This window comes from Vitis riparia, chromosome 11 (assembly GCF_004353265.1).
Source record: "Vitis riparia cultivar Riparia Gloire de Montpellier isolate 1030 chromosome 11, EGFV_Vit.rip_1.0, whole genome shotgun sequence".
Classification (NCBI taxonomy): Eukaryota; Viridiplantae; Streptophyta; class Magnoliopsida; order Vitales; family Vitaceae; genus Vitis; species Vitis riparia.
The window spans coordinates 7734807-7806895 of NC_048441.1; the positions used below are offsets into that span (position 1 = coordinate 7734807).

General features: G+C 38.7%; 1 non-coding gene across 1 annotated transcript; it reads left to right on the forward strand.

Annotated features, from left to right (window-relative positions):
* The first annotated feature begins 19164 nt into the window (after positions 1-19164).
* LOC117925766 lies at positions 19165-19271 on the forward strand. Its single transcript, XR_004653032.1, has one exon. It is a non-coding gene; the product is annotated as a small nucleolar RNA R71 (small nucleolar RNA).
* Positions 19272-72089: the final 52818 nt, after the last annotated feature.

Sequence of the window (72089 nt, forward strand, 5' to 3'; positions counted from 1 at the left end):
TACAAAGCGTTGCTCTACCTTACCTTCTCATTTTGACTTTATTTTTCATTCTAGCCAAACAACCTCTGAAGATGCTTTCTCAGAGGATGAGTGGCTAGACTTTTTGTCTCTTGGATGGAAGGGCGCTTGGTAAGGGACTCGACTACAAAAGTGAGAGTTTTCCTTGTTTCAATTTTTAATGAAGAGGAATTTGTGACCCATTAATGGTTTTTATATTTTTAGTTAACTTAAAAAGCCTTAAAATCACCTGGGCCAACACTTGGTAAGGTAAGTGGACTCTATCCATTGAGTTACACTAGTTTATCTCTTGCGAGCCTCTGGTAGGTGGTTTAAAGGTAGGATTTTCTAGAATAGCCAACACTTGGTAAGCTTTTGGACTCTAAGAAGACATCCATTAGTTATCTCTTGCGAGCTTGTGAAGAGTAATCCAAGGTTAAGGATCACCTTGAATGGCAAGTGCTAGGTGAGAAGCATGAACCATTGCAAGATGCATCAGTGAGAGGGAATTAGCATTGAAACCATTAATGGGAAGCAACTGTAACACACCGGTTGGGAGGATAACTATAGGTTAAATCCCCAATGCGAGGAAAGATCCGAAAATCTCCATTTTTGTATAAGGGGCCTGAGCTTAGTGACCTAAAAATCCAAGAGACCATTTTCTTTGTAATTAAAAATCAGTTACTATTTTTGGTTAGCTTAAAACCAACCTTTTCAAACCAAAGTTTATGTTTTCTTTTAAAGCTAACTTAGAAAAGAAAAAACACCAATCCAATTCTTTAAACTAATATCAGGTGTGAAATGAAAACCCATCCCAGTGAACGATCCTAGAGCCACTATGCTATGCTAGCTAAGGCTATCCTAGTACATGGTGAAATAGGTTATAAATTTTGTTGATTACTCCCGTCTAAGGATTGAATTAGAAGACACCAGCTAGGCACGAATCAGGTGATATCATCCATAAAAACCTCCATAATACGCTCCACCATATCATTGAAAATGCTTAACATACATCGTTGGAATGTTGCAGGTGCATTGCATAAACCAAAAGGCATTCTTTTGTAGGCATATGTTCCAAATGGACATGTGAAAGTGGTTTTCTCTTGGTCTTCAACATCGATTTCTATTTGAAAATACCTGGAGTAGCCGTCCAAGAAACAATAGAAAGGATGGCCTGAGACTCTCTCCAACACTTGATCAATAAATGGCAATGGAAAATGATCCTTCCTTGTCATAGCATTCAATTTTCTATAATCAATACACACCCTCCAACCTGAAGTGAGGCATGTAGCAACTTCTTCTCCCTTTTCATTTTGCACCACTGTGATCCTTGATTTCTTTGGTACTACTTGAGTAGGACTCACCCATGGGCTATCTGATATGGGGTAGATAATACCGGCTTGAAGTAGCTTAAGAACCTCAGCTCGCACCACCTTTTGCATATGAGGATTCAATCTTCTTTGAGGTTGACGAATTGGCTTAGCTTCTTTTTCCAGGTATATATGATGTTTACAAACTAAAGGACTGATGCCTTTCAAGTCAAATATTTGTCATCCTATTGCTTTCTTACATCTCTTGAGAACTTCAAGTAAACACACTTCCTGAAGAGTAGTAAGAGATGAAGATATAACAACAGGGCATTTCTTATTGTCCTTTAGGTATGTATACTTCAACTCCGTGGGCAGGGGCTTCAGATTAAGCTTTGGGGGGCTCCTCTTTAACAGCTTCTTGTGCCTTCTCTTTATTGAACAAAGGTAGAATTTCTTCTATCCTCCTCTAAACTGGTAGAGTAGGAAGCAAATATGACGGTTCAGGCAACCCTTCTTCAAGATCCCCAAGACTTTCATTCAACTTCTCTTGCATTTTCTGATAACAATGCTCCTCCACTAAAGTGTCAATAATGCACACCTCTTTTAGACCTTCATCTTCTTCGAGATTGATTGGCTTTTTGGACATATAGAATATATTGAGCTCCAATGTCATGTTACCAAACGTGAGTTGCATGAGTCCATTCCTACAATTTATGATTATGTTTGATGTAGCTAGGAATGGTCTTCCAAGTATGATAGGAACATAATTAGTTTCCTTGACAATTGGGTCTGTGTTAAGAACAACAAAATCCACTGGATAGTAGAAATTGTCAACTTGAACTAAGACATCTTCAATTATCCCTCTTGAATTTTCACGGATCTATCTATTAGAGATAGAGTGATTGATGTTGGCTTCAATTCACCAAGTCCCAATTGCTTGTAGATAGAGTATGGTTGCAAATTCACACTTGCCCCCAAGTCCAACAAAGCTTTTTCCACTACAGTTCCTCCAATCATCACTGAGATGGTAGGGCAACCTGGATCTTTGTACTTCACTGGAGACTTGCACTATATGGTGGCGCTTACTTGCTCAGTTAAGAAGGTTTTCTTATTCACATTCAACCCTCTTTTGATAGTACACAAGTCCTTCAGGAATTTTGCATAAGTCGGCACTTGTTTAATCATATCTAGCAATGGGATGTTGACCTTCACCTGTCTCAATACTTCAAGAATTTCTTATGCATTTCTGATTCCCTTTTTCCCATGCAAAGCTTGAGAAAAAGGTGGAGGTATGTGTTTCTTCATCACATCTCCCTTGATAACTATTTTCTCCGGATTTTCATTCACTGTTGAATCATGGTCCTATTTCCTTTCACTGTTACGTTTCTTCTTTCCTTTGATTTCCTCCCTCTTCTCCGTCTCTTCTTCTTCCTCCTCTTTTACATGTGGCTTGGGTGTTGGCAGCTGAACCTCCTTACCACTCCTTAGAGTGATCAAGGCTTTGACGTCTCTCACCTATGAAGATTCTCCCTCATGAGCTTCCACTTCATGGATACCTTTGGGGTTTTGGTGAGGTTGGGAAGGAAACCTGCCATTTTCTTGCATTGTGTTAAGGTTAGTGAGCCTTGAGATTGAGTATTGGAGATTATCTATCTTCTACGATAAATCATTTTGCATTCCATCCATCATTTTATTCAATGTATTCTCTACACTGTCAATTCTTTGACTGAGTTGAGCATTGATGGATTTCTGATCTCCAACAAAATCTCCCACGACCTTGCTTAGATTCACTATTGCTTGCCCAAGATTTGAAGCTTGTTGAGATGCTTGGCCTGGTTTTGTGTACTGAAGTGCTCTTGGCTTCCAGGAGAAATTTGGATGGTTCCTTCAATTTGAATTGTAGGTATTTCCATATGAAGCATTGTTGTTGGGCTTGAATTGTCCAATGACATTCGCTTGATCTCCAAACATTTCTCTAACAGCTTGAATTATAGGACACTCCTCCACCAAGTGCTCATAAGATTGACAAATAGAACAAGGCATAACTTGCACTGGTGTTTCAGCAACGGCTTGCACTTCACGTATCTTTTTCAGTTCTAGCTCCTCCAATCTTCTTCTCATAGCTGCAACTTTTGCTTTCATGTCAATATCTTCATTCAAGGTATACATCCCAACCTTAGCATTAAAGGTATTTAGTTCAGACTTCGTTTTTCCCACTTCTCCTTTGTTCGGTTCATCTCATCCTCTTGAGACTTCAGCAACATAATTCAAGAAATCCATGGCTTCCTTCAGATTCTTACTCATGAAATCTCCTCCACACATAGTCTTGGGGAGTTGCTTCATTGAGGAAGACATACAGTCATAAAAGTAACTCACCAATAGCCTTGTATCAAAACCATGGTGAGGACAAGCATTGGTAGCTTCTATGTATCTCTCCCAACACTCATAGAATTTCTCATTCTCTTTAGTTGAGAAGTTTGAAATTTGCATTTTCAAGCCATTTGTCCTATGAGTAAGGAAACATTTCTTGAGAAATTCAGCTTGCAAATTAGTCCAAGTTCGGATACTCCTTGGCCTTAGAGAATTAAGCCAAATCTTGGCCTTCTCCTTTAAGGTAAAAGGAAATAGCTTTAGCCTCATCAAGTTGATTGAAGCTCCTCCCTCTTGGAATGTATTACAAACATCTTCAAATTCCTTGATATGCGTGTAGGGATTCTCACTTTCCATCCCATGGAAAGTAGATAAAAGCGGCACAATATGTGGTCTGATTACTAACTACTCAGTAGGAGGCACTATACATGATGGTGCACTCATATGAGGTGGATGCATAGGGTCTCTCATTGATCTGAATGCATTGGGATTGTCCTGGTGACCATGATGACTATGATGATCTTCAAGTGTAGCTTCCATGATGTTCAAGCACAATTCCAACTTTGTTTTGTGAGGTGTTTCAATTTTCACAAGTCTTCCTCCACTGTCTATTATCTAATATGGCATACACAACTAGTAACAATTGTAACAAAAACAAAGAAATAAAAGAAAATAAAAGAAAACAAAACTACAAAGAGACTAAGATTAACTAAAACTAAATTAAAAGATAGGCTAAAATATGAACAAGTGAAAGAAATAATTAAAAAGAGTTAGTAAAATAAAAGAAAAATCACCAAACTTGTGATAAAGTCCATAAGTACTCTCAAAAGGTGATATCATTGTAAAGTTGGCACCATCCCCGGCAACGGCGCCATTTGATTTGTGCCCAGCTAGTGTATGTCCTGTTGATTGGTGTTCAATCAATTGGTGTGCCTTGATTTCGGTCCTCAGACGGGAGTAATCAATAAAATTTATAAACCTATTTCACCATGTATTAGGGTAGCATTAGCTAGCATAGCATAATGGCTCTAGGATCGTTCACTGGGATGGTTTTCAAATTACAACTGATATTAATTCAAAGCTGAATTGGTGTTTTTTCTTTTCAAGGTTTGCTTTAAAAGAAAACATAAAAATGTTTGAAGAGGTTGGTTTTTAAGTGAAACCAATAACAATGTAACAAAAATTACTTACAAAGAAAAGTGCTTCTTGGAGTTTTTAGATCACCGGGCCCAGGTTCCTTATACAAAAAGAGAGTTTAGGTCACTTGAATCTTTTCCTCACATTGGGGATTTAACTTATAGTTATTTCCCGAACCGGTGTGGTATAGATGTTTCCCCTTAATGGATTCAAACACTAATTCCCTGTCACTGAATCATCTTGCAATGGTTCATACCTCTCACCTAGTATTGGCCATTCAAAGTGATCCTTAACCTTGGATTACCCATCAAAAGCTCACAAGAGATAACTAATGGATGTCTCCTTGGAGTCCAAAAGCTTACTAACTATTGGCTATTCTAGAAAATCCTACCTTTAAACCACCTCCCAAAGGCTCGCAAGAGATAAACTAGTGTAACTCAATGGACGGAGTCCACTTGCCTTACCAAGTGTTGGTCCAGGTGATTTTAAGGCATTTTAAGTTAACTAAAAATATAAAAATCATTAGCAGGTCATACATTCTCTTCATTAAAAATTGAAACAACAAAACTTCTAATTTTTGCATTCGGAACCTACCCAACTTCCTTCACTCCAAGAAACAAAAAGCCTAGCCACAAATCCTCTGGAAAAACATCCTCATAGTTTGTTTGGCTAGTGAGAAAAATACAATCAAAATGAGTAGGTAAGGCAGAGTAAAGCTTTGTGTATTACTTTCTTCAAAACTATACAAAAGTTGGTCTCTGAGAAAAAACTCCCAAGATATCTTTAAAATAAAAATTACAATAGATTATATAGAAAGGTTATTCACCCTTCCTTCTTACTTCCTAACTAAGATATCCTATGATTGGTGGATTACAAGGAGAAAATAGGGATTTAAACAACAAATATCTGAAGAAAAAAATCTAGCAGAGTCGGGCGCAAATATCTGGGATCACACAGGTGGATTTTGCAAGTTGAAACATGACTTGCGAAAATTTCGCAAGTTGAAAGTGTCCATTTCGCAAGTTGAATTTGTGATTTCGCAACTTGCAAAATTGTCTTCCAACTTGGTGCGATTGTCTTCCACTAGCCATAACTTCTTCATTTCAGCTCTGATTTTCACACCATTTGAAGCGTTGGACTCTTAACTTCCCAAGATTTGAAACAATATATATTATGTATAAAATGGACTCCAATAAATGCTCAAAATGTGTCCTGTAGTTGCTCTCCTCTTGAATTTCTTCATGTTAGATTCCTCTCTTTGTTTTTCCTCCTTGCATTCTTGATTGGCTTTGGTAAAGGACTACGAAGCTCCAAAGCTTGGATTCTTTATATAAATGAGCTTCTATTTGCTTTGCCATGGATTATACAGAGCTCCCCCTCAATCTTGGATTGCTTTGGTGATAAAAAAACTATCAAAAACACCAAAACTTAACACAATTTGATTAGAAATGATTGCAAGGGTCCTTAACATGTCAATTGAGTTAAAAGCTAATAACTATTACTCAAAAGTGTTTAAACGAGTTAATTACAAACTATAAAATAACACTTTTTGAGTAGTAATCACCTAAGGCCTACTGAATGCCATGAATCTCAACTGCCTCAGGAACACGGTCAACTCCCTCTGTGCGGGGTGCATGCTTTGATCCTCTAGTAAAATAGTCAGCCAACTGAAAAGTGTATGGGCGAATGGGGTAATCGAATGGAACCTCGGACAAGTGAGCTCTCACCCTATCCCAGCGTAGTCGCGCCATGTGTCGCGCATCCTCCTTAGAAGGAGTGTAACCTAATCCATATGGTATGTCATGATCAATTGTGAAAAGAAACTCACACAGCCCCTGCTGGCGGTGACCCAATCCCAAGCCAGGCATATAAGACATGCCTCTCATCATACTGAGTACCAGAGTGCTGCTATACTAATTACTACCCAAAAAGTGCTTTTTTGCGCCTTTAATTCATTATGTTTTAAGCACTTTTGTGTAGTAGTTCTCCATTTTTATTCCAATTGGCATGTTAAGGACCTAGCAATGACTTCTAATCATATTTGTGGCTAGTTTTAGTGTTTTGACAGTTTTTTGGATCATTAAGACAAGCCAAGTAAAGGAGAGAAGCAAAGAGGAAAAACAGAGGAAAGAAGCAGTTTTTGTAGCCATGTACTGTCACTTTGGGAGGCTCTATTTTGTTCATCGTGCAAAATCACCTTTCAAGAATCCCATATTCGGAACCGGCTTGGAATTGCTGACAAATCAAGTACCTATAGTGGTATATTGCCATTCGTATAAGGAGCTCAATTGACATGTTAGCTTGTAATTAACTCTTTTAAACACTCTTGAGTAGTAATTATTACCTTTTAACTCAATTGACATGTTAAGGACCCTTGCAATCGTTTCTAATCAAATTGTGTTAAGTTTTGGTGTTTTTGATAGCTTTTAGCTACACAAAAGCAATCCAAGAATGAGGGAGAGCTGTATATAGTTCATGGCAAAGATTTTGGAAGCTCAAATTCATGAAGAACCAAGCTTTGGAGCTCCATAGCCCTTTGCCAAAGTCGTTCAAAGTATGCAAGGAAAGAACAACGGAGAGAGGAAAAACAGAGTGAAGAAAACAGAGGACAGCAGCTGCAGTATTCTTTCGCACTTTTGGAGCACTTCCCGAAGTCCATTTTCTACATGCTATATACCATTTCAAAGCTCAGGAAGTCAAGAATCCAACGCTTCAAATGGTGTATGAATTAGATCTGAAATGAGGAAGATATGGCCTTTGCAAGATAGCTGCATCCAGATGAAGGACAAATTCGCATCCTGCGAATTTGGAACTCCAATGTGCGAAATTAAAGCCTACCTTGCGAAATGGAAATGGAATACAGCCGCACAGTCACAGAGAAGCCCAACTTGCGAAAGTGATTTTGCAACTTGTGAACTTGGAGCTCAACGTGCGAAAATGGATTCCAAGTTGCGAAATCAACTTGCGAGATTTTCGCAAGTCACCATGCAACATGCGAAATCTACATGCGAATTGGGATATTTGTGCACCGACTCTTTTAGAGCTTTTCTTCAAATATTTTTGTATAAATTTCCATTCTTCTCCTTGTAATCCACCAACCATAAGATTTCTTAGATAGGAAGGTTGGAAAAACTTCTCTATATATATTCCCTTTCATCCATTGTAAAAGATATAGATATATAAGTATGTAGAATCGATGAATATATAGAATATATAGAGCCTTGCTCTATTTTTCCTTCTCTTTCATTTTCATTTTCTTGCTAGCCAAACATTCTCTGAGATGTTTTCTCAGAGGATGAGTGGCTAGGCTTTTTGTTTCTTGAGTGAAGGAAGCTAAGTAAGGCTCCGGCTACATAAGTGTGAGATTTTGTTGTTTCCATTTTTAATGAAGAGAAAGTGTGATCCGTTTTTGGTTTTTTATATTTTTAGTTAACTAGGATTACCTTGAATAGCCAATACTTGGTAAGCTTTCAGATTCCATGGATTCTTATTGCTTGCAATCTTGCTCCATGGAGGTCTAATTGTTATCTCTTGTTCGCTTGTGAAGGATGATCCGATGGTAAGGATCACCTTGAATGGCAAATACTAGGTGAGAGGTACGAGCCATTGCAAGGTGTATCAGTGAGAGGGATTTAGCGTTGAAACCATTAATGGCAAGCATCTGTATCACACCGGTTCGGGAAATAACTATAGGTTAAATTCCGAATGCGAGGAAAAGATTCAAGTGACCAGAATCTCCCTCTTTGTAGTTGGCACCTGATCCTAGTAACCTGAAATCCCAAGAAACACCTTTCTTTCTAATTTCTTTCTAGTTAATTTTAGTTACTTTATGTTAGGTTAGCTTAATACCATCCGTTTTCATTCAAACTTATGTCTTCTTTTAAAGCTAACAAAGAAAAGAAAAAGCACCAATTCAGTTTTTGAACTAATATCAATTGCGAAGTGAAAACCCATCTCTTTGGACGATCCTATAGCCACTATACTATGCTAGCTAAATGCTACTCTGGTATATGGTGAAATAGGTTTATAAATTTTGTTGATTACTCCCATCTGAGGATTGAGATCAAAGCATATCAATTCAGTTGAATCACTTGGAACACCAATCGGGCATGACTCACCCTTGCAAGTGCGAATTTCGCACCAGCCCTTGCAAGTGCGAATTTTGCACCTTGTATTGTTCATGCGACTTTGGTGTGAAATCTCCTCTGTTCTGCCGACTCCACATGAGATATTTTCTTTTGTATTTTTTTTTATGTAAATTCCTTTCTTATCCTTGTAATTAGCCAATCACAGGCTTTGCTTTGTAAAGACTATAAGAGGGGTGGAAATCATCTCTCGAAACAACTATTATATATTTTACACTTAGTAAAATTTTCCTCTGGGAAAAAAATACAGAGTCTCTTTGCTTTCCTTTTCTCTCTTCTATTTACTTTTTCTTGGAAGCCAAACAACCTCTGAGGATGTTTTCCCAGAGGATGAGAGGCTAAACCTTTAGTTTCTTGGAGTGAAAGAAGCTAGATGAAAAGTCCAGATGCAAAACTAGAAAACTCTCGTGCATTAAATACAGGTAGTTGGAGTTCATAAATGGCTTTTAAATCTAAAGTTTTCCTTTAAATCCCTTATAATCACTTTGAATGGACAATACATGATAATCTTTTAGGTCTCTGTGGATACTTATTGCTAGATCCACATAAGACCATTAGTTATCATGTACGAGCCATTGGAAAGTGGCTCAAGGTGAAGACCCCTAGTGTCTAAAGCCATTTATGGAACTTGACTACCATTTCTATTGACTTTTTATGGATTAAATCTTCATTGTTAAACCTATACCGGTTCGGGAAACTACCATCCTTTATGTTGTTGTCCCCAATACGAGGAGAAAAATCCGGAATTTCCCACTTTGTATTCTGAATTTGACCCTAGCAACCTTTAGCTCCGGGAGACTTTATTTCTTCCATTTTTACCTAGTTCTATGTTAGTTTAGTTTCAAACACCACTTTCAAAACAAATTTTATTTTCTTTTAAACTTTAACTTTTTGACAAAGGAAATCATCAAACTCAATTTCTAATCTTGAGTCTATCATTGGTAGAGTGAAAACCCATCCCAGAGTTCGACCCTAGAGCTGCTATACTATAGTAGCTTTGCTACGCCAGTATAAGGTCATAGGATTTATAAATATTTTTTATTAAAATACCCAACTGGGCACGAATCATGTACTGATCAAAAGACATAGGTACCATGTCTCTGATGTCATCCTCTAAATTGACAACCTAAACCTCGTCAAAAGTAAATCCGGTCAAGTGCAAGTCATCCTCACTGTGACTGATCTGTAACACTAGCTCGAAAGAGGTAACAACATCTCTATCAGACTGTATCGTGATAATGCACCCCTCATGTATGAACTTCACCTTCTAATGAAGAGAAGATGGTATAACACCAGCCTCATGAATCTAGGGATGGCCGAGAAGCAGGTTAAAGGATGTCTGGATCCTCAAAACCTGAAAGAGTGTAGAATATCTTACCGGTCCAATCATTACATGTGTAGTGAGAGTGCCCATAACTGTCATTTGAGTCTCATCGTATGCTCTGACGGTCTGCGTAGATGGCCCAAAATCGGATGGTAAAAATCCCAAAGCAATGGTAGTAACCAATGGACATATGTTTAGGGCGAAGCTGTTTTCCACCAGGACAGACGACACCGGTGACCTGAACAAGCAACATCAATGAATAAGGGTCGAACATGATCTGACCCCTCGGGTGGTAAATCATCATTTGAAAATACAATGCATGTAGCTCTATCAGCCGTCAGAAAGTGAATTAGTCCTTCAGGGGTAGTAGCACTGTCAACTCTGATCTGACTAAGAGCTCTGATCAAGGCATCTCTATGTGTGTTGGACGAGGCCAAGAGGCTCCAAATGGATATGCGAGCCTGTGTGGTGCGCAGTTGGCGCAATATCTCATCATCTTCTCTTTGAACATCCTCTCTAGCATCTGTGCCAGCAAAAGGCCTGTCAACGGGTGGAGGTTGAGCTACTTGCCCACTCCGTGTAACAATCTGAACATCTCTGTGAAGGGCCCATACTCTTTCGGGAATAGAATGAAGGGTGTCATGGGCAGAACATGTTGTAAGTATACCGACGATACTACTGCCTGACGGGGAATCTCATTTGGGATCAATCTGGATGACCTGGGAACCTGTTGTCCATGGATATATCCACTAAAATCTTAGTCGTCGTAAAAACTAATAGGTTGAGGAGCCTCTTCGTCCCACCCCATCATGAATATCTCATCTCCTAAAAACTCAATTAAATGTACGCCCCCAGGGGGTGGAGGTACAACTCTAGTGTCATGAGTAGGTAGTGGGTCTGTAGTCACTACAGGTGTCTTATATCAACCAAACCCTGATCAATCAAGTCTTGAATGGCATGCCTCAGCATCGCACAATTGTCTATATCATGGCCAGCTCTCTGATGGTAGGCACAGTGAAGATCTATCCTGAATCCTGGTGGGGTAGGATGTGGTGGTGGTCTGGGTGCTAGTGGAGCAATCAAACCCCTTTCAACCAATCTCTGAAATGCTCGGCTTAAAGGCATCCCTAGCTATGTAAACTACCTAGCCAACCTTAGTGGAGGTGGTGCTCTATATTGCTGATGGAACTGTAGAGGTGGCCTTTGAGGAGCTTGTGTAGCATACACCGAATGTAGTGTCAGATGTAGATGAGTAGGCCTTGCTAGCCTATAGGGAGCAGCTTGTCTATACTAATCCTGCTGTATCATCTAGTAAGGATTGTTTAAGGACTATCTCTAAGAAGGAGGGTGATGAGGGGACCTGTGCCTTGTCATGCTAATGGTACCAACATCTGAAGGCTTGGATCCTGACCCCGACTTCTTTCCCTTTGAGTTTGAAGAGGAAGAGTCTGCTTATAATCCTCTAGCTATGCCCTCCTCAATGCCATAGAGGGCCTTAACCAATGATCCAAAGTCTGTCTGTGGAAAGCCCATGAGTTGCCTGGCAAAGCGGGGTTAAGGACTGCACATAATCATGTTGATCTGATCACGCTCGGAGGGTCTATCTATAATATGTGCTATCTTTTCCCTCCAGCAGGAGATGAATGAAGTAACTAACTCATCTAGCCTCTGCCTGAGGGCCTATAGCTCCCTCCGGGATATATCCACTACAGTATTAAAAGAATACTATCTAAGAAACTCCTGTGCTAAATCAGTCCATGTCCTACACCTCGAAGGGTCCAATGAGGCAAACCAACGTTGGGCGGCACCACTCAGAGATAGAGGGAATAACATGATCATCTGTGCCTCGTCCAATCTATGCTTGCTCATAACAGCGCTATACAACTCTAAATGAATACGAGGGCACCCTATCCCTGTATACCTCTTAATGTCCGGCATGCGGAACTCAACTGGCAAAGCTGCCACTGGTAAGTCATCATATCTGTCCCAACCAATGATTTCATCAGAAACATGCAGAGACCTGATCCTCTGCTAAATCCTATCGATACGAGACTAAGTGTCATCAGCAATTTGTGCAGGTGCCATAACAAAATGTGGCATAGTCTCAGTCTGACCATGTAAGACAAAGGCCCCAGCCCACGGGGCTGACTGAACTGGGGGTGGTAGCGGAGGTGGAATTGTATAGTCCTCTTGTATAGTAGGCCCAAATGGTGGTGGAGGTACAATATAGTCAAGTGGGGTGCTCCCCAGAACTGGCAATGGTTGGACCTGTGGCCCATCTATCCTCTGACCCAATCCCAATATAGCATCCTAGAGTGATGCCATGGTATCTATAATCTTAGTCAATTGGTTAATAGTGGCGTACTAGGGGTCCATATCTCTCTGAACTGATGTCTGTCCTGACTGGCTATACTAGTCTAATCCTCTAACAAGTATACCTCGAACCCTGATCCAAGCTCGAGAACCCAGGTCGGTCACAATCAACAATCCTACAAAAGAAAAGGGGTATGTCAATCCCCGTGACTACCAGTCCTGAAATCAACTCTGTAATGTAATCCCATGACTAAATCCTCCGAGGGAATGGACTGTCATATGATGTTAACAACTAATCTAATACATGGCTCCATGGGCAGGAGCGGGATTCTGACATGGTGATACCTCAAGGGTAAGGTGGCTCAAAAGGCAACAATGGGAAAAGTCAAGTCCTAAAAGCTAGATGACAAAACCCACAAAGGGGATACGCAACCTACAATTCTAACTAACAATCAAAGTGACACTCTGGCCACGCATGTATCCATGAAATCTAGCTCAAGGCTACACAGGTCTTCATTGCTCAGATATCCATCATCTCCATAGTGCTCCCAAACATCAATATAGCCCCTATGCTAGACCCTACTCCCAAACCCCTAGCTTGGTCGAAGGCAAACAGTTGGGAATGACTCCCAAACAATTCAAGAAACCAATAACGAATAGTCGACCAAGACTAGTGATTCAAAAATAAGAGGATACAAGGGCGCCTCACAAACACAAACGACAAGCAATCAAGCAAGAGAAAGGGTAGCCATGCAGCAAACATTCATGCATAAAGGACAAGGCCTACCACAAAATCTACACACAATCTGACCATCTATGTCAATCCTAAATCTCATAACTAAGTACCAATCAACAATGAGCAAGCATGCTAAAACCAATCAAGTGGACACACAAGCATCAACACATCACAGGTGCAAGCCAGATACCAATCAAGTACGTGATCATCAGTCATCTATGTAGCCTAAGAGTCTACTGATCAGAGAACCATGTGCTCCAATATACCCAATTCAAGTTCAATCTTGATCCTCTTATGAAGCCAAATATTCTGGGTTCGATCCCCAGTGGAGTCGCCAATTTATGGACCCTCACCCGATCTACGGGCCGACGCGACTCGTTTTTTAAAAGAATAAGAAAGTAAGTGTGTTTTCGGGTTTTGGAAAATCCGTTCCTAGTGAAGAATGGTTTTGTTTGGAGTTGCCATTTACTTTTTATTTTTATTTTATAAAGGGGGAAATCAAGTAAGAATAAAAACCCTTAATGACTCCAGTATGGAAAAAGTAGTCTGCGAAAACTAGATTCTGGGTCCAGGGATTAGGTTACCTATTGGGAAGGTACCTCATGCGAGGTAGCACCCCTCTAAGCCCGGAACTCAGTCTCTACTAATGAATTGGGTACATGAGAGCATATGGGTCAAAGATCAATCGATCAATCAGGCTAAACAAATGACATAGATCACACGAACCTGCCTAGTATCTAGCGTGCACTTAGTCTCCACAAATCAAAGCTAAAAGGTGCGTACCTAAGGTTCCAAGCACTACATAAGAGGTTAGTCGAGCAATATAAACACACAACGAGCAAACATATCCAAGCCCCACGCATGCAAATGAATTCAATTCCCAACAAGTCAAGTATGTACCTTGGGTCCCCATCCAAGCACTGCAAACAGGGGCAAATCAATAGCCACAAACATTTTTAATCAAACATCAAAATGTGACCAAGCCAAACATTCACAATAAGCCCCCTGACCTTCCTAGCCAATAATACCCTCAACTCATATGTGAGCCCACATTAATTCAAACCAAATTTGGATTCAGACCCTAAAGGTGGCCTACAAGTGCCTTGGAGCCTAAAGGCCCAAGCCACAACAAAAATGGGGGTCAAAACACGCTGAAACTGGAGTTACCTAGCAGAATCGGTTGAACCGGTTCCCAACCGGCCCAACTGGTTGACAAAAAATCTTAAAACTTACCATAATATTCCTCAGAGAATAAGGAATCCAAAAAAACAAATGGTGCTCAATTCTGAGTCCGGATGAGGGATAATCGGCCGAAACAATGCAAAGTGCATCGAAACCAAGGCTGCCACACAGCCACCAGTTGAACCGATTCCCAACTAATACAACCGATTGAGGAAAATTATGAAATTTTAACAGTATCTTTACCAAAGAACAAAGAATCTAAAAAACATAACGGCACTCAATTCCAAGCTTGGATGAGGGAGAACCGGTCAAAACAAGGCAATGTATTTATAAAATAGGGCTGGACATGCAGGACCTGTTGAACCAGTTCCCAACTAGTGCAACCGGTTGAGAAAAATTTTGAAAATTTAATAGTAGATTCCCCAAAGAATATAGAATCCAAAAAAAGTAACAATGCTCAATTCTGAGCTCGGATGAGGGAGGACTAGTCAAAACAAGGCAATGCATTTATAAAACAGGGCCGGACATGCAGGACCTGTTGAACCGGTTCCCAACCAGTACAACCGGTTGAGAAAAATTCTGAAATTTTAATAGTAGTTTCCCCAAAGAATAGAGAATCCAAAAAAAGCAACTGAACTCAATTATGAGCCTAGATAAAGGAGGACTAATTAAAACAAGGTAATGCATTTATAAAATAGGGTTGGACATGTAGGACCTATTGAACCGGTTTCCAACCAGTTCCACTAGTTGATAAAATTTCTGAAATTTTAATAGTAGATTCCCCAAAGAATAGAGAATCCAACAAAAGCAACAACACTCAATTCCAAACCCGGATGAGGGAGGACCGGTTCCCAACCAGTTCCACTGATTGAGAAAAATTTTGAAATTTTAACAGTAGATTTCCCAAAGAATAGAGAACCAAAAAAAGTAACGGTGCTCAATTCCAAGCCCGGATGAGGGAGAACCGGTCAAAACAAGGCAACACGTTTATAAAATAGGGCTGGATGATTCAAAATAGATTTTTAACATGAACAAAATGAAACGGGATCAATGGCATCAACTGAATGAAGATCATGGAAAACACACAAAGAACCAATTTCAACATAACAACTTGTGGCCCTTTTCGTCCACCCCAATCAATAAAGCATTAAGCGTTCTGGAACAATCAGAAAGAGGAATTGAATGCAAGCAAGAGTTCTGTGAGGAACCAGAAACGTACCTGAAGAACCAGCCTTTAAGTTAGCTTGCAAAGCTTCTCCAAACGTATTCGAGACCCCCAAAAGTTTGAGGACCTCTTCATTCCACTCTCTTAGACCACTCACGAAAAGAAACCCTTCAAAAACCTCTTATAAAATTCCTCCCCACAATTCCATAGAGTCCCCCCTCTCAAAAGAAGAAGAAGTCCCTTTAAATCTGATTTTTTTTTTCCTCTTTTATAGTCCCAGACCTCCAGTCATCAAAGCCTCTTCGTTTTTCTCTCCTTCAAGCTTTGGAAAGAGCTCCAGTCTGTCTCAAAATTAGCTTCCCCATTAACTCCCCTCCTTATTTTCCATGCAAGTTGACTATCTTAAGCCTTCAACTTGCTTCCCCACCAAGGATCCATATGGATTCATGGTGGGCTACAAGGAATCCTAAATAAAGCCCAAAATGGATCCAAAATACAACCCAAAACTGATTTGGAGCCCGTGGGCCCAAGCCATGTAGGAATTGGGCTCTAAAATCACCGAAATCAATTCTCCATACAAGCTGACTCGATGAACCAGTTGAATCAGATGCCAACCAGTCAAGTCAATTGAGAAAATTTTTGAAATTTGGATAGAATGTTCCTTGAATAATAAAGAGTCCATAAAAAAAATGGTGCATGCTTCCAATGTCGGATGAGGGAGATATGATCAAAACAAGCCCAAGTGCTCGGAATTCGGACCTACTTCAATGAATTCTGCCTAAACTGAAACTTTGGGAACCAGTCCATCCGGTTGAGAAAATAATTTGAAATTTTGATAGAATGTTCCTTGAAGAATAAGGAGTCCATAAAAAAAAATGGTGCACAATTTCGAGTTTGGATGAGGGAGATTTGATCAAAACAAGCCTAAGTGCTCCGAATTCGGACCTGCTCCTATGAATTCGGGCTAAACTGAAATTTTTGGGGGGCCTCACTTCCTTCCCTATAGCATGATGTGAACAACTAGGGAAATTGGCCATGATGGAACTCCAAAATGAACTACACACCCGCACTTCATTGGACAACAAATGTACCTACACAAGGGTCAGAAACCAATCAAGGCCAAAAGGGGGGCATGGCAGGGTCATATGAAAACATGGGTGCATGTGACACCCATAGGATAAAATGCAAGTGTCAAGGGAAAAAATTGAGGGTCTACAGGTAGATAAGATTGGCCTGAAGTAGCTTAAGCACCTCAGCTCGCACTACCTCTTGCATGTGAGGGTTCAACCTTCTTTGGGGTTGATGAACTGGCTTAGTTTTTTCTTCTATGTATATATGATGGGTACAAACTAAAGGGTTGATCCCCTTTAGATCAGAAATTTGCCATCCTATTACTTTTTTACATCTCTTGAGGACTTCAAGTAGACAATCCTCCTGTGGAGTGGTAAGAGATGAAGAAATAACAATAGGGCACTTATTGTTTTCTTCCAGGTATGTATATTTCAACTCGGCGGGTAATGGCTTCAGAATAAGCTTTGGGGACTCCTCCTTTCCAACTTCTTGTGTCTCATCCTCTTTGAATAAAGGCAAAATTTCTTCTCTCGTCTTCCAAAGGGGTAAAGTAGCAAGCAAGTCTAAGGGTTCAAGTGAACCTTCATCAAGCTTCCCAAGACTTTCGTTCAATTCTTCTAACATTTTCCGATCACAATGCTCCTCCACTAAGTTATCAATCATACACACCTCTTCCGGTTCTTCTTCTTCCGAATGGAATTGTTTCTTACTTAAGTAGAAGATGTTGAGTTCCATTGTCATGTTTCCAAAAGAGAATTGCATAATTCCATTCCTACAATTGATGATGGCACTTGATGTAGATAGGAATGGTCTTCCAAGTATGATAGGGACACAATTAGTTCCTTTTACACTCAGATCCACATCCAAGACAACAAAATCTACTGGGTAGTAGAATTTGTCAATTTGAACTAGGACATCTTCAATTATGCCTCTTGGAATTTTCACAGATCTATCTGCTAGAGATAGAGTGATTGATGTTGGCTTTAACTCTCCCAATCCCAATTTCTTGTAGATAGAGTATGGTAGCAAATTCACACTTGCTCCCAAGTCCAACAAAGCTCTTTCCACGGACACCCCTCTAATCATCACTGAGATGCTAGGGCAGCCCGGATCTTTGTATTTCACTAGGGACTTGCACTATATAATAGCGCTGACTTGCTTAGTCAAGAAGGCTTTCTTGCTTACATTCAACCCTCTTTTTATAGTGCATAAGTCCTTCAAGAATTTTTCATAAGTTGGAACTTGTTTAATCTTATCTACCAAAGGGATGTTAACCTTCACTTGCCTTAACACTTCAAGAACTTATGATGCATTGTTGATTCCCTTTTTTCCATGCAAAGCTTGGGGAAAGGGTGGAGGCGTGTGGTTCTTCATCATACCTTCCTTGATGATGGTCCTCTCCAGTTCTTCATTCACAGTAGAAGCATGGTCCTTTTTTTGTGTTGTTCCTTGGTCTCTTTCCTTTGAATTCCTCATTCTTCTTTTCATCTGCTTCTCTCTCTAGTTCATGCTCTGGCTTGATTGTTAGCAGATCAACCTCTTTACCACTCCTTAGAGTGATCACCGCTTTAACTTCCCTCATTTGTGAAGATTCTCCTTCTTGAGCCTTCACTTCATGGATAGCCTTTGGATTTTGATGAGGTTGAGAAGGAAACCTTCCCTTCTCTTGCACTGTGTTAAGGTTGGTGAGCCTGGAGATTGGGTATTGGAGATTATCTATCTTTTGAGATAGATCGGTTTACATTCCATCCATCCTTTTGTTCAATGTTTTCTCTACACTGTCAATTCTTTGACTGAGTTGAACATTGATGGATTTCTGGTCTCTGACAAAATCTCCCACGACCTTGCTGAGATTAACAATGGCTTGTTCGAGATTTGACGCTTGCTGAGGTGCTGGGCCAATTTGCCTGTACTGAGGCGCCCTCGGTTTCCAAGAGAAATTCAGATGGTTCCTCCAATTTGCATTGTAGGTATTACCATATGAAGCATTGTTATTGGGTTTAAATTGTCCAATAAATTTTGCTTGATCCCCAAACATTTCTCTCGTAGCTGGAATCATAGGAAATTTCTCTCATGGTGTTTCAAAAACACCCTGCACTTCGCGTATCTTCTTAATTTTTAGCTCCTCCAATCTTCTTGCCATAGCTGCTACTTTTGCTTTCATGTCAATATCTTCGTTCAGATTATACATCCCAGCCTTAGCATTTGGAGCATTAAGTTGAGACTTCATTCTTCCTACTTCTCGGGCATTCGATTCATCCCATCATCGTGAAACTTCAGCTACATAACTCAAGAAATCCATGGCTTCCTCCGGATTCTTACTCATGAAGCCTCCTCCACACATCGTTTCCAAGAGCTGCTTCATTAAGGAAGACATTCCGTCATAAAAATAGCTCACCAATAGCCATGTGTCAAATTCATGGTGAGGACAAGCATTGATCGCTTCCATGTATCTCTCCCAGCACTCATAGAATTTCTCATTCTCTTTAGCTGAGAAATTTGAAATTTGCCTTCTCAAGTCGTTGGTTCTATGAGTCGGGAAAACTTTCTTGAGAAATTCAGCTTGGAAATCAGTCCAAGTTCGGATACTCCTTGGCCTCAAACAATTAAGCCAAAATTTGACCTTATCCTTTAAGGTAAAAGGAAATAGCTTTAGCCGCATCAAGTCGATGGAAGCTCCTCCTTCTTGGAATGTGTTACAAACTTCTTCAAATTCCTTGATATGCGCATAGGGATTCTCATTTTCTATCATGTGGAAAGTAGGTAGAAGTGGCACAATATGTGGTCTGATCACTAGTTGCTTTGTAGGTGGCACTATACATGACAGTGCACTCATACACGGTGGATGCATGCAATCCCTCATGAATCGAAATGTGTTGAGGTTATCCTCTTGAGCGTGTTGACTATGCTGATCTTTAAGTGTAGCCTCCATGATATTCAAGCAAAATTCCAACTCCGTTTTATAAGTATTTTCAATTTTCACAAGTCTTTCCCCATTATTTGGTATCGAATATGGCATGCACAACTAGCAATAAATGAAACAAAAACAAGAAAAAACAAGAAAAACAAAAGAAAAAAAAAACTCTAGAAAGAAATTAAAGTTAACTAAAAACTAATTAAAAGATAAATTGAAACAGGAACAATTAAAAGAAACAAATAAAAAGAGTTAGTAAAAGAAAAGAAAAATCACCGAACTTGTGATGAAGATCACAAGTGTTCTGAAAAAGTCATATCACTACACTGTGGCACCATCCCCGACAACGGCGCCATTTGATTCGTCCCCAATTGGTGTGCTATCTGATTCAGTCCTCATATGGGAGTTATTAACAAATTTTATAAACCTAATTTCACCATATACTAGGGTAGCATAGCTAGCATAGCATAGTGGCTCTAGGATCCTCCATAGGGATGGGTTTTCATGGTACAATTGATATTAGTTCTAGAACTAGGATGGTGTTTTTCCTTTATAGTTAGTTTTAAAAGAAAATGTAATTTTGGGAGAGAAAGGTTAGTCTTATGTTAACCAAAAATAGTAATTGAGATTAATAACAAAGAAAAGGGTTTCTTGCAATTTCAGGTCAAGAGGTTTAAGGTCCTTTATGCAAAGGGGGAGATTCCATATCTTTTCCTCGCGTTGGGGAGTATAACATAAACTATGCTTACCTCCCAAACCGGATCTTCATTTAGCAACTAAGACATGATCCCACTGGTTCATGAAAACTGTAGTTACTTCCTGTTAATGGTTTTAAACATGAAAGACCTCTCACTGTGAATCATCATCCAATGGCTTGTAAATGATAACTACAAGACACTCAAGGAGTCCATTAAGCTTACCAAGTATTGTCTATTCAAGATGATCCTAACCTTGGACTACCCATCAAAAGCTCGTAAGAGATAACTACAAGACACTCATGGTGTCCATTAAGCTTACCAAGTATTGGTTATTCTAGGTAACCCTACCTTTAAACCACCTTCCAAAGGCTCGTAAATGATAACTTTCAGACACTCATGGAGTCCATGGAGCCTTTTAAGCTTACCAAGTATTGGCCCAGGTGATTTTAAGGGATTTTAAGTTAATCATAAAGAAACTGATTCATTCCCAATTGGTGTCTCAGCTGATTCATGTCCTCTCAATGGTCCCTGATAGTGGTGCCATTTGATTCGTGTCCAGCTGGTGTTCCTTGATTGTGGTCCTCAGAAGGGAGTAATCAACAAAATTTATAACCTATATCACCATGCATTAGGATAGCCTTAGCTAATATAGCATAGTGGCTCTAAGATCATTCACTGGGAAGGGTTTTCAACTTACAACTTATACCAATCCAAAGTTGAATTGGTGTTTTTTCATTTCAAGGTTAGCTTAAGAAAAAAACATAAACTTTGGTTGAAAAAGGATTTATTTTAAGCTAACTAAAAAGAAAGTAATGAGAATTACTTATGAAGAAAAGCATTCCTTGGAGTTTTAGGTTCACAGAGGAGGCTCCTCATGCAAAAACAGAGCTCCGATCACTTGAATCTTTTCCTCACATTAGAGAATTAACATATAGTTAATTCTTTTAACTAGTGTTGTACAGATGTTTCCCTTTAATGGATTTCAGCACTAATTCCCTCTCACTGATGCAACTTGCAATGGCTCGTGCCTCTCACCTAGCATTTGCCATTCAAGGTGATCATTAACCTTGGACTTCCCTTCTCAAGCTCGCAAGAGATAACTAATGGATGTCTCCTTATAGTCCAAAAGCTTACCAAGTGTTGGCAATTATAGAAAATCCTACCTTCAAGTCACCTCCCAAAAGCTCGCAAGAGATAAACTAGTGCATCTCCATGGACGAAGATCACTTGCCTTACCAAGTGTTGGCTCAGGTGAATTGAAAGTGTTTTAAGTTAACTAAAAACATAGAAATCATTAATGGGTCACACTTTCTCTTCATTCACGGCTGAAACAACAAAACTACCAATTCTTGCATTTGGGGCCTTACCCGGCAACCTTAGCTCCAAGGAACTAAAAGCCTAGCCACTCATTCTCTGAGGAAACATCCTCAAAGCTTGTTTGGCTAGTAAAAAAAATTAAATATAATATACAGTCAAAACGAGAAGGTAAGAAAGAGCAAAGGCTCCGTATTTTACTTCCTTTCAAAACTATACAAAGGATGTCTCTGAGAACAAGCTCCCCGACATCTTACTGTAATGGAAATTACAAACATTATATATGAGGCTATTTACCCTTTGTTCTTACTTAAAGACTAAAGAATCCTATGATAGGCGGATTACAAGGAGAGAATGGGGATTTAGACATCAAATATCTAAAGCAAAAAAATCTAAAAATGTCGGTCGCAAATATTGGGAAGCACTCAGGAGAATTTTGTAGCCGTGCAAGATGGCTACAAAATTTCGCAAGCTAAAGGACACCATTTCGCAGCCAATGGCTGATTTCGCAGCCATCCTCTTGTGATTTCGCAGCCCGCGAAATTGGCCTTCAGCTTGGTGTGATCGGCTTCCAATGGCTCTAACTCCTTCATTTCAGCTCCGAATTGCACACTGTTTGAAGCATTGGATTGCTGACTTCTAGAGCTTCGAAACGACATATAGTATACATAAATTGAGCTCCAGAAAGTGCTCCAAAAGTGGCTAATAGTGGCTGTCCTTTTGAATGCTTCATGGTAGATTTCTCTCTTTATTTTCCGTCCTTTCATTCATGATTTGCTTATGGAAAAGGACTCTAAAGCTTCAAAGCTTTGGTTCTTCATGTTAATGAGCTTCCAATTGCTTTTCCATGGATTCCAAAGAACTCTCATCAATCTCGGATTGCTTTGGTGATCAAATTACTAACAAAAACACCAAAACTTACACAATTTGATTAGAAATGATTGCAAAGGTCCTTAATATGTTAATTGAGTTAAAAGGTAATAACTACTACTCAAAAGTGTTTAAAAGAGTTAATTACAAGCTATCAAATAACACTTTTTGAGTAGTAATCAGAAACAAAAACCATTATCGAGTAACAACTTTCCTCAATTAAGGCAAGGAAAACTCACACATTTTCATTTGGATCTCTTACCTAACTTCCTTCAGTCCAAGAGACAAAAAGCCTAGCCACTCATCCTCTAAGAAAACGTCCTCAGAGGTTGCTTGGTTAGAAAGAAAATAAAAACAAAATTCGAAGGTAAGGCAGAGCAAAAGCTTTGTATTTCTTACTAAAAGAATTTACAAGTGTTCCCTGGAATTTCTTCTGAGATTCCGAGATATTACAAAAAGAGATATTCTAAGACATATATAGAGAGATATTTTAACCTCCATGTAAGTATCCTAAATATCTTAGAAATATCTTTAGTTGATTATAAGGAGAAATTGGGATATTTACACAAAATATCTAAAGATAAAAATCTAACGGAGTCGATGTAAAAATATCTAAGAATTACATAGGAGGAATTTGCATGCCTTGCGAAATTTCGCATGGTATGCGAAAATTGCTTTTGGTTTGGTTCTTCAGTGCTTTATTTCACAAGGCTTGTGAGATTTCACACAGGTTACAAAATTCAATTTCCTCAGTTCGGAAGGCTTGTAAGATTTCGCAAGGTTGCGAAATTCATTTTCCTTAGCCTTGCTCTTTGTCTTGGAGCTGGTGCTCCTTTTGCATTTCACATGGTATGCGAAAATTTTGCATAGGCATGCCGATTTCGTGCCCAGCTAGTGTATGTCCTATTGATTGGTGATCAGTCAACTGGTATACCTTGATTTTGGTCCTCAGACAGGAGTAATCAAAAAAATTTATAACCTATTTCACCATATACTAGGATAGCCTCAGCTAGCATAGCATAGTGGCTCTAGGATCGTTCACTGGGATGGGTTTTCAAATTACAACTGATATTAATTCAAAGCTGAATTGGTGCTTTTTCATTTCAAGGTTAGCTTTAAAAGAAAACATAAAGCTGTTTGAAAAGGTTGGTTTTAAAGTGAAACCAATACTAAAGTAACGAAAATTACTTACAAAGAAAAATGTTTCTTGGAGTTTTTGGATAACTGGGATCAGGTTCATATTACAAAAAGAGAGTTCCAGTCACTTGAATCTTTTCCTCGTATTGGGGATTTAACATATAGTTATTTCCTAAACAGGTGTGGTATAGATGTTTCCTCTTAATGGATTCAAACACTAATTCCCTATCACTGAATCATCTTGCAATGGTTCATACCTCTCACCTAGTATTAGCCATTCAAGGTGATCCTTAACCTTAGATTACCCGTCAAAAGCTCGCAAGAGATAACTAATGGATGTCTCCTTAGAGTCCAAAAGCTTATCAAGTGTTGGCTATTCTAGAAAATACTACCTTTAAACCACCTCCCAAAGGCTCGCAAGAGATAAACTAGTGTATCTCAATGGATAGAGATCACTTGCCTTACCAAGTGTTGGCCTAGGTGATTTTAAGGCGTTTTAAGTTAACTAAAAACAAAAAAACCATTAACGGTTCACACTTTCTCTTCATTAAAAGCTGAAACAACAAAACTTCCAATTTTTGCATTCGGTACCTTACCCAGCTTCCTTAACTCCAAGAGACAAAAAGCCTAGCCACTCATTCTCTGAGGAAACATCCTCAAAGCTTGTTTGGCTAATGAGAAAAATACAATCAAAATGAGTAGGTAAGGCAGAGCAAAGTTCTGTGTATTACTTCCTTCAAAACTATACAAAAGTTGGTCTTTGAGAACAAACTCCCGAGATGATTTTAAAAGAAAAAGTACAATTAATATATATAAAGGTTATTCAACCTTCCTTCTTACTTCCTAACTAAGGAATCCTATGATTGGTGGATTACAAGGAGAAAATGGGGATTTAAACAACAAATATCTGAAGAAAAAATCTAAAAGAGTCGGTCGCAAATATTTGGGAGCACATAGGTGGATTTCACAGCTTGCAACATGACCTGCGAAAATTTCACAAACTGAAAGTGTCCATTTCGCAAGAAAATGTTGATTTTGCAGCTCGCACTTTGTGATTTCGCAACTTGCAAAATTGTCTTTCAGCTTGGTGCGATTGTCTTCCAATGGCCATAACTTCTTTATTTTAGCTCTGAGTTGCACACTGTTTAAAGCCTTACACTCCTGACTTCCGGAGCTTCGAAACGACATATAGTATGTATAAAATGGACTCGATAAAGTGCTATAAATGTGTCCTATAGTTGCTATCCTCTTGGATTTCTTCATGTTTGATCTCTCTGTTTTTCCTCCTTGCATTCTTGATTTGCTTTTGGAAAAGGACTACAAAGCTCTGAAGCTTGTATTCTGCTTATAAATGAGCTTCCATTTGTTTTACGATGGATTATATAGAGCTCTCTTCAATCTTAGATTGCTTTGGTGATCAAAAAGCTATCAAAAACACCAAACTTAACACAATTTGATTAGAATTGATTGCAAGGGTCCTTAACATGCCAATTGAGTTAAAAGGTAATAAATACTACTCAAAAGTGTTTAAAAGAGTTAATTATAAGCTATAAAATAGCACTTTTTGAGTAGTAATAACTCCCCCTGACCGACATATTGCTAGTCCCTTAGCAATGAAAGAGAGAAAAAGAAAAATAAACAGTAATATAATTGACAAAATCATGTTGATCACTTAAAAAAATTTCAAGTGGCATGATTATCAAACTCTCTCATGGAACATTAAAGATATAAAACTCAAACTTCAACAAGAGTTATCAAATAACTTGTCGAATCACAATTCATGAAGAGAAAGCATTATACAAGTTTAAGCTTCAAAATGATTTCCACTCCCAAAGGGTCAATCCTAATTTTTCCACAAAAATCCATGTGTTACTTATTAGTTTCCAAATATAGTATGTTGAACTAATTTCTCCCCTGAATCTAGTTCTTTTTCAACACTTAGCAAACTGACAACCTTCAATAGGCTAAGAACACACCTCTTGGTTCAAAAAAAAATTCATTGTAGGAGTACAAGGCTTAAAGGTATTTTTTTCTAAATTGTCCATGTAACGAGGGTCCATCGATGACTCCCAACCAATTAAGGTTTAGGGCATCAAGCTTTAAGGATCTTTCAACCACTAACTCCTCGGATTTTACCCCGGACTTTTGAGAATGAATTTTAATACCCAAGCACCTACAGTATGTTAAAATCCACCTATTCACCCTTATAACGAGCATTGAGGTCGATGACTCCCAACCAATGAACGCTTAGGGCACCAGGTTTTAAAGATTTTCACCATATACCCCTCAGACCTTGCTCGGGTTTCAAGGCAAGTAAAACATTTTTTCTTTCTTTCTCTTTTTTTTTTTCCAAAGGCTCATTGACCTTTTATAAGGTGTCCCAACACTATTAAATGAGGTCAAAAGTACCAAGTCTAAATTTTCCAAAGTTCAGGGGGTGAAATAGTTTTTCATCTTATAATCAGAACCTAGTGTGCACAGTGTGTGAATAGCTTAAAGTGGAAGACATAAGGTTGAATTCAATAGAATTTTCAACAATTGCTCAACTTTAGTAAGAATAATACAAATTCTAAGTCAAGTAAAAACACAAAAATTCAATTTCTCCCATTTCATTTTGAGAATTTTTCCTTAATAACCATGAAGAGTAGAATAAAAACTTGAAACTTTTAAAAAATTAAACAAAAACAACTAAATTACCAAAATAACTTAGCATTAATGACAAAACTTCCTTCCTCAACTCTCTTCCCCCTAACCAAGCTGAACATTGCCCTCAATGTGGCAAGAGCGATAGAAAATACAGGGAGGAAGTGGTACCTCCTAAGTGACATGGAGTCTGAGTCGTATAGGAGAAACCATATGATTCAAAAACAACAAAAAATTATGAGTAGAGGAAATAAAATGATATTATGCCAAGTATACTAAAAAATGATGGATATGTACTACTTTAAGAAAGTAAACTATGAACTACAAAAAAGTAATACATCCAATCCCAGTGATTACTACTCAAAAAGGGCTATTTTATAGCTTGTAATTAACTCTTTTAAACACTTTTGAGTAGTAGTTATTACCTTTTAACTCAATTGGCATATTAAGGACCGTTGCAATCATTTCTAATCAAATTGTGTTAAGTTTTGGTGTTTTTGATAGCTTTTTGATCACCAAAGCAATCTAAGATGAGGGAGAGCTTTATATAATCCATGGAAAAGCAAATGGAAGCTCATTTAAATGAAAAATTCAAGCTTTGGAGCTTCATAGTTCTTTGCTAAAGCCAATTAAGAATGCAAGGAGGAAAAAGAGAGAAATCTAACATGAAGAATTCAAAAGGATGGAACTGTTGGACACATTTCGAGTACTTCCAGGAGTCCATTTTATTCATACTATATGTTGTTTCTAAGATAGGGAAGTCAGGAGTACAACGCTTCAAACGGTGTGTGAATCAGAGCTGAAACGAAGAAGTTATGGCCGTTTGAAGACAACCGTGCAAAGTTGAGCGAAATGAGCTGCGAAAATTTCACAGGGTCTTTCGCAGCTGCGAAACCACCCTTTGGCACACGAGTGCCATTTTTCAGCTCCACCTCCTCATTTTGAAGCTGCAAAATGGGCTGCAAAAATGTCTCCACCCTGCAAAAATGCTCCTTGGCTGCGAAATGGCCTCCAAGCTACGAATCAAGTTGCGGAATCATCTCCAAGTTGTGAAATCACAAATTCAACTTGCAAAACCAAAATTCAAACTTGAAAAATGGATAATTCAACATGTGAATCACTGTGCGAAATCCACCTGTGCAATCTCTGATATTTTCCACTGACTAATTTAGATTTTTTCTCAAGATATTTTGTAAATTTCTATTTTCTCCTTGTAATCAGTCACAGATATTATTGGGATATTTCTTAGAAAACATCTTCTCTATATATATCTTTGAACCAATGTAAAGAAATCATATATCATATATCATATATGTAATTCGACGAGAGGAAGAAATATATTCTACAGAGCACTTGCTCTGTTTTTCCTTCATATTTTTGTTTTCTCGTTATTTTTATTTCTAGCCAATCAAACTCTAAGGATGTTTCCTTAGAGGATGAGTGGCTAGGCTCTTTGTCTCTTGGAGTGAAGAAATCCGGGTAAGTTTCCACATGCATAAATTGGAAGTTTTGTTGTTTTAGTTTTTAATGAAGAGAAAGTGTGACCCGTTAATGGTTTTTATCTTTTTAGTTAACTTAAAATGTCTTTAAATCACCTGGGCCAACACTTGGTAAGGCAAGTGATCTCCATCCATTGAGATGCACTAGTTTACCTCTTGCGAGCCTTTGGGAGGTGGTTTAAAGGTAGGATTTTCTAGAATAGCCAACACTTGGTAAGCTTTTGGACTCCAGGAGACATCCATTAGTTATCTCTTGCGAGCTTTTGACGGGTAATCCAAGGTTAAAGATCACCTTGAATGGCAAATGCTAGGTGAGAGGCATGAGCCATTGCAAGATGAATCAGTGAAAGGGATTTAGTGTTTGAACCCATTAAAGGGAAGCATTCGTACCACACCGATTAGAGAATTAACTATATGTTAATTCTCTCATGCGAGGAAAAGAAACAAGTGACCGAAACTCCCTTTTGTACAAGGAATCCGAGCCTAGTGATTTGAAACTCCAAGAAACACTTTTCTTAGTAAGTAATTTCCATTACTTTATTTTTGGTTAGCTTAAAACCAAACCTTTTTCAACCAAAGATTATGTTTTCTTTTAAAGCTAACCTTGAAATGAAAAGGCACCAATTCATCTTTGAATTAATATCAATTGTGATGTGAAAACCCATCCCAGTGAACGACCCTAGAGCCACTATGCTATGCTAGCTAAGGCTATCCTAGTACATGGTGTAATAGGTTATAAATTTTGTTGATTAGTCCCGTTTGAGGACCAAAATCAAGGCACCAGCTGGGCACAGAATCAAATGGCTCTGCAACCGGGGACCATTGAGAGGACATGAATTAACTGAGACACCAATTGGGAACGAATTACCCAATATATAAAACATCAAAACCATGGGATTACGAGTTCTACTATGATAAGTAAATACAAAAAAGAAAATAGATAGATGATCAGGTGGTGGTTGGAGGATCATGTGGAGACGATGGCTCGACTGTGGAAGTTTGAGTGCTCAGGATCGGTGTCTCGATCTCTCCTGTAGTCGTCTTTTCAGGGAGCACAGTCTGCTCTGCTGGAGGAGTGTCTTGGGATAGATCTGTAGGCTCTGATAGGCCAGGCATATCATGCTCAGGTGGCGATAGAATACCCAAATGCTGTTGTATCTGCCTAAGGATGGCAGTATGCTGGTCTGGGTGGCAATAAGTTGATCCTAATGTGCACGTACGGCTATCATCTGTTGGGCAAGGATGCTCTGAGTAGCGGTCAATGTCTACAATGTATGACATAGGCCTCTGAACTCTGAAATATACATGGCGATACTAGACTCAGATGGATGAGGTGCGGATGTAGCTGGTACAACTGGCGGAGTCCCAGGAGTGGTAGGAGGAGCAGAAGATGTAGCTTCAGGTGTGAGCACTGTAGAAGGCACTGCAGGGGTAGGTACTATGATCTCTATAGGTATCTCAGCCTACTATACCTATTGTGGATGCTCTGGCTGCTCGTCCTATGGTATTTCTGGATGCTCTGGTCCAACTGGGGCTCCTGAATGTGCAACATAAGTCGTTATACTAGTCCATTTGTCGAGAGTGAATATCTCTTGACAAATGTGTTTACACTCAAGTTGAGGCTCAGAAGGATAGCCCAAATGCTCTAATATATGACATAGTAACCTAGGGAAAAGCAGTTGAATGGCATTTTCTCTTTGTAGCTTCTTCCTGTGGACCTTATCTTCAAAGTAAAGAAGAACGGTCATGATCAAATGATAAGGGCCAAAGTAAAAACCCTTTGATATCCTGAACAAAGCCTCCAATATAGCTCCCCTCCTCTGCACCATATGCTGAAGTTGAAATATGTTGTGGTGTAGGAGTGCATCCTGAAGAAACGTGCTAGGTGGAAGCTCATTCTTCAAAATAAACGAGCGTGTTGATGTCCCCCTAGACAATATACGGACCATATCGCTCTGAGAAGGATGAGCCCACTCTCTGTAATCTACTGGATGCACTGGCTCATATGGAATTCGCAGGGCCTCTGCAATGTGTCTAGCTCTTAAGATACCATGACGTCCATCAATAGTGAAGTGGATGACAGTAGGATCCCGGATGCGATGCATAGTCATAGACTGATAAAAGTCTAACACTACTCGGGGATAGAAGAAATCCCTTGGAGTCATCAGGTGCTCCAAATGGTATCTCTACAGTAGGTGGAATGAATCTCTGAGCTCTGGCTGGTGTCTGAAAGTCTCTCTATCAAAACATAGCTCAAAGTGGAATGGCCTAGCCCAGCAATCCAAATTTCCCACTATGGGTGGTTGAGTAACCATAAGTTGCCTGATAATAACTTCTGGAGTCATCCCAGAAGCAATCTGAGACTCTCTAGTGGGCGGCTGAGGCTGTGGAGGCTCAGATGGCTCTATTGGAGCTGAGACTCTGGCTTTCTTCGCAGAAGGGCAACTAACTGACTTCTTGGGGCGTGAAGAGCTTGCCCTTGGTGTAGTGGGTGGTCTCCTGGTCTGATATCTTCGCTGAGGAGGACTAGGCGGCCCTCCATCTTCAGAAGGTGGCATGGCGGGTGGCTGTGGAGGCTCAGTCATGGAGTCTCGCATAATTGAGGCTCTCGATGTATTGCTGCGGGCTGATGAAGATGGGGTCTTGGCTCCTCTCATTTTGGCCATGGCTAAATTGAAGAGGCTCCAGAGGGTAGACGGAGGTGCACGAGGTATTCTTCTTAAGACGCACATCCTCTGGACTTCCCTTGGAGAGGATCCTCTAATATTCCTGAGTTTCGCAACTTAAAGAGACTTTTCGCATATTAAAATAGTTGTGTGAAATGAAAATTTAAGAAATCAAAGGCTTAAATAGATATTCAAATGACAGTTGACATTTTCGCAACTGGAGGGCCATTTCGTAGCCTGATGAGAATTTCACAGGTGGAGGACGATTTCGTAGGTGGTTTCGCAGCTGCGAAATTGTCTTTGGAGGCTACGAAATGGCACACGTGTGCCTGGAGGTGGTTTCGCAGCTGTGAAAATTTTCGCAGGATGAGGCCTTTTTCTTGGGAAGCTATGTCTTGGGGATTTCGCAGCTTATTTCGCAGCTGCAAATGGGCTTTGGGGCTGCGAAATGGCACACGTGTGCTTGGAGGTGGTTTTGCAGCTGCGAAAATTTTCGCAGTTGAGAAACTTTTGGTTGTGAAATTTTTGCAAGCAAAATAAATTCCTCTGTTTTTTTCCTTCATTGGTTCTCTGTGGCTTCCCTCTACTTCTTTTGAAATTCCTCCTGATTTTGATCATTCAAAAAGTCTAAGTTATATCAAAATAAAAATAAATCAAAGCTAAGATCAAAATTAAAACAATTATTATAGCTTTTAAATTAACAAAATTAAAACAAAAAACATGGACTTTGGTTAGTCTTTAAAAAGACCAAGTCCATCTAACCCCTTTTTGGTTAGGATTTATGTGGCTCAAGGAGGTTGATTTCCTCCTTGTCTTGATTGAATGGCTCCATGAATGGTTTGAGACGGTGGCCATTGACTTTGAAAGTGTTGTTGGAATTTAGTAGTTCCACCACTCCATTGAGATGCACTTGGTGAATAATGAAAGGGTCTATTCACCTTGACTTTAGCTTTCCAGGAAAGATATGGAGCCTAGAGTCATAGAGTAAGACTCTTTGTCCCTTTTGAAATTCTTTGTTGGAGATTAACTAATCATGCCACCTCTTCATCCTCTGTTTTGCAATTTTGGAATTGATATAAGCATCATTTCTTAATTCCTCCATCTCATTAAGGTCTAAGCACCTCTTTATCCTGGCTCTAGTCAAGTCCATATTTACCTTCTTAATTGCCCACCAAGCCTTATATTCAACTTCCACAGGGAGATGGCATGCTTTGCCATAGACTAGGTGATAAGGAGACATGCCAAGAATAGTCTTATAAGTTGTTCTATATGCCCATAGTGAATCATGGGGCTTAACAGACCAATCTCTTCTGCTCGTGTTCACCACCTTCATCAATATATTCTTGATTTCCCTGTTTGCTAACTCAACTTGCCCGGAAGTCTGAGGGTGATAAGGTGTAGCTACCTTATTGATTCGTGCCCAGTCGGGTGTTTTAATAAAAAATATTTATAAATCCTATGACCTCATACTAGCGTAGCAAAGCTACTATAGTATAGCAGCTCTAGGGTCGAACTCTGGGATGGGTTTTCATTCTACCAGTGGTATACTCAAGATTAGAAATCGAGTCTGATGATTTCTTTTGTCAAAAACTTAAAGTTTAAAAGAAAATAAAATTTGTTTTGAAAGTGGTGTTGGAAACTAAACTAATATAGAACTAGGTAAAATGGAAGAAAGAAAGTCTCTCGGAGCTAAGGGTTGCTAGGATCAAGTTCAGAATGCAAAGTGGAAATTTCGGATTCCTCATCTCATATTGGGGACAACAACATAAAGGATGGTTGTTTCCCGAACCGGTATAGGTTTAACAATGAAGATTTAATCCATAAAAAGTTAATAGAAATGGTAGTCAGGTTCCATTAATGGCTTTAGACACTATGGGTCTTCACCTTGAGCCACTTTCCAATAGCTCGTACATGATAACTAATGGTCTGATGTGGATCTAGCAATAAGTATCCACAGAGACCTAAAAGCTTATCATGTATTGGCCATTCAAAGTGATTCTAAGGGATTTAAAGCAAAAATTTAGATTTAAAAGTCATTTATGAACTCCAACTACCTGTATTTAATGCACGAGAGTTTTCCACTTTTCATCTGGACTTTTCACCTAGCTTCCTTCACTCCAAGAAACCAAAGGTTTAGCCTCTCATCCTCTGGGAAAACATTCTCAGAGGTTGTTTGGCTTCCAAGAAAAAGAAAATAGTAGAGAGAAAAGGAAAGCAAAGAGAGCTCTATATTTTACTAAGTGTAAAACATAACATATGTTCGTGTCTTTCGAGAGATGATTTCCACCCCTCTTATAGTCTTTACAAAGCAAAGCCTGTGATTGGCTAATTACAGGGATAAAAAAGGAATTTAAATCAAAAAATACAAAAGAAAAGATCTCATGTGGAGTCGGTAGAACAGAGGAGATTTCGCACCAAAGACACATGGGCTGGTGCGAAATTCGCACATGCATGGCTGGTGGTGCGAAATTCGCACATGCATGGTTGGTGGTGCGAAATTCGTCTCTCAGCTTGATACAGTTGTCTTCCGAAAGCCATATCTTCCTCATTTCAGCTCCAAATCGTACACGGTTTGAAGCATTGGATTCTTGACTTCCTGAGATTTGAAATGGTATATAGCATGTAGAAAATGGACTTCGGGAAGTGCTCTAAAAGTGTGAAGGAAGACTGCAGCTGTTGTCCTCTGTTTTCTTCACTCTGTTTTCCTCTTTGCTTCTCTCCTTTACTTGGCTTGTCTTAATGATCCAAAAAGCTGTCAAAATACTAAAACTAGACACCAATATGATTAGAAGTCATTGCTAGGTCCTTAACATGCCAATTGGAATAAAAATGGAGAACTACTACACAAAAGTGCTTAAAACATAATGAATTAAAGGCGCAAAATAGCACTTTTTGGGTAGTAATCACTTATGCTTCACCCCATACTTGGCTAAAAGGGTTTCAAAAGTCTTGTTGCAAAAATGAGTACCCTCATCACTGATTATGGCCTTGGGCACCCCAAATCTCGAGAAGGTGTTCTCTTTGAGAAACTTGAGAACAACTCTATGATCATTGTGTTTACATGGGATTGCCTCAACCCATTTAGAAACATAGTCTATCCCCACCAAAATGTAAGAGTTACCAAAGACATTGGGAAAGGTCCCATGAAGTCAATGCCACAAACATCAAAGAGATCAACTATTAAAATGGGGTTCATGGGCATTTGATTTCTTCGTGTCAGCTTTCCAAGCCTTTGGCATCTAGCATAGCTCCTAAACATGGTTTGGGCATCTTTAAAGAGTGATGGCCAACTAAAACCTGATTGCAACACCTTCGTGGCTATTTTCTGAGAGGCAAAGTGGCCTCCACATGTACTTTCATGGCAATGACTGAGGATTCCTTGTTGCTCTTCTTCCGGGACACACTTCTTTATTATTTGATCTGCACAATACTTGAAAAGAAAAGGTTCTTCCCAATAATAGGCATGAATCTTTGCAAAGAAGTGCTTCTTATCTTGTGCTTTCCACTCACTTGGAACTTCACCAGTAACTAGATAGTTAGCAATATGAGCATAATAAGGAGCATTTTCTAGCAACATGAGTGATTCCTCTGGAAAGTCATCATTAATAGGTAAAACATGGGAATTATGTGCTATAACCAACCTTGAGAGGTGGTCAGCTACCAAATTCTTCACTCCCTTCTTATCTTTGATTTGGAAATTGAACTCTTGTAGTAAGAGAATCCATCTAATCAACCTTGCTTTTGCATCTTGCTTTGTCAATAAATACTTCAAGGCTAAATAGTCAGTGAAAACCACGATGAAAGACCCTACTAGATAAGCACGAAACTTGTCCAAGGCAAACACTACAGCTAACAATTCTTTCTCTGTGGTTGTGTAGTTCCTTTGCTCTTTGTTCCATGTTTTGCTTGCATAGTAGATCACATAGGGCTTTCCATTTTCTCTTTGGCCAAGAACATCTCCTATAGCAAAGTCACTGGCATCACACATCACTTCAAAAGGTAGTTGCCAGTTAGGAGCTCTCACTATTGGAGCGGTTGTCAAGAATTGCTTTAGTTGCTCAAAACTCCTTTAACATCTGTCATCCCATACAAATTTAGCATCCTTACCCAATAGTTCACAAAGAGGCTTTGAAATCTTAGAGAAATCTTTTATGTACCTCCTATAAAACACTGCATGGCCAAGGAATTGCCTTACTCCTTTTACAGTTGTTGGGGATGGCAATTTGACAATAAGTTCCACCTTTGCTTTATCAACTTCAATGCCTTTCTTGGAGATGATGTGGCCAAGGACGATTCCTTGCTGTACCATAAAATGGCATTTTTCCCAATTAAGCACCAAGTCCTTTTCAATGCATCTGTTCAGAACCGCTTCCAAGTTAACTAAGAATTCCTCAAATGTACTTCCATATATGGTGATGTCATCCATGAAAACCTCCATAATTTGCTCCACCATATCACTGAAAATACTTAACATACATTGTTGGAATGTTGCAGGTGCATTGCATAAACCAAAAGGCATTCTTCTGTAGGCATATGTTCCAAATGAACATGTGAAAGTGGTCTTCTCCTGATCTTCAACATCGATTTCTATTTGAAAATACCCGGAGTAGCCATCCAAGAAACAATAGAAAGGATGGCCTGAGACTCTCTCCAACACTTGATCAATAAATGGCAATGGAAAATGATCCTTACTTGTCACAGCATTCAATTTTCTATAATCAATACACACCTTCCAACCTGAAGTGAAGCGTGTAGCAACTTCTTCTCTCTTTTCATTTTGCACCACTGTGATCCCTGACTTCTTTGGTACCACTTAAGTAGGACTCACCCATGGGCTATCTGATATGGGGTAGATAATACTTGCTTGAAGTAGCTTAAGAACCTCAGCTCGCACCACCTCTTGCATATGAGGATTCAATCTTCTTCGAGGTTGATGAATTAGTTTAGCTTCTTCTTCCATGTATATATGATGTGTACAGATCAAAGGACTGATGCCTTTCAAGTAAGATATTTGCCACCCTATTGCTTTCTTACACCTCTTGAGAACTTCAAGTAGACACACCTCCTGAGGAGTACTAAGAGATGAAGATACAACAACAGGGCACTTTTTATTCTCTTCTAGGTATGTATACTTTAACTCCGTGGGCAGGGGCTTCAGATTAAGCTTTGGGGTCTCCTCTTTAGCAGCTTCTTGTGCCTCTTCTTTATTGAACAAAGGTAGAATTTCTTCTCTCCTCCTCCAACCTTGTAGAGTAGCAAGCAAATTTGAGGGTTTAAGCAACCCTTCTTCAAGATCCCTAAGACTTTCATTCAACTTCTCTTGCATTTTCTAATTACAATGCTCATCCAATAGAGTGTCAATGATCTACACCTCTCTTGGACCTTCCTCTTCTATTGGAGTGATTGGCTTTTTTGACATATAGAAGATATTGAGCTCCAATGTCATGTTGCCAAACGTGAGTTGCATGAGTCCATTCCTACAATTTATGACTCCATTTGATGTAGCTAGGAATGGCCTTCCAAGTATGATAGGAACATAGTTAGTTTCCTTGACGATTGGGTCTGTGTCAAGAACAACAAAGTCTACTGGATAGTAGAAATTATCAACTTGAACTAAGACATCTTCAATTATACCTCTTGGAATTTTCATTAATCTATCTGTTAGAGATAGAGTGATTGATGTTGGCTTCAATTCACCAAGTCCCAATTGCTTGTACATAGAGTATGGTACCAAATTCACACTTGCTCCCAAGTCTAACAAAACTTTCTCCACTACAGTTCCTCCAATCATGACTGAAATGGTAGAGCAACATGGATCTTTGTACTTCAATGGAGATTTGCACTATATGATAGCACTTACTTGCTCAGTAAAGAAGGCTTTCTTATTCACATTTAACCCTCTTTTGATAGTACACAAGTCCTTTAGGAATTTTGCATAAGTTGGCACTTGTTTAATCATATCTAGCAATAGGATGTTGACCTTCACCTGTCTCAACACTTCAAGAATTTCTTATGCATTTCTGATTCCCTTTTTCACATGAAAAGCTTGAGGAAAAGGTGGAGGTGTGTGTTTCTTCATCACATCTCCCTTGATAACTACTTTTTCAGGATTTGCATTTTTTAATTGAATCATGGTCCTCTTTCCTTTCACTGTTATCTTTCTTATTTCCTTTGATTTCCTCCCTCTTCTCTGTCTCTTCTTCTTCTTCATCTTTCTCAACATGTGGCTTGGGTGTTGGCAGCTCAACCTTTTTACCACTCCTAAGAGTGATCAAGGCTTTAACGTCTCTCACCTGTGAAGACTCTTCCTCATGAGCTTTCACTTCATGGATACCCTTGGGGTTTTGGTGAGGTTGAGAAGAAAATCTCCCTTTCTCTTGGACTGTATTAAGGTTAGTGAGCCTTGAGATTGAGTATTGGAGATTGTCTATCTTCTGAGATAAGTCATTTTGCATTCCATCCATCCTTTTATTCAATGTATTCTCTACACTGTCAATTCTTTTATTGAGTTGAGCATAGGATCTTTCACTGGGATGGGTTTTCATATTACAATTGATATTAATTCAAAGCTGAATTGGTGCCTTTTCATTTCAAGGTTAGCTTTAAAAGAAAACATAAAGATGTTTGAAAAGGTTGGTTTTTAAGTGAAACCAATAATAAGGTAACAGAAATTACTTACAAAGAAAAGTGTTTCTTGGAGTTTTTAGATCATTGGGCTCAAGTTTCTATTACTAAAAGAGAGTTTCGATCACTTGAATCTTTTCCTCACATTAGGGATTTAACATATAGTTATTTCCCGAACCGGTGTGGTACAGATGCTTCCCTTTTATGGATTCAAACACTAATTCCCTATCACTGAATCATCTTCCAATGGTTCATACCTCTCACCTAGTATTGGCCATTTAAGGTGATCCTTAACCTTGGATTACCCGTCAAAAGCTCACAAGAGATAACTAATGGATGTCTCCTTGGAGTCCAAAAGCTTACCAAGTGTTGGCTATTCTAGAAAATCCTACCTTTAAACTACCTCCCAAAGGCTCGCAAGAGATAAACTAGTGTATCTCAATGGACGGAGACTACTTGCCTTACCAAGTGTTGGCCCAAGTGATTTTAAGGTGTTTTAAGTTAACTAAAAACATAAAAACCATTAACGGGTCACACTTTTTCTTCATTAAAAGATGAAACAACAAAACTTCCAATTTTTGCATTCGGAACCTTACCCAGCTTCCTTCACTCCAAGAAACAAAAAAGCCTAGCCACTCATCCTCTAGGGAAACATCCTCAGAGTTTGTTTGGCTAGTGAGAAAAACATAATCAAAATGAGTAGGTAAGGCAGAGCAAAGCTCTGTGTATTACTTTCTTGAAAACTATACAAAAGTTTGTCTCTGAGAAAAAACTCCCGAGATATTCTTAAAGAAAAATTAGAAATGATATATATAAAGGTTATTCACCCTTCCTTCTTACTTTCTAACTAAGGAATCCTATGATTGGTGGATTACAAGGAGAAAATAGGGATTTAACCAACATATATCTGAAGAAAAAAATCTAAAAGAGTCAGTCGCAAATATCTGGGAGTACACAGGTGGATTTCACAAGTTGGACCTTGATTTCACAAGTTGACTTTTGTGATTTCGCAGCTTGTGAAATTGTCTTTCAGGTAGGTGCAGTTGTCTTCCGATGGCCATAACTTCTTCATTTCAGCTCCGATTTACACACCGTTTGAATTGGACTCATGACTTACCGAGCTTCAAAACGACATATAGTATGCATAAAATGGACTCCACGAAGTGCTCAAAATGTGTCCTACAGCTGCTGTCCTCTTGGATTTCTTCATGTTAGATTCCTCTCTCTGTTTTTCCTCCTTGTATTCTTGATTTGATTTTGGCAAAGGACTACAAAGCTTCAAAGCTTGGATTCTTCCTGTAAATGAGCTTCCATTTGCTTTTCCATGGATTATATAGAGCTCTCCCTCATTTTAGATTACTTTGGTGATAAAAAAGATATCAAAAACACCAAAACTTAACACAACCTAATTAGAAATGATTGCAAGGGTCCTTAACATGCCAATTGAGTTAAAAGGTAATAACTACTACTCAAAAGTTTTTAAAAGAGTTAATTACAAACTATAAAATAGCACTTTTTGAGTAGTAATCACTCCCCCCAACCGACGTATTGCTAGTCCCTTAGTAATGATGGAGAGAAAAATAAAAATAAATAGCACTATAATTTATTACATCATGCTGATCACTTTAAAAAAATTTCAAGTGCCGTGATGATCAAACTCTCACATGGAACATTAAAGATATAAAACTCAAACTTCAACAAGAGTTATCAAATAACTTGTCTACTCACAATTCATGAAGAGAAAGCATTATGCAAGTTTAAGCTTCAAAATAATTTCCACTCCCAAAGGGTCAATCCTAACTCTTCCAAAAAAAATCTATATGTCACTTATTAGTTTCCGAATATAGTATGTTGAACTAATCTCTCCCCCCAACCTAGTTCTTTTTCAACTCTTAGCAACCTGACAACCTTCAATAGGCTAAGAACGTACTTCTTGGTTCACAATTTTTCCATTGTAGGAGTACAAAGCTAAAAGTATTGTTTTTCTAAATTGTCCATGTAATGGGGGTCCATCGATGACTCCCAACCAATTAAGGTTTAGGGCATCAAGCTTTAAGGATCTTTCAACCCCTAACTCCTCATATTTTACCTCGGACTTTTGAGAATGAATTTTAATACCCAATAACCTACAGTATGTTAAACTCCACCTATTCACCCTTGTAACGAGCATTGAGGTCGTTGACTCCCAATCAATGAAGGCTTAGGGCACCAGGTTTTAATGATTTTGACCATATACCCCTCAGACCTTGCTCGGGCTTCAAGGCAAGTAAAACATTTTTTCTTTCTTTCTTTCTTTTTTCAAAGGCTCATTGGCCTTGTATAAGGTGTCCCAACACTATTAAATGAGGTCAAAAGTACCAAGTCTAAATTTTCCTAAGTCAAGGGGGTGAAATAGTTTTTCATCTTATAATCGGAACCTAGCGTGCATAGTGTGTGAATAGCTTAAAGTGGAAGAAATAAGGTTGAATTCAATAGAAGTTTCAACAATTCATCAACTTTAATAAGCATAATACAAATTCTAAGTCAAGTAAAAAGACAAAAATTCAATTTCTCTGTTTTTAGTTTGAACATTTTTCCTTAATAACCATGGAGAGTAGAATAAAAACTAAAAAATAAAATTAAAAATGAAGCAAAAACAACTAAATTACCAAAATAACTTAGCATTAAAAGCAAAACTTCCTTCCTTAACTCTCTTCCCCCCAACCAAGCTGAACATTGCCCTCAATGTGGCAAAAGCGATTGAAAATACAGGGAGAAAGTGGTGCCTCCTGAGTGACATGGAGTCTGAATCATCTAGGAGAAACAACATGATTCAAAAACAACAAAAAATTATGAGTAGAGGAAATAAAGTGATAGTATGCCAAGTATACTAAAAAATGATGGATATGTATTACTTTAGTGATGCGACTCATGGTAGCTTAGCTTTAAAGGCGTATCAACAAAATTTATACCTTAAATACTATTACTAAAGTAGCCAAGCTACTATAGCATAGTGGTTCTAGGATCGTTCACTGGGAAGGGTTTTCGCAAACACAAGTGATATTCAAATTAGGAAAATAGGTGATTTTCTTATGGATGTTAGCTTTAAAAGAAGATGAAAATATTTTAGAGAGATTTAAACTAACTTAAGCTAACATTAAAGACTAAAATGAAAGGGTGTAAAAACAAGTTTCTCAAAGATAGGATAACTATGCTCTGGCTCTTATGCAAATTGGAAATCTCAGGATAGGCTCCTCGCGTTGGGGTTGCAACTATGGTGATGCTTGCTTCCCGAACCGGTATGGATTTAGCAAATCAAGTTTTAATCCTTTAAAATGACAAAACAGATGGTAGTGAATTTCATCAATGGTTATTCACCTTAGACTTCCTTTGAATGGCTCGTAAGAGATAACTAATGGTCTAAAGCCAAAAGCTTACCAAATATTGGCAACTCAAAGTCATTCTAGGTGATAAACTCACCTTTCAATGGCCATTGAAATTGGTTCTAATGGATTAATGCAAAACTTGGAATTGAAAACCTCACCTTCCAATAGCTCGTAGGAGATAACTAATGGATAGAAATCCAAAAGCTTATCAAGTATTGGCCGTTGGAAGTTGTCCAAAGGAAATAAAAACCCAACTTTACATTAATGAACCATTAATGAAAAACGACTACCTTACCTTCCGGGTGCGAGAAATTTCCATGGGATTGCATCCAAGCCATCACATAACATCCATGCTTTGAGAAACTTAAAGGTTTTAGCCAACCATCCTCTGAGGAAAAGTCCTCAGAGGCTGTTTGGCTACTAAGAAAATGAGAAAGAAAAGAGAAAAGAAGGAAAACAGAGCTTTATATAATTCTAATTTAATCTACAAAGGATCGATCACCCCATCCGTCCATTTTCCAATCCCTCTTTTTGGAGGTGTTGTGCACCTCTATATATAGCAAAATTACAAGATAAAGCCTTATGATGGCTGAATACAAGGTTACAAAAGGAATTTACATGAGAAAATATCAAGCTAAAAATATCTCAAAAGTCGGTGGTGCGTGCGTGGAGAAACAGAGGAGATTTGAAAATTTCGCAAGGTGAATTTCTCCTTGCGAAATTTCGCAAGGAGAAATTCACCTTGCGAAATTTTCACAAGATTTGATGCAGTTGTCTTCCGAAGGCCATATCTTCCTCATTTCAGCTCCAAATTGTACACAGTTTGAAGCGTTGGATTCTTGACTTCCTGAGCTTTGAAATGGTATATAGCATGTAGAAAATGGACTTCGGGAAGTGCTCCAAAAGTTCGAGAGAAGACTGCAGCTGCTGTCCTCTGTTTTCCTCTTCACTTTGCTTGTTTTTCCTCTTTGCATTCTCTTTGCTTGTGATCGTGTTTCCACTTGAAATTCAAGCCTGTAAACTTCCAAAATCCTTGCTTTAACTTGTCCAATTAGCTCCTCCATCATTTGGCATGCTTGAATTGATTCATAAGCTGATAAAAACATGTAAACTTGCCACAAAATGGTTAAAACCAATTACTAAGGACCTTAATGAATTAATTGGGTTAAATGAATATGATTACTACACAAAGGTGCTTAAAACCATTATAATTAGGTCTACAAAATAGCACTTTTTGGTAGTAATCATTTAGGAAAGTACAATATGAACTGTGAACAAGTAATACATCCAATCCTTGTATATAAAACATAAAAAAACATGGGATTACGAGTTCTACTATAATAGGTAAATACAAAAATAAAACTAGATAGATGATCAAGTAGTGGTAGGAGGATCGTGTGGAGACAATGGCTCGGCTATGGAAGTCTGAGTGCTCGGGATCAGAGTCTCGATGTCTACTGTAGTAGTCTCCTCATGGGGCACAGTATACTCTACTAGAGGAGTGTCATGAGATGGATCCGTAGGCTCTAATGGACCAGGTATATCATGCTCAGGTGGTGACAAAATACCCAAATACTGCTGTATCTGCCTAAGGATGGCAGTATGTTGGGTCTGGGTGGCAATAAGCTGATCTTGATGTGCACGTATGATTGCCATCTACTGGGCAAAAATGCTTTGAGTAGTAGTCAATGTCTGCAATGTATGACATAGGCCTCTAAACTTTGAAACGGATATGGTGATAGTAGACTCAGGTGGAGGAGGCGCGGATGTAGCTAGTACAACTGGTGGAGTGAGTCCCAAGAGTGGTAGGAGGAGCAGAAGATGTAGCCTTAGGCATGAGCACTGTAGAAAGCACTACAGGGGCAGGTGCTATGATCTCCGTAGGTATCTCAGCCTGCTGTACCTGCTGTGGCTGCTCGTCCCGTGGTATCTCTGGATGCTTTAGCCTAAATAGGGCTCCTGGATATGCAACATAAGCCGTCATATGAGTCCATTTGTCGAGAGTGAATATCTCTTAGCAAATGCGTCGACGCTCAAGCTGAGGCTCAGAAGGATAGCCTAAATGCTCTAATATCTGACAGAGCAGCCTAGGGAAAAAGTAGTGGAATGGCATCTGCTCTCTATAGCTTCTTCCTGTGGACCTTCTCTTCAAAGTAAAGAAGAAAGGCCATGATCAAATGATGAGGGCCAAAGTAAAAACCCTCTGATATTCTAAACAAGGCCTCCAGTATAGATTCTCTCCTTTGCACCATATGCTGAAGTGGAAATATGTTGGAGCGTAGGAGGAAGCTAGGCAGAAGAAACATGCTAAGCGGAAGCTCCTTCCTAAAAGGAAATGAGCGTGTGGATGTCCTCCTGGACAATATATGGACCATGTCGCTCTGAGAAAAATGAGCCCACTCTCTGTAATCTGTTGGACTCACAGGTTCATATGGAATGTGCAGGGCCTCTACAATGTGTCTAGCTCCTAAGATACCATGGCGTCCATCAATAGTGAAGTGGATGACAGTAGGATCCCGGACGCGATGCGTAGTCATAGACTGATAAAAGTCTAATGCTACTTAGGGATAGAAGAAATCCCTTGGAGTCATCAGGTGCTCCAAATGGTACCTCTACAGTAGGTGGGATGAATCTCTAAGCTTCGGCTGGTGTGTGAAAGTCTCTCAATCAAAGCATAGCTCGAGTGGAATGGCCTAGCTCGGCAATCCAAATTTCCCTCTATGGGTGGCTAAGTAACCATAGGTCACCTGATAATCACTTCCGGAGTCATCCCATAAGGAATTTAAGACTCTGTAGTAGGCGACTGAGGCTATGGAGGCTCTGATGACTCTACTGGACTTGAAACTCTGGCTCTCTTTGCAGGAGGGTGACTAATTGATTTCTTGGGGCGTGAAGAACTTGCCCCTGGTGTAGTGGGTGGTCTCCTAGTCTGATACCTTCACTGAGGAGGACTAGGCAGCACTCCACCCTCGGAAGGTGGTATGGCGAGTGCCTGTGGAGCCTCAGACATGGAGTCTCGCGCAGGTGTAGCTCTTGGTATGATGTTACGGGCTAATGGAGATGGGGTCTTGGATCCTCTCATCTTGGCCATGGCTGAAGTGGAGAGGTTCGTGTTCCAAAGGGTACGCGGAGCTACACGAGGTGGTCTTCTTCAAACGCACGTCTTCTGGACTTCCTATGGAAAGGGTCCTCTGAGATTCTTGAGTTTCGCAACTTGAAGAGCTTTTTCTCAAGTTGAAATAGTTGTGCGAAATAAAAATTGAGAAAATTAGAGGTTTAAATAGGTATTTAAATGACGATTGACATTTTCGTAGCTTGAAGGCCATTTCGCAACTTGAAGGTGATTTTGTAGCCTAATTTACAACTTGTTTCACAGCTACAAAATTGGGTTTTGAAGATGTGAAATGGCACACGTGTGCCTAGAGGGTGTTTCGCAGTTGCGAAAATTTTCACAACTTGGCTCTTCAACTTGCGAAATTTTTTCACAAGTTGACCTCATTTTCGCAACTTGATTTTTCAACTTGCGAAATTTTCGCAAGTAAAAAAAATTCCTCTGTTTCTCTCCTTCTTTGGTTCTTTATGGCTTCCCTCCACTTCCTTTGAAGTTCCTCCTGGTTTTGATCATTCAAAAAGTCTAAGTTATATTAAAATAAAATAAATCAAAGCTAAAATTAAAATTAAAACAATTAATAAAGCTTTTAAATCAACAAAATTAAAACAAAAACATGGACTTTGATTAGTCTTCAAAAAGACTAAGTCCATCTAACCCTTTTTGGTTAGGATTTATGTGGCTCAAGGAGACTGATTTCCTCATTGTCTTGATTGAATGGCTCTATGAATGTTTTGAGATGGTGGCCATTGACTTTGAAAGTGTCTGTGCTATTGGAATTGAGTAGTTCCACTACTCCATTGAGATGCACTTGGTGAATAATGAAAGGGCCTATCCACCTTGACTTTAGCTTTCCTGGGAAGATATGGAGCCTAGAGTCATAGAGTAAGACTCTTTGTCCCTTTTGAAATTCTTTGTTGGAGATTAACTGATCATGCCACCTCTTCATCCTCTGTTTTGCAACTTTGGAATTGATGTAGGCATCATTTCTTAATTCCTCCATCTTAATAAGGTCTAAGCACCTCTTCATCCCCGCTTTGGTCAAGTCCATGTTCACCTTCTTAATTGCCCACCAAACCTTGTATTCAACTTCCATAAGGAGATGACATGCTTTCCCCATACACTAGGCGATAAGGAGACATGCCAAGAATAGTCTTGTAAGCTGTTCTATATGCCTATAGTGAATCATGAAGCTTAACAGACCAATCTCTTCTGCTCGTGTTCACCACCTTCATCAATATATTCTTGATTTCCATGTTTGCTAACTCAACTTGCCCGGAAGTCTAAGGGTGATAAGGTGTAGCTACCTTATGCTTCACCCCATACTTGGCTAAAAGAGTTTCAAAAGGCTTGTTGCAAAAATGAGTACCCCCATCACTGATTATAGCCTTGGGCACCCCAAATCTTGAGAAGATGTTCTCTTTGAGAAACTTGAGAACAACCCTGTGATCATTTTGTTTACAAGGGATTGCCTCAACCCATTTAGAAACATAGTCTACCCCTACCAAAATGTAAGAGTTACCAAAAGACATTGGGAAAGGTCCCATGAAGTTAATGCCCCAAACATCCAAGATCAACTATTAAAATGGGGTTCATAGGCATTTGATTTCTACGTGTCAGTTTCCCAAGCCTTTGGCATCTATCACAACTCCTACACATGGTGTGGGCATCTTTGAAAAGTGATGGCCAACTGAAACCTGATTGCAACACCTTCATGGCTGTTTTCTGAGAGGCAAAGTAGCCTCCACATGCACTTTCATGGCAATGACTGAGTATTCCCTACTGCTCTTGTTTAGAGACATACTTCCTTATTTTCCCAATAGTAGGCATGGATCTTTGCAAAGAAGTGCTTCCTATCTTGTGCTTTCCACTTACTTGGAACTTCACCAGTAATTAGGTAGTTAGCAATATGAGCATACCAAGGAGCATCTTCTAACAACATGAGTGAATCCTCCGAAAAATCATCATTAATAGGTAAAACATGGGAATTATGTGTTATAACCAACCTTGAAAGGTGGTCAGCTACCACATTCTCCACTCCTTTCTTATATTTGATTTGGAGATTGAACTCTTACAGTAAGAGAATCCATCTAATCAACCTTGCTTTGTCAATAAGTATTTCAAGGCTGAATGGTCAGTGAAAACCACAATGAAAGATGATTCGTTCCCAATTGGTGTCTCAGCTGATTCATGTCCTCTCAATGGTCCCTGACAGTGGTGCCATTTGATACGTGTCCAGCTGGTGTCCTTGATTTTTGTCCTCAAGGAGTAATCAACAAAATTTATAACCTATTACACCATATACTAGGATAGCCTTAGCTAGCATAGCACAGTGGCTCTAGGGTCATTCACTTGGATGGGTTTTCACTTCACAATTGATATCAATTCAATGCTGAATTAGTGCCTTTTCATTTCAAGGTTAGCTTTAAAAGAAAACATAATCTTTGGTGGAAAAGGTTTGGTTTTAAGTTAACCAAAAATAGTAACTAATTTTAATTACAAAGAAAAGTGTTTCTTGGAGTTTAGATCACTAGGCTCAGATTCCTTGTACAAAAAGGGAGTTCCGGTCACTTGTTTCTTTTCCTCGCATTAGAGAATTAACATATAGTTAATTCTCTAACCGGTGTGGTACAAATGCTTCCCCTTAATGGGTTCAAACACTAATTCCCTCTCACTGATGTACCTTGCAATGGCTCATGCCTCTCACCTAGCATTTGCCATTCAAGGTGATTCTTAACCTTGGATTACCCGTCAAAAGCTCACAAGAGATAACTAATGGATGTCTCCTTAGAGTCCAAAAGCTTACCAAGTGTTGGCTATTCTAGAAAATCCTACCTTCAAACCACCTTCCAAAAGCTCACAAGAGATAAACAAGTGCATCTCAATGGACGGAGATCACTTGCCTTACCAAGTGTTGGCCCAGGTGATTTAAAGGCGTTTTAAGCTAATTAAAAAGATAAAAACCATTAACGGGTTACACTTTCTCCTTATTAAACATTGAAACAACAAAAATTCCAATTTTTGCATGAGGACACTTACCCGGATTTCTTCACTCCAAGAAACGAAGAGCCTAGCCTCTCATCCTCTGAGAAAAATCCTCAGAGTTTGATTGGCTAGAAAGAAAAACTAACGAGAAAACAAAAATATATAGGAAAAACAGAGCAAGTGCTTTGTATTTTATATTTCTTCCTTATACAAAAGGTTGTCTCCAGGAACAAGCTCCCGAGAGATCTTTTTTTGTATGATGAAAATTAAAAACTATATATATGAGGTTATTCACCCTTTGTTCTTACTTAAAGACTAAGGAATCCTATGATAGGTGGGTTTACAAGGAGAGTTTGGGGATTTAGACATCAAATATCTAAAACAAAATATCTCAAAATGTCAGTCGCAAATATTGGGAAGCTTCAGGAGAACACCGTAGCTGTGCGTGCAAGAGGGTTGCGAAATTTCGCAGCAAAAGGACACATTTTCACAGCCAAAGGCTGAATTCGCAGCCGTGCAACATTCTGCCTTCAGCTTGGAGTGATCTGCTTGCAATGGCTGTAACTCCTTCATTTCAACTCCGAATCACGCACCGTTTGAAGCATTGGATTGTTGACTTCCTGAGCTTTGAAAAAAAACTCTCTGGGTAAGCGCTATCAGAGGATCCGGACATGTCTAACTGGGGAAGTTGAAACGCCCTCTTCTCCCATCCGGCGTCAGGCGCCGGATGTGAAATATCCGGAGAAGGTGGAACGTCTGCCGAACAGAATTCTTCTCCTGGTGGAATGAGCTATGCCTCGCGTCGTAAGGGGGACTGTCTGTGTGTGCAAGGGAGAGAGAACCACGTGGCATTTTTTAGGGAGGATCCAACACTCCTTGCATTCCAGATTTTCTTATGGCAAAGGACTTCAAAGCTTCGGTTCTTCATGTTTCTGAGCTTTCCATTGCTTTGCCATGGATTCCAAAGAACTCTCCTCAATCTTAGATTGCTTTGGTGATCAAAAAGCTATCAAAACACCAAAACTTAACACAATTTGATTAGAATTGATTGCAAGGGTCCTTAACATGTTAATTGGGTTAAAAGGTGATAACTACTACTCAAAAGTGTTTAAAAGGGTTAATTACAAGCTACCAAATAGCACTTTTTGAGTAGTAATCAAAAGACCATACTAGATAAGCACGAAATTTGTCTAAGGCAAAAACTACAACTAACAATTCTTTCTCTATGGTTGTGTAGTTCCTTTGTGCTTCGTTCAATGTTTTGCTTGCATAGTAGATCACATAGGGCTTTCCATCCTCTCTTTGACCAAGAACAACTCCTATAGCAACGTCATTGGCATCACACATCACTTCAAAAGGTAGTTGCCAGTTAGGAGCCCTCACTATTGGAGCGGTTGTAAAAAATTGCTTCAGTTGCTCAAACTCCTTTGACATCTCTCATCCCATACAAACTTAACATCCTTACCCAATAGTTCACAAAGAGGCTTTGAAAGTTTAGAGAAATCTTTAATAAACCTCCTGTAGAACCCAACATGGCCAAGGAATTGCCTTACTTCTTTTACAGTTGTTGGGGATGGCAATTTGATAATAAGTTCCACCTTTGCTTTATCAACTTCAATGCCTTTCTTGGAGATGATGTGGCCAAGGACGATTCCTTGTTGTACCATAAAATGGCATTTCTCCCAGTTAAGCACTAAGTCATTTTCAATGCATCGGTTCAGAACTGGTTCCAAGTTAACTAAGCATTCTTCAAATGTACTTCCATATATGGTGATATCATCCATAAAAACCTCCATAATACGCTCCACCATATCACTAAAAATACTTAACATACATCGTTGGAATGTTGCAAGTGCATTGCATAAACCAAAAGGCATTCTTCTATAGGCATATGTTCCAAATGGACATGTGAAAGTGGTCTTCTCTTGGTCTTCAACATCGATTTCTATTTGAAAATACCCCGAGTAGCCATCTAAGAAATAATAGAAAGGATGGCCTAAGACTCTCTCCAACACTTGATCAATAAATGGCAATGAAAAATGGTCCTTCCTTGTCACAACCTTTAATTTTCTATAATCAATACACACCCTCCAACCTGAAGTGAGGCATGTAGCAACTTCTTCCCCTTTTTCATTTTGCACCACTATGATCCCTGACCTCTTTGGTACTACTTGAGTAGGACTCACCCATGGGCTATCTGATATGGGGTAGATAATACATACTTGAAGTAGCTTAAGAACCTCAGCTTGCACCACCTCTTTCATATGAGGATTCAATCTTCTTTAAGGTTGACGAATTGGCTTAGCTTCTTCTTCCATGTATACACGATGTGTATGGACCAAAGGACCGATGCCTTTCAAGTCAGATATTTGCCATCCTATTGTTTTCTTACATCTTTCTAGAATTTTAAGTAAATGCATTTCCTGAGGAGTAGTAAGAGATGAAGATATAACAACAGGGCACTTCTTATTCTCTTCTAGGTATGTATACTTCAACTCCGTGGGCAGGGTGATTACTACTCAAAAAGTGTTATTTTATAGCTTGTAATTAACTCTTTTAAACACTTTTGAGTAGTAGTTACCACCTTTTAACCCAATTAACATATTAAGGACCTTTGCAATCAATTCTAATCAAATTATGTTAAGTTTTGGTGTTTTGATAGCTTTTTAATCACCAAAGCAATCCAAGATTGAGGAGAGTTCTTTGGAATCCATGGCAAAGCAAATGGAAAGCTCAGAAACATGAAGAACCAAAGCTTTGAAGCTTTAAAGTCCTTTGCCATAAGCAAATCCGAAATGCAAGGAGGGGAAGCAAAGAGAAATCTAACATGAAGCATTCTTGATGACAGTCATGTCAGCCACTTTTGGAGCACTTCCTAGAGTTCAATTTATGCATGCTATATGTCGTTTAGAAGCTTAGGAAGTCAATAATCCAATGCTTCAAATGGTGCACAATTCGGAGTTGAAATGAAGGAGTTACAGCCATTGAAAGCAAATCACTCCAAGCTAAAGGAAATTTTTGCACGGCTGCGAAATCAGCCTTGGGCTGCGAAAATGTTGTCCTTTTGCTGCAAAAATTTCTCAGCCATTTTGCACAGTGCAACGGAATTTCTCCTGAAGCTTCCCGATATTTACGACCGACATTTTGAGATTTTTTGCTTTAGATATTTGATGTCTAAATCCCCAAACTCTCCTTGTAACCCACCTATCATAGGATTCCTTAGTATTTAAGTAAGAACAAAGGGTGAATAACCTCTTATATATAGTTTGTAATTTTCTATAAAGAATCGAATCTCGGGAGCTTGTTCTCAGAGACAATCATCATTTAATCGGCGGAAGGAAGAATTATATTTTACAGAGCACTTGCTCTGTTTTTCCCTCATATATATTTTTGTTTTCTTGTTATTTTTCTTTCTAGCCAATCAAACTTTGACGATTTTTCCTCAGAGGATGAGAGGCTAGGCTTTTCGTCTCTTGGAGTGAAGAAAGTCGGGTAAGTTTCCTCATGCATAAATTGGAAATTTTGTTGTTTTAGTTTTTAATGAAGATAAAGTGTGACCTGTTAATGGTTTTTATCTTTTTAGTTAACTTAAAACGCCTTTAAATCACTTGGGCCAACACTTGGTAAGGCAAGTGCTCTCCGTCCATTAAGATGCACTAGTTTATCTCTTGCGAGCCTTTAGGAGGTGGTTTGAAGGTAGGATTTTCTAGAATAGCCAACACTTGGTAAGCTTTTGGACTCTTAGGAGACATCCATTAGTTATCTCTTGCGAGCTTTTGACGGGTAATCCAAGGTTAAAGATCACCTTGAATGGCAAATGCTAGGTGAGAGGCACGAGCCATTGCAAGGTGCAGCAGTGAGAGGAATTTAGTGTTTGAACTCATTAAGGGGAAGCATCTGTACCACACCGGTTAGAGAATTAACTATACGTTAATTCTCTAATGCGAGAAAAAGAAACAAGTGACCGGAACTCTCCTTTTTGTATGAGGAACCTGAGCCTAGTGATCTGAAACTCCAAGAGACACTTTTCTTTGTAAGTAAAATCAGTTACTATTTTTGGTTAGTTTAAAACCAAACCTTTTTCACTCAAACATCTTTATGTTTTCTTTTAAAGCTAACCTTGAAATGAAAAGGCACCAATTCATCTTTGAATTAATATCAATTATGAAGTGAAAACTCATCCCAATGAACGACCCTAGAGCCACTATGCTATGCTAGCTAAGGCTATCCTAGTACATGGTGTAATAGGTTATAAATTTTGTTGATTACTCCCTGAGGACCAAAATCAAGGGACACCAGCTGGACACAAATCAAATGGCACCATTGTCAGGGACCATTGAGAGGACATGAATCAGCTGAGACACCAATTGGGAACGTATCAAATGGCGTCGTTGCCGGGGATGGTGCCACTTTACAATGATATCACCTTTCTAGAGTACTTGTGATCTTCATCACAAGTTTGGTGACTTTTCTTTTCTTTTTACTAACTCTTTTTATTTGTTTCTTTTTCTTTGTTCATATTTTAGTATACCTTTTACTTAGTTTTTAGTTTACCTTAATTTTTTTTTTCTTAGAATTGTTTTCTTTTGATTTCTTTGTTTTTTCACAAATTGCTAGTTGTGCATGTCATGTTGAATACGAGATAGCAAAAGAAGCCATGATCTTCATGAGTTATGTGGCTGAAGTTTCAAGAGGATGGGATGAACCAAATGCTAGAGATATGGGAAGAATGACGTCTCAAACTAATGCTAAGGGTGAGACGTATATTTTGAATGACGGCATAGTCATGAAAGCAAAGATTGCAACTATGGCAAGGAGATTGGAAGAGTTAGAAATGAAGAAGATGCAAGAAGTGCAAGCCATCTCTTAGACACCATTGCAAGCTATGCCTTGTGCCATTTGTCTATCTTATGAGCACTTGGTGGAAGAGTGTCCTACCATTCCAGCCATGAGGGAAATGTTTGGTGATTGCAACACCTACAATTCCAATTGGAGGGACCATCCAAATTTCTCTTGGAAACCACAACCGCCTCAGTACAAGCAACATGTTCAAGCATTTCCGCAAGCCTCGAACCTTGATCAAGCTATGGTGAATCTTAGCAAGGTCGTGGGAGACTTTGTTGAAGCTAAAAAATCCATCAATGCTCATATCAGTCAAAGAATTGACAGTGTAGAGAGTTCATTGAATAAAAGGATGGATGGAATGCAAAGTGATCTATCTCAGAAGATAGATAATCTCCAATATTCAATCTCAAGGTTTGCCAACCTCAACACAGTGCAAGAAAAAGGAAACTTTCCTTCTCAACCTCATCAAAATCAAAAGAGTATCCATGAAATGGAGGCTAAGGAGAGAGAATCTTCACAAAAGAGGGAAGTCAAAGAAGTGATCACTCTGAGGAGTGGTAAAGAGGTTGATCTGCCCACATCCAAGCTAGAGCATATGGTAGAGAATGAAACAGAGAAAGAAAAGAGGGAGGAAATCAAAGGAAAGAGAAAGGGGAAAAGCATAGAGAAAGATGACTATGATCTTAATGTAGATGAAGAGCCATAGAGGATAGTCATCAAGGAAGAAATGATGAAACACATGCCTCCACCTTTCACCCAAGCTTTGTATGGAAAAATCATACAAACCAAGTCTCAAGTGAGGGATGCAAACTTCATATGGGATCCGGGCAAGCTAAATCAGGATCAAATTTTTTGATGGACTTAGTCTTTCTAAAGACTAGCTAGTCCATATCTTTTTGTTTTACTTATTACTTGTTTTAATTTTGACTTCAATGCTTTAATTTTGATTTCAATGCTTTAATTTTAATTTGTTTTGATGTAACATAGGTTTTTGGATGATCAAAATCAAGAGGAATGTCAAAAGAGGTGAAAGAAGGAAGTTGGGAATCAAGAGGAGCTCAAAAGCAAGGAGAGAGCATGGCCTGCGAAATTTCGCAGCCAAAAGTGCTCCCGCTGTGAAAATCGCCTCCTGCTACGAAATGGTTTCGTAGCCGCCCATCCTCCTCTGCGAAAATTTTTTCAGTTGCGAAGTGACCCCATGGCACACGAGTGCCATTTTGCAAGCCCGTACACCCGTTTTGCAGCTGCAAAATAGCTGCGAAACCTCCACGCCTTGAAATCCTCCATTTCGCGGCCGAGGAGCCATTTGGAAGGGTGTTTCGCAGCTGCGAAACCACCCTTTGGCACACGAGTGCCATTTCAAAGCCTCGTACACTCATTTTGCAGCTGTGAAATGGTTGCGAAATCTCCACACCTTAAAATCCTTCAACGCGCACACCATGAGCTGACCTGTTGCATCCGCACCCCCATTTCGGAAACTGTTGGGCACATTTCGATCACCTTACAAAGTCCTTTTCATGCATACCATATTTCATTTCAAAGCTCTGGAATTCAGTAGTCCATAGCTTCAAACGGTGCTCAATTTGGAGTTGAAATGAAGAAGTTATGGCCGTTTGAAGATGATTGTGCACACCATGAACGGAAATGTTGCATTTCCCTACTATTGAACACAATTTTGAAGCACTTCCTGGAGTTCAAATTATGTATACTATATCTCGTTTCGAATCTTGGGAAGTCAGAAGTCCAGTGCTTCAAACGGTACATGATTTGGAGGTGAAACGAAGAAGTTATGACCGTTTGAAGACGATTGTGCAAAGCTGAACGGAAATGTTGCAGCCGCACCCCATTTCGCTACTGTTGGACACGTTTTTGGAGTACTTTCTGGAGCTCAAATTATACATACCATATGTAATTTTTAATATTAGGAATTCAGGAGTCCAATTCTTCAAACGGTGCACGATTTGGATTTGAAACGAAGAAGTTATGGCCATTTGAAGACGAACCGCGCAAAGCCAAAGCGGAAATTTTTTTTGATTTCGCAGCCGGGCCCCCATTTCGAAGGGTGTTTTGCTGCTGCGAAACCACCCTTTGGCACACAAGTGCCACTTCGCAGCACCCATACACCCATCTTGCAGCTGTGAAATGGGCTGCGAAAATTCCCCTCCTCCGCGAAATCCACCCCCCGCTGCGAAAATGCTCCAAGCTTCAAAAATGGGCTACGAAATTCCCATTTTGTTGCCAAATGATTTCCAAACTTCAAAATAGCTGTGAAATGATCTCCAAGCTTCAAAATGGCTATGAAACGATTTCCAAGCTTCAAAATGGATGCGAAAATGTTTCTATCTTCTCCATGAGCTGCGAAACTCCCCTCATTTCGCAGCCCTATAGCTACCCCCTGTGAAATCCTCCATTTGTTGTGAAAATGGCCTTTTGACTACGAAATGATTTCCAAGCTTCAAAATGGGCTGCGAAAATGTTTTTCTTTTTCCCTTTGGCTGCAAGATGATCTCCAAGCTACGAAATGACCTCTAGGCTATAAAAATGACTTGCAAAATGAAGGGAGGTTTGCAAAAACACCTTGCGAAGCCAAGGGAAGTTGTGAAAATGCCAATAGAGACTCGCAACCATGCATGAAGAGGACAGCCCCATGCACCCTGAGATCACACATATGAAGTCTCTCACTCCATTTCTTACCTCCTTAAACCATCAAAGCCCATAGCTCCAACTGAGAGCTCCAGTTGAGGAAACTATGCCACCTAAGGAGACTACCAGAAAAGAGGTAAAAGTCCTGATCCAACCCATTGAGGAGGCCACCACAGATGCATCAGCTCCACAGGACCTTACCATTACTTGATCATCTCTTTACTTTTGTCTTTACATATTATATTACTATAGATAATTCCATATTTTGATGTCTTATATTCTGGGATTGGATGTATTACTGATGATGCATCATATATAGACATCATTTTTTGTTTAAACTTGGCATTTTTCTATTTCCTCTACTCACTAACTCTTTTGTTTTTTTTGAAACATGTGGTTTCTCCTATAAGACTCAGACTCCATGTCACTTAGGAGGTACCACTTCCTCCCTATTTTTCAATCGCTTTTGTCACATTGAGGACAATGTTCAGCTTGGTTGGGGGGAGAGTTAAGGAAGGAAGTTTTGTTATTAATGCTAAGTTATTTTGGTAATTTAGTTGCTTTTTGCTTATTTTTAAATTTTTTTAAAGTTTTTATTCTACTCGCCATGGTTATTAAGGAAAAATTCTCAAAATGAAATGAGAGAAATTGAATTTTTGTTTTTTCACTTGACTTAGATTTTGTATCATGCTTACTAAAGTTGATGAATTGTGGAAACTTCTATTGAATTCAACCTTAGTTCTTCTACTTTAAGCTATTCACACACTGTGCACACTAGGTTCCGATTATAAGATGAAAAACTATTTCCCTCTTGACTTAGGAAAATTTTAGACTTGGTACCTTTGACCTCATTTAATAGTGTTGGGACACCTTATAAAAGGCCAATGAGCTTTTGAAAAAAAAAAAAGAGAAAGAAAAAATGTTTGCTTGCCTTGAAACCTGAGCAAGGTCTGAGGGGTATATGGTGAAAATCTTTAAAACCTGGTGACCTAAGCCTTCATTAGTTGGGAGTCACCGACCTCAATGCTCGTTACAAGGGTGAATAGGTGGAGTTTAACATACTGTAGGTGCTTGGGTATTGAAATTCATTCTCAAAAGTCCGGGGTAAAATCCGAGGAGTTAGTGGTTGAAAGATCCTTAAAGCTTGATGCCCTAAACCTTAATTGGTTGGGAGTCATCGATGGACCCCCATTACATGGACAATTTAGAAAAGAATACATTTAAGCCTTGTACTCCTACAATGAAAAAAAGTGTGAAATAGAAGAGGTGCGTTCTTAGCCTATTGGAGGTTGATCAGTTTGCTAAGCTTTGAAAAAGAACTATGTTGGGGGGAGAGATTAGTTCAACATACTATATTCAGAAACTAATAAATAACACTTAGATTTTTGTGGAAGAGTAAGGTTTAGCCCTTTGGGAGTGGAAACTCTTTTAAAGCTTAAATTTGCATAATGCCTTCTCTTGAAGAATTGTGATTAGACAAGTTATTTGATAACTCTTGTTGAAGTTTTAGTTTTATTTCTTTGATGTTCCATGTGAGAGTTAGATCATCATGCCACTTGAAAATTGTTTTTTGATCATCATGATGTTATAAATTATAGTACTGTTTATTTTTATTTTTCTCTCCTTCATTGTTAAGGAACTAACAATATGTCGGTTGGGGGGAGTGATTACTACTCAAAAAGTGCTATTTTTAGCTTGTAATTAACTCTTTTAAACACTTTTGAGCAGTAGTTATCACCTTTTAACCCAATTAACATATTAAGGACCTTTGCAATCAATTCTAATCAAATTGTGTTAAGTTTTGGTGTTTTGATAGCTTTTTGATCACCAAAGCAATCCAAGATTGAGGAGAGTTCTTTGGAATCCATGGAAAAGCAAATGGAAAGCTTAGAAACATGAAGAACCAAAGCTTTGAAGCTTTAAAGTCCTTTGCCATAAGCAAATCCGGAATGCAAGGAGGGGAAGCAAAGAGAAATCTAACATGAAGCATTCTTGATGACAGTCATGTCAGCCACTTTTGGAGCACTTCCTGGAGTTCAATATATGCATGCTATATGTCGTTTCGAATCTCAGGAAGTCAAAAATCCAATGCTTCAAACAGTGCACGATTCGGAGTTGAAATGAAGGAGTTACAACCATTGCAAGAAAATCACTCCAAGCTGAAGGAAATTTTGCACGGCTGCAAAATCAGTCTTGGGCTGTGAAAATGTTGTCCTTTTGCTGCGAAAATTTAGCAGCCATTTTGCACAGTACAACGGAATTTCTCCTGAAGCTTCCCAATATTTGCGACCGACATTTTGAGATTTTTTGCTTTAGATATTTGATGTCTAAATCCCCAAACTCTCCTTGTAACCCACCTATCATAGGATTCCTTAGTCTTTAAGTAAGAACAAAGGGTGAATAACCTCTTATATATAGTTTGTAATTTTCTATAAAGAATCGAATCTCAGGAGCTTGTTCTCAGAGACAATCATCATGTAATCGGCGGAAGGAAGTAATATATTTTACAGAGCAGTTGCTTTGTTTTTCCTTCATATATATTTTTGTTTTCTAATTATTTTTCTTTCTAGCCAATCAAACTCTGAGGATTTTTCCTCAGAGGATGAGAGGCTAGGCTCTTCATCTCTTGGAGTGAAGAAATCCGGGTAAGTTTCCTCATGCATAAATTGGAAACTTTGTTGTTTTATTTTTTAATGAAGAGAAAGTGTGACCTGTTAATGATTTTTATCTTTTTAGTTAACTTAAAATGCCTTTAAATCACCTGGGCCAACACTTGGTAAGGCAAGTGATCTCTTATAAATTTTTTTTATTACTCCATGAGGACCAAAATCAAGGGACACCAGCTGGACACAAATCAAATGGCACCACTGTCAGGGACCATTGAGAGGACATGAATCAGCTGAGACACCAATTGGGAATGAATCACAGGGGCTTCAGATTAAGTTTTGGGGGCTCCTCTTTAATAGCTCCTTGTGCCTTCTCTTTATTGAATAAAGGTAGAATTTCTTTATCCTCCTCCAACCAGGTAGAGTAGCAAGTAAATTTGAGGGTTCAGACAACCCTTCTTCAAGATCCCCAAGACTTTCAATCAACTTCTCTTACATTTTTTTATTACAATGCTCCTCCACTAAAATGTCAATGATGCACACCTCTTCTGGACCTTCATCTTCTTCCGGAGTGATTGACTTTTTGGACATATAGAATATATTGAGCTCCAATGTCATGTTGCTAAACGTGAGTTGCATGAGTCCATTCCTACAATTTATGATTGCATTTGATGTAGCTAGGAATGGTCTTCCAAGTATGATAGGAACATAATTAGTTTCCTTGACAATTGGGTTTGTGTCAAGAACAACAAAGTCTACTGGATAGTAGAAATTGTCAACTTGAACTAAGACATCTTCAATTATCCCTCTTGGAATTTTCATTGATCTATTGATGCGACTCAAGCAACGGCGCCATTTGATTCATCCCCGGCAACGGCGCCATTTGATTCGACTCGAGCAACAGCGCCATTTGATTCATCCCCGGCAACGGCGCCATTTGATGCGACTCATGGTAGCTTAGCTTTAAAGGCGTATCAACAAAATTTATACCTTAGATACTATTACTAAAGTAGTCAAGCTACTATAGCATAGTGGTTCTAGGATCGTTCACTGGGAAGGGTTTTCGCAAACACAAGTGATATTCAAATTAGGAAAATAGGTGATTTTCTTATGGATGTTAGCTTTAAAAGAAAATGTAAATGGTTTAGAAAGATTTAAACTAATTTAAGCTAACATTAAAGACTAAAATGAAATGGTGTAAAAACAAGTTTCTCAAAGATAGGATAGCTATGCTCCGGCTCTTATGTAAATTGGAAATCTCAGGATAGGCTCCTCGCGTTGGGGTTGCAACTATGGTGATGCTTGCTTCCCGAACCGGTATGGATTTAGCAAATCAAGTTTTAATCCTTTAAAATGGCAAAACAGATGGTAGTGAATTTCATCAATGGTTATTCACCTTAGACTTCCTTTGAATGGCTCGTAAGAGATAACTAATGGTCTAAAGCCAAAAGCTTACCAAATATTGGCAACTCAAAGTCATTCCGGGTGATAAACTCACCTTTCAATGGCCATTGAAATTGGTTCTAATGGATTAATGCAAAACTTGGAATTGAAAACCTCACCTTCCAATAGCTCGTAGGAGATAACTAATGGATAGAAATCCAAAAGCTTATCAAGTATTGGCCGTTGGAAGTTGTTCAATGGAAATAAAAACTAAACTTTGCATTAATGAACTATTAATGAAAAACGACTACCTTACCTTCCGGGTGCAAGAAATTTCCATGGGAAATGCATCCAAGCCATCACATAACATCCATACTTTGAGAAACTTAAAAGGTTAGCCTCTCATCCTTGGGGATTTCATCCACCAAGGATGTTTGGCTACTAAGAAAATAAGAAAGAGAAGAGAAGGAGAAACAGAGCAAGGCTCTGTGGTATATTTCAATACATATGGGTATATTACATAAATTTCTCCATATGTTTCAACGGATGCAAAGGAGTATATATAGAGAAGCTTTTCCATCCTTCCTAGCTAAGAAATCTTATGATTGGTAGATTACAAGGAGAAGAATGGAAATTTATACAAAAATATCCAAAATAAAAGATCTCATGTGGAGTCGGCAAAACAGGGGAGATTTCGCACAGGTGTGCGAAATTCGCATAGGGGTGTGCGAAATTCGCACACCATTCAGAAGGTGTGCGAAATTTTCGCATACCTGGAGCAGTTTTCTTCCGAAGGTCATAACTTCCTCGTTTCAGCTCCAAATCGTGCATGGTTTGAAGCGTTGGATTCTTGACTTCCTGAGCTTTGAAATGGTATATAGCATGTAAAAAATGGACTTCGGTAAGTGCTCCAAAAGTGCCCAAGAACACTGCAGCTGCTGTGCTCTGTTTTCCTCCTTGCTTCTCTTTGCTTTTCTTTTGCTTTTCTTTGCTTCTCTTTGCTTTTCTTTGCTTTTCTTCTTTGGTTGGCTTGTCTAAGTAGCTCCTCCATCATTTGGCATGCTTGAATTGATTCATAAGCTGATATAAACATGTAAACTTGCCACAAAATGGTTAAAACCAATTACTAAGGACCTTAATGAATTAATTGGGTTAAATGAATATGATTACTACACAAAGGTGCTTAAAACCATTATAATTAGGTCTACAAAATAGCACTTTTTGGTAGTAATCATCTATCTTCTAGAGATAGAGTGATTGATGTTGGCTTCAATTCACCAAGTCCCAATTGCTTGTAGACAGAGTATGGTAGCAAATTCACACTTGCCCCCAAGTCTAACAAAGCTTTCTCCATTACAGTTCCTCCAATCATCACTGAGATGGTAGGGCAACCTGGATCTTTGTACTTCAATGGAGACTTGCACTATATGATGACACTTACTTGCTCAGTCAAGAAGGCTTTCTTATTCACATTCAACCCTCTTTTGATAGTACGCAAGTCCTTTAGGATTTTTGCATAAGTCGGCACTTGTTTAATCATATCTAGCAATGGGATATTGAATTTCACCTGTCTCAATACTTCAAGAATTTCTAATGCATTTCTGATTCCCTTTTTCCAATGCAAAGCTTGAGGAAAAGGTGGAGGTATGTGTTTCTTCATCACAACTCCCTTGATATCTATTTTCTCCGGATTTTCACTCATTATTGAATCATGGTCCTCTTTCCTTTCACTACTATCTTTCTTCTTTCCTTTGATTTCCTCCATCTTCTTTGTCTCTTCTTCTTCCTCCTCTTTTTCAACATGTGGCTTTGGTGTTGGCAGCTCAACCTTTTTACCACTCCTTAGAGTGATCAAGGCTTTGACATCTCTCACCTGTGATGACTCTCCCTCATGAGCTTCCACTTCATGGATACTCTTGGGGTTTTGGTAAGGTTGAGAAGGAAATCTCCCCTTCTCTTGCACTGTGTTAAGGTTAGTGAGCCTTGAGATTGAGTATTGGAGATTATCTATCTTCTGAGATAAATCATTTTGCATTCCATCCATCCTTTTATTCAATGTATACTCTACATTGTCAATTCTTTGACTGAGTTGAGCATTGATGGATTTCTGATCTCCAACAAAATCTCCCATGACCTTACTTAGATTCACTTTTGCTTGCTCAAGATTTGAAGCTTGTTGAGATGCTTGGCCTGGTTGTGTATACTGAGGCACTCTTCGCTTCCAGGAGAAATTTGGATGGTTCCTCCAATTTGAATTGTAGGTATTTCCATACAAAGCATTGTTGTTGGGCTTGAATTGTCCAATGACATTTTCTTGATCTCCAAACATTTCCCTAACAGTTGGAATTGTAGGACACTCCTCCACCAAGTGCTCATAAGATTGACAAATAGGACAAGGCATGACTTGCATTGGTGTTTCAGCAACGACTTGCACTTCACGTATCTTTTTCAGTTCTAGCTCCTCCAATCTTCTTGTCATAGCTGCAACTTTTGCTTTCATGTCAATATCTTCATTCAAGGTATACATCCCAACCTTAGCATTAAAGGCATTTGGTTGAGACTTTGTCTTCCCTACTTCTCCTTTGTTCGGTTCATCCCAACCCCTTGAGACTTCAGCAACATAATTCAAGAAATCCATGGCTTCCTTCGGATTCTTACTCATGAAATCTCCTCCACACATAGTCTCGAGGAGTTGCTTCATTGAGGAAGACATTCCGTCATAAAAATAACTCACCAATAGCCATGTATCAAAACCATGGTGAGGACAAGCATTGATGGCTTCCATGTATCTCTCCCAACACTCATAGAATTTCTCATTCTCTTTAGCTAAGAAGTTTGAAATTTGCCTTTTCAAGGCATTTGTCCTATGAGTTGGGAAAATTTTCTTGAGAAATTCAGCTTGCAAATGAGTCCAAGTTCGGATACTCCTTGGCTTTAAAGAATTAAGCCAAATCTTGGCCTTATCCTTCAAAGTAAAAGGAAATAGCTTTAGCCTCATCAAGTCGATTGAAGCTCCTCCCTCTTGGAATGTATTACAAACATCTTCAAATTCCATGATATGTGCGTAGGGATTCTCACTTTCCATCCCATGGAAAGTAGGTAGAAGCGGCACAATATGCGGTCTGATTACTAGCTGCTCTATAGGAGGCACTATACATGATGATGCACTCATACGAGGTGGATGCATGCGGTCCCTCATTGATTTGAATGCATTGGGATTGTCTCGGTGACCATGGTGACTATGCTGATTGTCAGGTGTAGCTTCCATGATGTTCAAGCACAATTCCAACTCTGTTTTATGAGGTGTTTCAATTTTCACAAGTCTTTCTCCACTGTCTCATATCCAATATGGCATACACAACTAATAACAGCTGTAACAAAAACAACAAAACAAAAGAAAACAAAACTACAAAAAGACTAAGATTAAGTAAAACTAAATTAAAAGATATGCTAAAATATGAACAAGTAAAAGAAACCATTAAAAGGAGTTAGTAAAATGAAAGAAAAATCACCAAACTTGTGATGAAGATCACAAGTACTCTGAAAAGGTAATATCACTATAAAGTTGGCACCATCCCTGACAACGACGCCATTTGATTCGTGCCTAACTGGTGTATGTCCTGTTGATTGGTGTTCAATCAACTGGTGTACCTTGATTTCGGTCCTCAAATGGGAGTAATGATTTTGTGCCCAACTGGTGTACCTTGATTTCGGTCCTTAGATAGGAGTAATCAACAAAATTTATAACCTATGTCACCATGTACTAGGATAGCCTCAACTAGTATATCATAATGGCTTTAGGATCGTTCACTGGGAAGGGTTTTCAACTTACAACTGATAATAATTTAAAGTTGAATTGATGCTTTTTCATTTCAAGGTTAGCTTCAAAAGAAAACATAAACTTTGGTTTAGAAAGGGTTGGTTTTAAGCTAACTAAAAATAAAATAATGGAAATTACTTATAAAGAAAAGTGTTTCTTGGAGTTTTAGGATCACTGGGTTAGGCTCCTCATACAAAAACAGAGTTCCGGTCACTTGAATCTTTTCCTTGCAATAGAGAATTAACGTATAGTTATTTCTCTAACTGTTGTGGTATAGATGCTTCCCTTTTATGGATTCCAACACTAAATCCCTCTCACTGATTCATCTTGCAATGGCTCGTGCCTCTCACCTAGCATTTGCCATTCAAGGTGATCCTTAACCTTGGATTTCCCTTCTCAAGCTTGCAAGAGATAACTAATGGATGTCTCCTTAGAGTCCAAAAGCTTACCAAGTGTTGGCTATTATAGAAAATCCTACTTTCAAATCACCTCCCAAGGCTCGCAAGAGATAAACTAGTACATCTCAATGGACGGAGATCACTTGCCTTACCAAGTGTTGGCCCAGGAGATTTAAAGGCGTTTTAAGTTAACTAAAAACATAGAAACCATTAACGGGTCACACTTTCTCTTCATTAGAAGCTGAAACAACAAAACTACCAATTTTTGCACTCGGCACCTTACCCAGCTACCTTAGCTCCAAAAGACAAAAAGCCTAGCCACTCATTCTCTAAGGAAACATCCTCAGAGCTTGTTTGGATACTAAGAAAAATACAATCAAAATGAGTAGGTAAGGCAGAGCAAAGCTCTGTATATTACTTTTTTCGAAACTATACAAAAGGTTGTCTTTAAGAACAAGCTCCCAAGATCTCTCTATAAAGAAAAATTACAAGCTATACATATGAGGTTATTCACCCCTTTGCTCTTACTTATTAACTAAGGAATCCTATGATTGGTGGATTACAAAGAGAGAATGGGGATTTAAACAACAAATATCTGAAGAAAAAATCTAAAAGAGTCGGTCGCAAATATTTGGAAGCACTCAGGTGGATTTTGTAGGCATGCAAGATGGGCTGCAAAATTTTGCAAGCTGAAGGTATCCATTTCGCAACCAAAGGCTGATTTCGCAGTGATCACCTTGTGATTTCGCAGCTGCGAAATTTGCCTTCAGCTTGGCGTGATTGGATTCTAAAGGCTATAACTTCTTCATTTCAACTCCAATTCGCACACCATTTAAAGCATTAGATTTCTAACTTCCCAAGCTTCAAAACGGCATATAGTATGTATGAAGTGGACTCCAAGAAGTGCTCCAAATGTGTCCAACAGTTGCTGTCCTCTTGAATTCTTCATGTTAGATTTCTCTCTTTGCTTTCCCTCCTTGAATTCATGATTTGATTTTGGAAAAGGAATATAAAGCTTCAAAGCTTAGGTTCTTCATGTAAATGATCTTCCAATTGCTTTTCCATGGATTCTATAGAACTCTCCTTAATCTTGGATTGCTTTGGTGATGAAAAAGCTATCAAAAACACCAAAACTTAACACAATTTGATTAGAAACGATTGCAAAGGTACTTAGTATGCTAATTGAGTTAAAAGGTAATAACTGCTACTCAAAAGTGTTTAAAAGAGTTAATTACAAGCTACAAAATAACACTTTTTGAGTAGTAATCAAGTAATCAACAAAATTTATAAACCTATTTCACCATGGACTAGGATAGCCTCAGCTAGCATAGCATAGTGGCTCTAGGATCGTTCACTGGGATAGGTTTTCAAATTACAACTGATATTAATTCAAAGCTGAATTTGTGCTTTTTCATTTCAAGGTTAGCTTTAAAAGAAAACATAAAGATGTTTGAAAATATTGGTTTTTAAGTGAAACAATAATAAGGTAACGAAAATTACTTACAAAGAAAAGTGTTTCTTGGAGTTTTTAGATCATTAAGCTTAGGTTTCTATTACAAAAAGAGAGTTCCGATGACTTGAATCTTTTCCTCGCATTGGGGATTTAACATATAGTTATTTCTCGAACCAGTGTGGTACAGATGCTTCCCTTTTATGAATTCAAACACTAATTCCCTATCATTAAATCATCTTGCAATGGTTCATACCTCTCACCTAGTATTGGCCATTCAAGGTGATCCTTAACCTTGGATTACCCATCAAAATTTTGCAACAGATAACTAATGGATGTCTCCTTGGAGTCCAAAAGCTTACCAAGTGTTGGCTATTCTAGAAAATCCTACGTTTAAACCACCTTCTAAAGGCTTGCAAGAGATAAACTAGTGTATCTCAATGGACAGAGACCACTTGCCATACCAAGTGTTGGCCCAGGTGATTTTAAGGCATTTTAAGTTAACTAAAAACATAAAAACCATTAACAGGTCACACTTTCTCTTCATTAAAAGCTGAAACAACAAAACTTCCAATTTTTGCATTCGGAACCTTACCCGGCTTCCTTCACTCCAAGAAACAAAAAAGCCTAGCCACTCATCCTCTGGGGAAACATCCTCAGATTTTGTTTGGCTAGTGAGAAAAATACAATAAAAATGAATAGGTAAGGCAGAGCAAAGCTCTGTGTATTACTTTTTTGAAAACTATACAAAAGTTTGTCTTTGAGAAAAAACTCCTGAGATATTCTTAAAGAAAAATTACAAATGATATATATATAGGTTATTCACCCTTCCTTCTTGCTTTCTAACTAAGGAATTCTATGATAGGTGGATTACAAGGAGAAAATAGGGATTTAAACAACAAATATCTGAAGAAAAAAATGTAAAAGAGTCGGTCGCAAATATCTGGGAGTACACAGGTAGTTTTGGCAAGTTGAAACATGACTTGTGAGAATTTCACAAGTTGAATTGTCCATTTCGCAATTTGGACCTTGATTTTGCAAGTTGACTTTTGTGATTTCGCAGCTTGCGAAATTGTCTTTCAACTAGGCGCAAATGTCTTCCAATGGCCATAATTTCTTCATTTTAGCTCCGATTTGCACACCGTTTGAAGCGTTGGACTCCTGACTTCCCGAGCTTTGAAAATGAGATATAGTATAGATAAAATGGACTCCAGGAAGTTCTAGAAATGTTTCCTACAACTGCTGTCCTCTTGGATTTCTTCATGTTAGATTTCTCTCTCTGTTTTTCCTCCTTGCATTCTTGATTTGCTTTTGGCAAAGGACTACAAAGCTTCAAAGCTTGGATTCTTCCTATAAATGAGCTTCCATTTTCTTTTCCATGGATTATATAGAGCTCTCCCTCATCTTAGATTGTTTTGGTGATTAAAAAGCTATTAAAAACACCAAAACTTAACACAACTTGATTAGAAATGATTGCAAGGGTCTTTAACATGCCAATTGAGTTAAAAGGTAATAAATACTACTCAAAAGTGTTTACAAGAGTTAATTACAAACTATAAAATAGTAATTTTTGAGTAGTAATCACCTAAGCCTTCATTGGTTGGGAGTCACTGACCTCAATGCTCGTTACAAGGGTGAATAGGTGGAGTTTAATATACTGTAGGTGCTTGGGTATTAAAATTCATTCTCAAAAGTTTGGGGTAAAATCTGAGGAGTTAGTGGCTGAAAGATCCTTAAAGCTTGATGCCCTAAACCTTAATTGGTTGGGAGTCATCGATGGACCCCCGTTACATGGACAATTTAGAAAACAATACCTCTAGCTGTGTACTCTTACAATGAAAAAAATAAAATAAAATTTGTTGTGAACCAAGAGGTGTGTTCTTAGTCTATTAGAGGTTGATAAGTTTGCTAAGATTTGAAAAATAACTAGGTTGGGGGGGGGGGGGGGGGGGGGGGAGATTAGTTCAACATACTATATTCGGAAACTAATAAGTAATACATAGATTTTGTGGAAGAGTTAGGATTGACCCTTTGGGAGTGGAAATTCTTTTGAAGCTTAAATTTGCATAATGCCTTCTCTTCATAAATTGTGATTAGACAAGTTATTTGATAACTCTTGTTGAAGTTTGAGTTTTATATCTTTAATATTCCATTAGAGAGTTTGATCATCATGCCACTTGAAATTTTTGAACTAATCAACATGATGTTGTAAATTATAGTACTGTTTATTTTTCTTTTTCTCTCCTTCATTGCTAAGAGACTAGCAATGTGTCGGTTGGGGGGGGTGATTACTACTCAAAAAGTGTTATTTTATAGTTGTAATTAACTATTTTAAACACTTTTGAGTAGTATTTATTACCTTTTAACTCAATTGACACGTTAAGGACCCTTGCAAGTGTTTCTAATCAAATTGTGGCAAGTTTTGGTGTTTTTGATAGCTTTTTGATCACCAAACCAATCCAAGATTGAGGGAGACCTCTGTATAGTCCATGGCAAAGCAAATGGAAGCTCATTTACATGAAGAAACTAAGCTTTGAAGCTTCATAGTCCTTTTCCAAAGCCAATCAAGAATGCAAGGAGGAAAAACAAAGAGAGGAATCTAACATGAAGAAATCCAAGGGGAGAGTACCTGCAGGACATATTTCGAGCACTTCTTGGAGTTCATTTTATACATACTATATATTGTTTCGAAGCTCAGGAAGTCGGGAGTCCAACACTTTAAATGATGTACAAATCGGAGCTGAAATGAAAAAGTTATGGCCATTGGAAGACAACCGCACCAAGTTAAAAGACAATTTCGCAAGTTGCAAAATCACAAATTCAACTTGCGAAATCAAAGTTCAACTTGCAAAATGGACAATATCAACTTGCGAAATTTTTGCAAGTCATGTTTCAACTTGCAAAATCCACCTATGTAATCCCAAATATTTGCGACTGACTCTGTTATATTTTTTCTTCAGATATTTTTTGTTTAAATCCCTATTTTCTCCTTGTAATCCACCAATCATAGGATTCCTTAGTTAGGAAGTAAAAAGGAAGGGTGAATAGCCTTTCTATATAATCTATTGTAATTTTCTTTTAAAAAATCTCTTGGGAGTTTTTCTCAAAGACAAACTTTTGTATACTTTTCAAGAAAGTAATACACAGAGCTTTGCCCTGCCTTACCTACTCTTTTTTATTGTATTTTTCTCACTAGCCAAACAAACTCTGAGGATGTTTTCCCAAAGGATGAGTGGCAAGGATTTTTGTTTCTTGGAGTGAAGGAAGCTGGGTAAGGTTCGAATACAAAATTGGAAGTTTTGTTGTTTCAGTTTTTAATAAAGAGAAAGTGTGACCTATTAATGGTTTTTATCTTTTTAGTTAACTTAAAATCACTGGGCCAACACTTGGTAAGGCAAGTGGACTCCGTCCATTGAGTTACACTAGATTGCTCTTGCGAGCCTTTGAGAGGTGGTTTAAAGGTAGATTTTCTATAATAGCTAACACTTGGTAAGCTTCTGGACTCCAAGGAGACATCCATTAGTTATCTCTTGCGAGCTTTTCACGAGTAATCCAAGGTTAAGGATCACCTTGAATGGCCAATACTAGCTGAGAGGTATGAACCATTGAAAAATGATTTAGTGATAGGGAATTAGTGTTTGAATACATTAAGGGGAAACATCTGTACCACACCGGTTCGGGAAATAACTCTATGTTAAATCCCCAATACAAGGAAAAGATTCAAGTGATCAGAACTCTCTTTTTGTATAAGGAACCTGAGCCAAGTGATCTAAAAACTCCAAGAAGCACTTTTCTTTGTCTGTAATTTCTGTTACTTTATTATTGGTTTCACCTAAAAACCAACATTTTCAAACATCTTTATGTTTTATTTTCAAGCTAACCTTGAAAAAAAAAGCACCAATTCAGTTTTTGAACTAATATCAGTTGTAATTTGAAAACCCATCCCAATGAATGATCCTAGAGCCAGTATGCTATGCTAGCTAATGCTACCCTAGTACATGGTGAAATAGGTTTATAAATTTTGTTGATTACTTGTGTTTGAGGACCAAAATCAAGGCACACCAGTTGATTGAACACCAATCAACAGGACATACACCAACTGGGCGTGAATCAATAGCCCTAAGTAGTTCATAGCATCTAAAGGACTCAGTTCACAGGAGATTGAGTCATTCTTATCATCCATAACTATGAGATGTTCATAGCATCTAAACCCCTAATCTCATGACCCGAAGTTGTTCAAGTCAACCACAACCCTAAGTTGTTGATAGCATCTCAAGCCCTAAGCTCACGACCTGGAGTAGCTCATGTCATCCACAACATCGAGCAGTTCATAGCATTTAAAAGCTTCAGCTCATGACACAAAATCATTAATATTTTTCCCAGCCCTAATCAGTTCATAAAATCTAGACGACTAAGCTCATGGAATCCCAAGTCATTCATATCATCCAAACCTTTGAGTTGTTCATAACTTCTAGAACCCTGAGCTCAGGACCTGGAGCCATGCATGCCAACCACAACCTTGAGTTATTCATAGAATCTTTAGGGCATGACCCAGAGTTGTTCATTTCATCCACAACCCTAAGTTGTTAAAAGCATCTAGAGCCCTAAGCTCATGACCTAGAGTCATTCATATCAACCATAACCCTGAGTTGTTCATAGCATCTAGAGGCCTAAGATCATGACCTAGAGTGGTTCTTATCCACCACAGTCCCAAGGTATTCATAGCATCTAGAGCATTGAGCTCGCGACTTGGAGTAGTTCATGTTATGAACAACCTTAGGTAGTTCATAGAACCTAGACCCCTAAGCTCACGACTCAGAATCATTCATGTCAATCACAACCCTAGGTTGTTCATAGTATCAACAGAATTGAGCTCAAGACCCAAAGTCGTTCATGTCATCCATAGTCCTGAGTTGTTCATGGAATTTAAAGCCATGAGCTCACGACCCAAAGTCATTCATGTTAACAACAACCCATAGGTGTATGATTCATCTAGAGCCTTAAGCTCACGACCTAGAGTCGCTCATGTCAACTAGCACCATGAGCAGTTTATAATATCTAGAGCCCTATGATCACGACTCAGAGTCATTCATGTCATCCACAACCTTGAGCAGTTTATAACTTTGAGCTATTCAAAGCATTTAGAGCCTTGAGTTCACGACCCGAAGTCATTCATGTCAACCACAACACTGAGTTTTTTATAGTATATATAGCCTAGAGCTCACTACCCATAGTCATTCATGTCATCCATAACCTTGAGCTATTCATAGCATCTAGAGCCCTCAACTCACAACCCAAAGTTTTTCATGTGATCGATAGCCAAGACCTGTGTATGGCATCTACAACCCTTAGCTCATGACCTAGACTCTTCCATCTCAACCACTACCCTGTGTTGTTCATAGAATCTGGAGGCCTTAGCTCATGACCATTGTCATTTATGTCATCCACAATATCCAGTTGTTTAAAGCATCTAAAGCTCTAAGCTCACGACCTAGAGTCTTTATGTCAACCACAAACCTATGTTATTCATAGCATCTAGAGCCTTGAGCTCATGACCCAAAGTCGTTTATGTTAACCACAACCCTGAGTAGTTCATAGCATCTAAAGCCCTAAGCTCAGGACATAAAGTTGTTCATGTCAAATGATTACTACTCAAAAAGTGCTATTTTATAGCTTGTAATTAACCCTTTTAAACACTTTTGAGTAGTAGTTATTACCTTTTAACTCAATTGGCATGTTAAGGACCCTTGCAATCGTTTCTAATCAAATTGTGTTAACTTTTGGTGTTTTAATAGCTTTTTGATCACCAAAGCATTCTAAGATGAGGGAGAGCTTTATATAATCCATGGCAAAGCAAATGGAAGCTCATTTAAAAGAAGAATCCAAGCTTTGGAGCTTTGTAGTCCTTTGTCAAAAGCACATCAAGAATGCAAGGAGGAGAAGCAAAGAGAGGAATCTAACATGAAGAAATTCAAGAGGATGGCAATTGTTGGACACATTTCGAGTACTTCCAGGAGTTCATTTCATGCATACTATTTCATTTCGAAGCTTGAGAAGTGTGACCCGTTAATGGTTTTTATGTTTTTAGTTAACTTAAAACGCCTTTAAATCACCTAAGCCAACACTTGGTAAGGCAAGTGATCTCCATCCATTGAGATGTACTAGTTTATCTCTTGAGAGCCTTTGGGAGGTGGTTTGAAGGTAGGATTTTCTAGAATAGCCAACACTTGGTAAGCTTTTGGACTCCAAGGAGACATCCATTAGTTATCTCTTGCGAGCTTTTGACGGGTAATCTAAGGTTAAGGATCACCTTGTATGACCAATACTAGGTGAGAGGTATGAACCATTACAAGATGCATCAGTGAGAGGGATTTAGTGTTTGAACCCATTAATGGGAAGCATCTATACCACACTGGTTAGAGAATTAACTATATGTTAATTCTCAAATGCGAGGAAAAGAAACAAGTGACCGGAACTCTCTTTTTGTATTAGGAACCTGAGCCTAATGATCTGAAACTCCAAGAAACACTTTTCTTTGTAAGTAATTTCCGTTATTTTATTGGTTTCACTTTAAAACCAACATTTTCAAACATCTTTATGTTTTCTTTTAGAGCTAACCTTGAAATGAAAAGGCATCAATTTAGCTTTGAATTTATATCAATTGTGAAGTGAAAACCCATCCTAGTGAATGACCCTAGAGCCACTATGCTATGTTAGCTGAAGCTATCCTAGTACATGGTGTAATAGGTTAAATTTTGTTGATTACTCCCTTCTAAGGATCACAATCAAGGAACACCATTTGGACATGAATCAAATGGCACCGTTGTCAGGGACCATTGAGAGGACATGAATCAGCTGATACACTAATTGGGAATGAATCAAATGGCGTCGTTGTTGGGGACCATTGAGAGGACATGAATCAGCTGATACACCAATTGGGAATGAATCAAATGGCGCCGTTGCCGGGGATGGTACCACTTTGCAGTGATATCACCTTTTTAGAGTACTTGTGATCTTCATCACAAGTTTGGTGACTTTTCTTTTCCTTTTACTAACTCTTTTTATTTGTTTCTTTTTATTTGTTCATATTTTAGTATAGCTTTGAGTTAATCTTAAATAATTTTTTCTTCTCTAGAATTTTTGTTTTCTTTTGTTTTCTCTGTTTTTAATTCTCAAATTGCTAGTTGTGCATGCCATATTGAATACGAGATAGCAGAGGAAGCCATGAACTTCATGAGTTATGTGGTTGAAGTTTCAAGAGGATGGGATGAGCCAAATGCTCGAGATATGGGGAGAATGAAGTCTCGACCTCATGTTAAGGGTGAGATGTATATTTTGAATGATGTCATAGACATGAAGGCAAAGATTGCAGCTATGGCAAGGAGATTGAAAGAGCTAGAAATGAAGAAGATGCAAGAAGTGCAAGCCATCTCTCAAACACCATTGCAAGCTATGCTTTGTGCCATTTATCTATCTTATGAGCACTTGGTGGATCAGTGTCCTACCATTCCAGTGGTGAGGGAAATGTTTGGTGATTGGAACACCTATAATTCCAATTGGAGGAACCATCCAAATTTCTCTTGGAAACCACAGCCACCTCAGTACAAGCAACATGTTCATGCACTTCCACAAGCCTTGAACCTTGAACAAGCTATGGTGAATCTTAGCAAGGTCGTGGGAGACTTTGTTGGAGCTCAAAAATCCATCAATGCTCAGCTCAGTCAAAGTATTGACAGTGTAGAGAGTTCATTGAACAAAAAGATGGATGGAGTGCAAAATGATCTATCTCAGAAGATAGATAATCTCCAATATTCAATCTCAAGGTTTGCTAACCTCAACAAAGTGCAAAAGAAAGGAAACTTTCATTCTCAACCTCATCAAAATTCCAAGGGTATCCATGAAGTGGAGGCTCAAAAGGGAGAATCTTCAATGGTGAAGGAAGTTGAAGCGGTTATCACTTTGAGGAGTGGTAAAGAGGTTGATCTGCCCACATCCAAGCTAGAGCATAAGGTAGAGAGTGAAACAAAGAAAGAAAAGAGAGAGGAAATCAAAGGAAAGAGAAAGGGGAAAAGCATAGAGAGAGATGACTATGATCTTAATATAGATGAAGAACCACATAGGATAGTCATCAAGGAAGAAATGATGAAGAAACACATGCCTCCACCTTTCTCCCAAGCTTTGTATGGCAAAATCATACAGAGAAAGTCTCAAGTGAGATATGCAAACTTCATATGGGATCCGGGCAAGCTAAATTAGGATCAAATTTTTTGATGGACTTAGTCTTTCTAAAGACTAACTAGTCCATATCTTTTTGTTTTATTTATTACTTGTTTTAATTTTGATTTCAATGCTTTAATTTTGATTTCAATG